Raw genomic sequence first — 71,268 nt, forward strand, 5'->3', positions numbered from 1 at the left:
GTTTTTTCGTATTTTGAGCCGTTAATTATTTGATCATGTGAGTGTGTGGCCTTTTTGTGCTGGTAGCATCAGGGAAGTGTTTCTGCTGGCCCACAAGCCTCCCTACTGTGATACAAGACATGTTTTCCTTTGCTTTTGCAGGGTTTGTCCAGGTTGATGACGGGCGGAAGATCGTGTTTGTCCCGGGTTTCCCTGTGCCGCTGACAATCATGAAATCAGACGGAGGTTACACATATGACACGTCAGACTTGGCTGCTCTTAAACACAGGCTGTGTGAAGAGAAGGGTGACATCCTTATCTACGTAGTGGACAGTGGACAGGTGAGTTCCCCAGTTCTGCTCTCACTGCTGGTGCAGCTCATCACAAAGTGTGTTAAGTGCTGGATGCAGCAGTAACGCAGGTAGAACACCACAGGGTCTTTAGTGTTGTTGGTATATCTACCCCTTACCTGTGCAGTGATGGGAATTCACCATCTGTAAGCTTCTGTAAGCCAGGAAAACTCTTCAGAAGGTTGAACTTTCTGATGGGGAATTTCTCTGTGGAGCTTGAAAAATTTTACGTCTCGTAGCGAGAGCGTTGTTGTGAATGAGATAAAGCAGGGAAGAAAACTCTACCTGGAGGAGTGGGCTGAGAACCGGTTTTTGGTGTTTATTCCTTGCAGTCTGTGCATTTACAAACAGTGTTTGCAGCTGGACAGATGATTGGCTGGTATGACCCCAAAGTGACCAGAGTGGCCCATGCCGCGTTTGGAGTGGTGCTGGGAGAAGACAAGTAAGTGCTTGGGTGCAGTTTTACCTCTGTATTTGCCTTAGAGAGGATATTTGAGTGAATGCAGGAGACTTGCTCTTGTTTGTTGACAAGTATGTGACATGCCAAAAAAAAAACCCAGAAGAAAGCACCTCATCCCATGCTGTTTTCCATAACTGTGTCATTTTCTTGCCTGTCATTGTCCTTGATCCACTGGTGCTGTGGTCACATTCCCTCTTGGACCTGGCTTCTGCTGCCTGGCATTTGGGGAGGGGCACTGGGATTGGCTGGTGGAAGCTGATGTGAATGCTGGGAGATGGCAATGGTAAAGACCACAATTTCCATTACTTTCTACCTTCTTCATAACATAAGTTGGGAAAAGGCTGGCACTGGTATTGTATCCTGCCTGATGTTTGGAGTTGGGACAGTTCTGACTGTGGGAGCCTTCCTGGTCAGCACCCCGTGGGTGTTCTCTTAGTTTTGTAGCTGTCTCTGTGAGGGCAATTTCTTCAATACAAAGAGATCTGCCATGTGCTTTTTTACTAAGCCATAAGGTGTGAGCAGTGGAAATCCCTGCAAGAGACTCTGGTGCATGTCCTAGATCTGCCTGGGGTGCCCTAGGCAGAGGGTGGAAGTGTTGTGCCTCTTATGCAGGTGGTCATTTTGTCTGTGTGTTTTCAGGAAGAAGTTCAAAACTCGTTCAGGGGATACAGTGCGTCTCATAGACCTGCTGGAAGAAGGGCTGAAACGAGCTATGGACAAGCTGAAAGACAAGGAACGGGACAAGGTACTTGTGACAGATTGCTTATCTTTCCTGGGAACTGCTGGGTACTGCAGAGCTTCCTGGGGGTGGGAGCAGAGAGCTGGGCCTGGCAGGAGAGCTGGGCCTGCAGGAACTGTCAGGTCTCCCCTGTGTGCTGGCAACAGCTGTGACTCCCCCAGGATGCAGGAGGTGATGGAAGAATATAAAGTTTGGACTGTCCAAAATGCTCTGTAAGGGTTGGAGGACCAGGTGTTTGTTATGTGTACATAACAAGAAGCAGGAGTACAGTATGAACATCACACCTGACAGGTGGGACACTGTGGGGTTCAGAGGTCTTGTGGGCTGTCAGAAAAGGGAGTCAGCCTTAGCCTGGGCAGGGCTGCAGTGCAGTTGATTGCAAGAGAAGTGAGATGTGAATGTGGGGTTGTCTGGTGCCCTGAAGTGGAGAGGTGTGTGTGAACTGAGTACCACGTGGGTAAAATCCCCTCAGCAGCCTGGGCTTTCCTCTTGAGCCCTGCTGGGTGGCCAGGGCTGCATGTTCTGGTTCATTAGGGCAGCGTAGTGTCCTTCCTCTTGACTGTGATCTGCTTTGAATTTGCACCAGGTCCTCACAGCAGAAGAGCTGAAAGCTGCCCAGACATCAGTGGCTTTTGGATGCATTAAATACGCAGATCTGTCCCACAACAGACTAAATGATTACGTGTTCTCCTTCGACAAGATGCTGGATGACCGAGGGAACACAGCTGCCTATCTGCTGTATGCCTTCACACGGATCAGGTGGGTGAGGGAGCAGGGGGAGTTGGTGCTGATGCTCTGCACGTGTGGGCAGAGGGGTGATGGTCACATCAGTGCTGGTGGAGGTTGGTTAGAGAAGGCAGCTACACTGGTGTGCACCACAGGCAAGATTTTATTTGTCACTGCAAATGGTGTGTGCTCTGCCACCTGAAATGGCTCCTCTGTGTGACACACATCCCAGGGAGGGAGCTGCAGGAGTTTCTGGTAATCAGAGGATTGGGGTGATTGGAAAAGGGTGCACCTGTGCTCCAGCAGCTGCTCAGCTCAGGCACTGCCATACCCCACAGTTTTTCTGGCACCCTGAGCCCTGGTTTGCTTGGCAGCATCATGTGTCCTTGCTGATGTGGGTGCCCAGAGCCCATCCATCCCTGTTCTTGTGCAGTGCCCTCCTGGATCACCTCGAGGGCAGGGCCTCCCCCTGTGTCCCCAAGGCTGATTGATCTCTTTGGCCTGGTTACCCAGGACTGGACATCAGTCCTGGGACAGGCCTTGACCAGGCTGGCCCCAGGCAGGCTGAGCAGTGGGAGCCCCACCAAGCATCCCCTGTTCTGGATCATTCCAGGGCTATCGCTCGCCTGGCCAACATTGACGAGCAGATGCTGCGGAAGGCAGCCAAGGAGGAGGTGCTAATCCTTGACCATGAGAAGGAGTGGAAACTGGGCAAGTGCATCCTGAGGTTCCCTGAGATCCTGCAGAAGATCCTGGAGGACCTGTTGTTGCACACACTCTGTGACTACCTGTATGAGCTGGCCACCACCTTCACCGAGTTCTACGACAACTGCTACTGCGTGGAGAAGGACAGGCAGAGTGGTGAGTGTTGGCCGTGGGGTGCTGCGTGTGCCTGCCACTTGTCATAGTACAGACACTGCAGGGTGTTCCCCTGTGCTGGGAAGGCTGTTGTCACACTACCTGCTGCTGCAGAACAAGGGTCTGTGTGGAAGGACAGCCCGTGTTGTCATCTGCCTGTGAGCAGGAAGGTTGAGTAGAGTTGGGAGCAGCCAGGCATCTGGAAACACGAGGGCCGGTCAGTCTGCCTGGCTCAGGGAGAGCAGGAGGGGCTCAGTGTGCCAGTCCAGGGCCAGGCTGTGGGCAGAGGGGAAGGCACCATTGGTTGTTCTGAACACCTGCTCCAGCTCCTCTGTTGGTGTTTTCCAGGCCAGATCGTGAAGGTGAACATGTGGAGGCTGCTCCTGTGCGAAGCCACTGCCGCCGTCATGGCCAAGGGATTCGACATCCTGGGGATCAAGCCTGTCCAGAGGATGTAGCTGTGCCCTGTGGAACGACAATAAAGGGACTGAACAACTGGAGTTGTCTGTGTCTGTTGGGATGGAGTTGTGGTAAGGGAAGGTGCTCTGGGGGAGCAGCACCCTCTTAGGAGAGAAAGGAAGAGAGGAATGAAAAGCAAGGAGGAAGTAAGGGAAGAAGGAAAGAAAGGATGCGGGGAGGGAGGAAGGAAAAGGAGAAAAAAGGAGTGTGGCTTCAGCAGTCACAGGTACAGAGGCAGACGAGGGCTGTGGGCACAGCTCAGAGCAATTCCCGGTGCAGGATCCAAAGCCCATGAACTCCAAACACCCAAGGGTACCTCCAGGAAACCCTCCAGCCACCTGCAGCCTCCCTCACTCCCAGAGCCAACCTTACTGTGGTGACTTTCCATCCTCTTTACCTTATTTGCCAGGTAGGAGCAGGTCACCCGGCCTTTGGTGTCATCTTGGTGCTGCAGGCAGGCAGAGAGCAGTTTTACCTGGAGGAGCAGGAAGCCCAAGGGAGAAGATCAGTTAACTACATTCCCTCAGAGGAAAACACAAGGGAAATGCCTTTCCCCTCAGGAGCAATGTTTTGAATCCCTACGGAGCTGGCAAACCTCTTTGCAGGGTGCATGCTGATCTTGGGGAATTGCTAGGAGCCACAGCTCCTGCCTTTGCCTTGGGATTTGTTGGAGGCTGTGCTGTGGGCCTCCTAAAAAGGCCTTCAGACTCCTAAAGCAGCACAGAAATGCAGCTTTGCTGCATTGATAGAGGTGCTCACTAACATATGCATGTGTGTGTGTATATATCTACATATATCTGTATAGATCTATGTAGATACAAGAGATGTGTGTCTATCTGATATCCCAGGTTCTTCCCCGTACAGACAGCTGGGGGAGGGATGGGCTATCACAGCTGGTCAGTGCCCAGCTCCTCATGTGGTGGGCACCAGCTGGGGCTTCAGCAAGTACAGCCCTGTGCAAACACACTCTCCTGATGGCTGGCCCCCAGACATCAAACACCAACAAACAAACAAACAAAAAACTAAAACCAAAATGAAACCAACCAACCAAACGAAACCACAGTGCCCTCAAACCCACCCTGCTGCTGACAGCCACACGTGCTGGGGGCCTCACCAGCTGCCCAGACCATGCACTGTACTCCCTGACCCCCTCTGTGCACTCACCTGCACCCACAGCCCTGCCAGGGCCGTGCACTCCCTCCTCCCAGGGCTGGGCAGGGCTGGGCAGTGCCAGGACCCCATCCTGCCCTACCTGTGGGAGGTGCTGGGCAGGCCTGAGGATGGCAGTGGTGATGGGTCCTGCTCACAGGGGCGAGGCCAGGCCAGGCAGGGTCAGGTTCAGTGGTGGGAGCAGCATCAGCCACAGTCCAGCAATGGCCACAGTGCCCAGAGTCCAGGTCTGGGTCCGGAGCAGTTGGAGTGTGTATTCCAGGGGCACAGCAGAGGCTGCCCTGCCCAGAAGGGGGACAGCCTTCTCCAGATGCCTCCCCTGGCAGGGCAGGGGGCACAGCAGCAGGAGCCCAGCACCCTGGGCGAGGGGCACCCTTGCAGCCCAGGACTGGAGTCAGCAATGCTGCTGGAGAAGCACCCTGGTTGTAGTAGGGTGTGTGGGATGAATGTGTGTCCAAGGGTAGCTCAGGGTGCTGTGCAGCCTGACCATGCTGACCATGGGGTACAGGACAGCCAGGAGGTGTCAGGACAGCCAGGAGGTGTCAGGGCACCCCAATGGTGCCCTTGGAGAGGGGTAGAGGGATTCAGGTCACTTCTGAGGAAATGGGGACCTGTGGTTGGGCTTGGGCTGGGGGTGGATGGGGTCACTGAGGAGTCCTGTCCAGGTTGGAGACTGATGCCATGCAGAGCACCCCCTACTCTGGGGAGGAGTGTCACTCAGAAGGCAGGGACTGGTTGTGGGAGTCAGTGCTGGAGGAGCCCTGGGGCAGAGCCATGTGTCAGACAGTTCAGGGGAGCCAGGGGACAGTGGCCCCTGCCCAGACAAGGTGCTGGAGCAGAGCACAAGGAGGTCTGAGCTGACTGTCGAGGTGCACCAAGGGCCGATGGCACCCCTGAGGGAAAGGGACCAGGTGTCAGGTGGGATAACAGGGCTGGTAGGGCAGCTGCCCAGTCCCACAGTGCCTGCACCAGTCCAGACATGGCAGCCAGGGTCAGCCAAAAATCCAGATCATCAGACACATCCACGGTGATGAGGTCCGAGGTAGAGCCAGGAAGGTGAGTTGGCAAGGGAGGTCAGGATCAGGTCCAGGGACAGCAACCAGGGTCAGCCACAGTCCAGCGATCACCAGGCAAGTCCATAACGATGGGCAAAGAGGCCGTGGTCAAGCTGGGAAGTCAGTCTGTGGGACAGGGTCCAGGTTCAGATTACTGGGGTCCGTGGCCAGGCACAGGTATGGCTGTTGCTCTGGCCAGGCCCCAGCAGCAAAACCTCAACTTCAACCCACTCTCCAAGAAGGGATGGCCAGGGCCTCTCTGCCAGGGCACACAGCAGCCTCTGCCCCACAGGTGCTCTCTGAGCTGGCCCCAAGCCCAAGGAGTCAAACCCTCGTTGTTTTGGGGGATGGATGGGGGAATGGAGGAGCCCTTACAAATAGTTGCAGTAAACCTGCAATGACACTGATTTTCTCTTTGGTGGCACCAGCAGGACTCACACATGTCACAGGCTCAGAGCAGCAGCTGGGCTGGCAGGGACCTCTGAGGGGCAATGGCACAGCTGCTGCTCCGAGCAGCCCACCCACCCCAGGGCTTTTGCTTTGCCCGGTGAGTGACGTACCTGGAAGAGCCTGTTGCACTCCATGATCATGTGGGCCAAGCCCTGCGTTGCTGCCAGGTTCTCACTCAGCTCCCTCTGGTCTGGCTTCCCGAGGCTGCACTTCCTCTGACTGGATCTGTGGGAAGGGGAAGGTGAAAGGAAGGGTGAGTGAGCGAGGTGCTGGGAACCACACACAGAACGCACTGCCCTGAACGGCCCCTGTGTGCCATGTACCCGTGTCACGTTCCTGCAGAGAGGTGCACAGATAGAGCTCCCTCCCAGCACACCCCAGAAGTGTCCAGGGTACCACTGACCAGTAATAATGGATGCCCAAGAAAGGCAAGTGAAGGATTTTATTCCCCAAGCACGTCATCACACACTTGGTCAAGGACAGCAATGACCCCAAACTGATTTGTGTGTAGACTTCATATATCAAGCCCCTTGGATACCTGCAAAGCCCATGTAGAACCTTTTAAATCCTTTGGCCCAAACCACGCCAAACACGTTTTGGAAACAGTCCCCTCTTTTAATTCATATTCATGATATGACACCATTAATCCTGGCTTCTGAAACTTTTAGCTACGTGCATTCCTGCCAAACAACTTGAAAATTGGGTGGAAGATAATAATCCTCAGTGCTGCTCCTCAGAGTCAGACCTGTCAGCTCATCCCCTTTGAAGTTGGAGCCCTGCACCGAGGCATTAATGCACAGCTATAGCAGAGCTAAAGCTTCAAAGCATCCTGGCCTCTAAACACTGACAACAAAGAGAAAACTCCATCTCTATTTTTGGTCCTAGCATTTCCAGAGTAATGTTGATGTAAACCAAAGAGGTACAACTCTCAGAGTGAGACTCCCAGGAGCTCCAACACCAGAGCAATCCAGCAGGACCTGCTGCTGCTGCCACTCCATCACATCCCCAGCTGCCCTCTCCGTGTCCCCACAGCTCCCTTGCCGTGTGCTGGCTCAGCACAGGGATGGCCCCAGGCATTTTCAGATGTCTTGTGCCACTCAGGAGAAAACCCTTAGTGTTTTGTTTCCCCTCCCCTCTGCTGTCCAGAGCCTGTAAGACGCCAACAGCACATCTGACAGCTTCTGCTTTGGGGCTAGTCCTCACCTATAGATCTCCAAGTGATGGGTGCACAATGCTTCCATCCCAGTCAGCTGTGCATCCCTGCCCTTGCACGTGCCTGTCCATAACTCTGGAGCACAGAGCAAAGAGAACAGCCCTGCCTCAGGAGGCCAGATAAGGCATGAATGCTCTCAGAGATTATTTGTCTACTTTGGCCCAAGGGCACCTTCCTCCCTGCACGTACAAACAGGGGATGTTATGCAACCCAGATACTTTTACTTTTTAAGATAAATTTACAGAATCCCTGTGGCTCGATTTGGCAGGAATGATCCCCCTATCACCCAGCAGAACCAGCGCCAGTAGCTGCTACAATCTGCCAGGTACCTGCAGGGCCTTGAAGCTGCACCTGGGCTCAGGTTGCCAGTGCAGGAGCACATTTCCAAAGGCCAGCACCACTTTAAAGCCACGAGCTGGTTCCTGGGCAGCTGGACCCGTGCACAAGCACAGGGAATACAGCAGTGGTGAGGGACACACACAGGCTGGTGAGGAGAACAGCAGAGGTGCCTCACCACTGCACTGGGCAGTGAGTGGCTGGATCTCTCCATGTGCTGCTCCTGCTGCACCTGAGCAACCAGATTTAAGGCAAACCCCAAGACACACACACACTATTTCCCCCTCAAAAGCAGATGCTGACCCCAGGCCAGCTAAAGAAAGCATCGCTCCAGCAAAGGAGACTGTGGACAGCAGCAGTGCCAGCATCAAGATGTCAATACCTAGTGGAGGAGGAGGAACTGTCCCGCCTCAGGGTGTTGAGGTGAAACAAAGAAGGTGCCAGACAGACAGCAATGTTGGTTGGGGTCATCTGGTTTTCCTCGACAAAAGCAACCACGTCTCGCAGGAAGAACAGGAGGATTTTCAGAGCTTCTCGGTTTTCCTCTGGGAGAAGGAGAATGGCAGCCTGGACAGCCTGGAGCTGCTGATCCTTTGGCACGTCTGGAAACAGAAAAAATGATGAAAATCACACGTGGCTTGCAGAGGCAGTAAGAGAAATGGTACATTTGATGTGACGGCCTTTCCTTGTCTCCTGTGAGTTAGGGACAGGGAAATGGATGAATGCTTGGAACCCTGGATGTACAGGATAGCAGCAGCCTGTTAACTTATGTCAAAAAAGGTCACATTATCTAGGCTGCAAAACCCCTCAGAAATCTCACACTTTGCCTTCCTAAACCTTCTCCCAAAAGCAAGACCATCATTAGTCCCTTCAGCAAGTTCCTTCCCCAGCGCAGCTGCTTTTTGAAAGTGAATTCCTTGATGGAACCTGTTTAAACTGTATCAAATGTGAGATTTCAGCTTCATGTTTCCTCCTTTTTTGGGCTGAGTCTCAAGGACAGTAACAGTGAGAGCACAGGCAGAAAGCTGCAGGCATTTCCTGGCAAAGAGGCTGTTTCACAGCAGCTGTGCTTGGGCACCCTAATAAAGAGATGTCATCAATATAACAGGACTTCTTGCACAAGGAGCTCTGTCATACCTCGAACAAGGGGAACAGATTAGTTCTTTGTTTCACATAAAGAAATGACTGTTTAAAAATGCAGTTTAAGGGGGCTGCTGCAGCATGTTATTACACTCACCCTTCAAGGAACAGAAATTAGCTGGCCCATAGGATGCAGATGGGAAGCTTTGAAGTCCACAACTAACTCATCTTTTCAGAAATGTCCTGCCTGACCTGTCTCCTCTGACTACAAGGGGACCTGGTCCTAGTCTGAGTCTGGCCACTGCCTTGAACAGCTGAATATCAAGATATCCAAGGCATTGGAAAACTGTATCCTTTGTTACCTACATTGGTAGATGTGGAGGAAGGATTCACAGAGCCTGCTGGTAAATATGGGCTCGGGGAGGTCTCGGAAATACTGCTTCACCATGTCTGCCACATCAAATGCTGACTGCCCTTCGTAGCAGACGTTGTTTGGGTTGGTTTCATTCATTTCTCTTAAAGACAGGATCCTGGATTTAACACCAGATTTTCGGAACAGGCCAACCTGTGGGTAAAAGAAAATATTGGAGACAAAGAGAGGACTCATCAGGCATCTAAATTCTGACAAAAAATTGATGCTTCACATTCCTTTGATAGCAAAGACCCTCTGACAGTGGGACCTAACACCAAAATACTTTTGTATAATTAGAAGTAGCACAGACATTCCTCCCAGGGCAAACCATGCCTGATGCCCACAGAATCAGAACATGCCAATTGTCATGTTTGTTTTCTTTTTATTTAATGCAAAATTACTCTTTTTGACTTTTACAATCACTGCTATTGACGTCTGTCCGTTTGCTTGGGCAGGCTGTGTTCACACATGTCAGCTGCAAGTTTCATATACAACAATGTGTGTCCATCCAAACACAAACACACATCCATGCCTGTGCTGGAACAAACAAACTGACTCTGAAATCCACAAGGCTCAGGTTTAACACATCTGATACATCTAATCCATCCACAGGCTGGCAAAGGGCAGTTGCCATCCTGAGGGAAATTATGATTTTATTTTTATTATAATTTAATATAATAATTAAATTATTAATTTAATATAATTTATTTTAATGTAATTGTCAATCAGGTTTCAGGCAAAAACCAAGATTTAGAAGTTTCCCATGGACTCGATCCCAACACAGCTTCTGCTGACAGTTTTGCTTTGTGTCACTGAGACAGTATTTACATTATTTGGTTTATTTATGTTAACCAAATGGGTACCACGACCTCAAAACGAAACACACTTGAGACTGTCACCTCACAGACCACACACACTTTTGTACTTTGGCACGATATTACACACCTAGACAATGGCAAAGCACAGGAAAAGAAAAAAGTCCTTTCTTTAACTGATGTGTCTCATGTCCCAGGGTCTCCCATGCAGCTATCCTGTGAAAGTACCATATTCAGCACACACTCCCACTGCCACCTCCACTTAGGGGATAAATACGGAGCTGAGATCCAGAAAAAGATGTTACAGGCACTGCTGTAATACGTTTTCTCTCTGCTTAGTGGTACATTTCAGCTGAAACAAGGTTAATTTTCACATTAGCTCTGGCACTACCAGCAACCACAGAGCAGAGGGAACAATGACATTGTCTGGCAGATTTACCTCCTTAGGGAGCAGAGACATGACACCTCCCCAGGCAAAGGCAGCCTGGGTGCCTGCACCAGCTGCAGAGGGCTTCAGTGAGGCAAGGCACAAAACCACAATACAGGACTAAAGGCATTCCCAGCAGGAATTCCCAGCACTGCTATTTCCTCTCAGGCTCACACCTACACCTGTCTGCCTGTTCAGAGCCTCGGGGGGGCAAGAAAGTCCTTCAGAAAAGAGGGAAAGCAGAGTCTGGTTCCCTGGAGCAGATCCATTCATGGCCTAGAGCTTCTCTGGGCTGCCTTGAGTTCATACCTGGTCAAGAAAGTGGCTTCTCAGGTAGTCCAGGGCTTGCAGGATCCCGTTGGGCAGTGGGTGGCTTGTTCGCTGCACGTTCAGGAGTAAAGGAACCCCAAACACGTTTTTGTCCTTGTAGTCAGAGGCTTTTGGTTTTTTAATGAACTTTGGTATGGTCCTGGAAAGAAAAAACCAGGACATGCAACATATTAGGTCCCCAGCACACTCTGCCTGCTGCTTTATGTGCATGGGAAAGCATTTAGTTGAATACCTTGTCACAACCCAAATTCTGCCACAGACCTGCACACACAGCACCATCAGAGAGAGAAAATCAGTCAAGGCGATTACAGGAATGACTTCCTCATTTCCTTACAGAAATTAGCTTTAAAAAGCATTCTCATGGGAAATAAATCCCATCCCTTTAGGGCACTGCAAGCTTTTTTCACTTCTTTCTGTGTTCAAGCACCAGCTCCCTATCACAAGATGCTGACTGATGTTTCTAAGCCATTTAGGTGTGTGACTTTGTCACTGTTTTAGTTCAGAGACTGAAGAGCTGCATTCTCAGCCCAGCCAGCTCTCACCTCAGGTCCTGCAATCCCTGTGAAGCACCTCTGACAAAACCTTGAAAACAGGCAAATTTAAAGAGAAACTATGTGTTTTAAAATCAGTAACAGCACAACCACTAGGGAGGAGCCCACGTGCAGCCCCACAGCAGAGGAAACCCTGGAGCCATGGAAAGAGGCTGCTGGAGATTTAATGGGATGAAATTCCTCACGTGTAATCTAGACAGACAAGGGAATTCACCTGCTTACAGCAAATCCTCTCTTTCCAGCACAGGTTGCTTTAACATTAGACGACTTACCAGTTCCAGCCCTGCCTGCTGGAAGGGGAATATCTGTCCATTAAAGCAGTGAGTTTCAACAGTGCCAGCTTTTGTGTCCGGGCCAGCTGGGCAGCAGACTGGCCATCACTCTGCATGGAAAGGCTTTCCAAGTTCACACTCTCTTCCACAGACCAGTGTTGCTTCCTGTGCCTGTGGGATAAACATTGCTCAAGCTTAGGATCATCCCCATCATCCCCATTAGTTTTCTGTCTGCAGCTGTGAAGCACCTAAGGCTCTAAATGACCTGCAGCTGCCAAACACCACATGGTTAGCTGCACTCATACAAGGTACTTCCCATCCAGGAGGTCCTCTGGTAATACCAGCTCTTTCTCTAAGAAATACAGCAAGCTGGCAGTAAGGCCTGATTCCAAATGTCTGAGTGCTCATGCAGATCATGAGTGTCCTGCTTTCAGTAGAGGACAGATGTTGTCACCAGAGTAACTATGGACTGGTGGCACCTGGCACCAGCAGTGCAGACCCTGCTGCCTAGAACAGACTTGAGAATACTTTGTTCTGGCAAAGCAGTTACATTTTGAGTGGCCAGAATCAAGGGGAAACCCAAGGATGGCTGACCTGTTGGCCTTTTTAGAGTCTGTGATGAATGTCAGATCTGCAGAGCCAATCTCCTTGCCCAGGCCACAGCTGCTCTCTCCCCTAGTGTCCCCTGCTCTCTTGTCTTCTGAGCCCTCCGTTTCAAGAGAGCTTTCTTTAGGGGAGGATGGACACAAAGAGGTCAAGTCACTGGCAAAGTCAGAATCTCCATCATCTGAGAAGTTCTCTGTCCACTGATCAACCAACTTTTTGAGGCCGTTGACATCTGCTATAACATTGTTCAGTTCTGAGAAAACATCATCATCACCGACTTGTGTCGCCTCCAGGTTGTCAAGGTCCATATTGGGCATGTTGTCATACACACTTAGCCTGTTACAGGAGCCTGAAAGGGGACTCCTGGGGGCTTTGGGCTCCTTGGAACTGCTTCTGCTCCGGCTTCTCCTGCACCCGTGAAAACTCCCAGTTCTCCAGTTGACAGAAGAGTTGTCTGCTGGAGAGAGGGAGCTGTCTGTAAGTGCTGTGGGGAAGGTGCCAGGTTTATGGCCTTGTGGTATTTGAAACATCTGAGATTTTTGTAATGTCATGTCATTTTTCAGGTTTTGCTGAGATAGGTCATTCCACAGCAAGAGCTTGCTGGAGTCTGTGTGCTCTGCACACATCCCCCTTCCCTCACAGGGGCTGCCTGGTTTTATACCAGGACTTGGAGTGCTCACTGTGCTGCTCTTTCCAGACTGACTGCTGCTGCTGTGACTCTGGGGAGAAAAGGAAGAATTGTCCTTTGTTTGGATGCCAGAGAGGTCAGAAATATTCACACAGTTCAGCATCTTCATCTTTTCTTCACTAAGCCCTTCTAGAAGAACAGGTTCACTTATTGTGGGTTTGGCCTTTGACTGACCACTCCTTAAGTTGCAGCTCCTTAAGTGCAGCTTCTCCATTTTCTTTAGAAGGCTCTTCCTCTTTTTAGATGGCGACTTATCCAAAAGCTTTTGCTCGCTGGTGTTATTTAAAAATTCACTGGGGGGAGGAGAACAACTGAAAGTAGAGTCCAGTGCAGGTACCTTAATTGAGGAACACCTCGAGGAACTCGTGCTGGTTTCCACATCTTCAAAAGGTTTTGGGGAGCTCACAGTGTCACTGTCAGCACTGCTGGTGCTGTGAACTGAGGACACATCGTGCTTCTCTCCATGATCCAGGAAGACACTGCTCTCCTTGCTGATGATCTTCAGTACTGGACTGCCTGGGACCGAGGCACTGGCACCTCCCTCTGCTGGGAAACCCTCCAGGCTCTCGATTCGAGACCACCTCTGACTGCACCTCTCATAAGCCCACCTGCTGCTTATTGCACAGGGTTCATCATCTTCAGAATCATCACTCTTAGAAGGGGGAAAAAAAAATACAGTTCGAGGTCAATGTTTGGCAAATTTTAAATTACAAAAAAAAAAATAAAAAAATAAATTAACCAAAAAAGGAGACTTAAATTTTCTGCCTACCTCCAAAACCCCCAAGATAAACACATGGAAATGTGACCATTCATTCAATGAAGGGCTGCCCTGAGTTAGTTGAAAAACATGTTGACAAATGACTCCCAAGCACACTGACAGATCTGGGAAGTTTACCACAGGAAAAGGTGGTAGATTTGCTCTAAGGGTGAAAAATCCTGGGGTGTGGCAAATCTAAAGCATTTGAAAGATAATTTTGTTGAATTTACATGGCCTTTCCTAGAGCCAAACAAATCAAACACTCTGATGGCCAAAATCCATTCATTTTCAGGTAAAGAAGTGTTTGGCTGTGGGACTGTGGCAGCATCAATATCTGTGGCACCCTCTTGGACTCCTCAGCCTCCCCTGACTCCTGCCCCAGTTGCTCTATTGTCCCCATTCCAAGGGAGCACTGGGATAGCAAAATGTCTCTTCTCTGTTCCTAATAACAGAGTGGAACTTTCCAAAAAACTAGACATTTTTCCAGAAGATGGCATTATTTTCTTGCTAATCCTGCACTTAATCCACGGTACCTCAGAGGCTTTGCAGTCCTGGTGTTGCCCAGCCAAGCTGTGACCATCACTTTGTTTTAGTTGCAGAACTTTTTGTGGGAGAGGACAAAACCAAACCCAAACCCACCCATCTTCTATTGGCTGAACATTTGAGATGTCTATTTAATTTCTTTGCTTACTCAGTAGGAGTGAAATTTCACTTTCAGGACTTAAATAAGGTGTGAAACTGCTTAGGAAAGCAATGATAGACACGTTGAGGTGGGACCATCAGCTGATCAAATTGGACAGTAACATGTGCCAAATCAATTTTTAAAACTGCTTCCAAGCCCACTCCTAACCTACCTTACAAAGTTACAAACTGATAAATGCGTAATTTCAACCTCCATCCTCGTATTTTTCAGCAGAAAAGCAGAAAAAGCTTTGCAGGACGGAAGAGAATAAAAGGGAAAGTTTAGAAATGGCTAATCCTTCATGCACTTCTCAGACCCAGGTTTTTGATGCAGTAGCTGGACACATTTTTAGTGAGAACAGTGACTGTGCTTTACAGACATACCCGTTTCCTCTGACGGCCTATCTCCACTTTCATTGACGCACACTTGTTCAACGTGTTCAGCCGTCTGGGGCAGGAGAGAAAACACAGAAGTTTTAAATTTAAACTATTTTATTTCTTGAAAATGAACATGTGCCAGTACAGCTGTGATCTTCTACCACAGTGTCTTCATTATTGGGGTCCAAGACTGACATTCTTTTAGAGGTTCCTCCTACATTTTGCCAAAACCAGCACCAGTAACAACCCCATGATGTTCACACTCCCAGTTTTGCCGTGTTAAAACTAGAGAAGACAACCATAATTAATATTTTAATTTAAAAAATCATATTATTAGCTTTAATGGTTGTGAAAAACTGTCTGCTGATTTAAGATTTTGAAACTCTTGAGTGGGCTTCTTAAAAAATAATTTTTTAAATAAATGAAGGCACTAATTCCTTGGAAGGACTTTATTATCTGTGATTTTAATTAAAGCTTGTGGAATCCAAAAGGTCCCAAAACAGTCAGTCACTTAAATGCCAAACAACAGGAGGCACACACAGAGCCTCCAAGGAGCACTCAGGACAGAAGTAATAACAAGCAACAAAATATACTTAAATTTCTCGAGTGTCTGCTGTGCTTTGGAAGTGTAAATGTGAACAATTCCTCTTGGTGCAGAATTTGAGTTCAGGTGACCTGACGGGACAGAAAAGGACCAAAACACTTTGCCAGGAGAGGAATTTTCCAGTCCCCTTAAGAGGTAGAAATTCTAATTTCTGCTACAGGAACTCTGCTGAACAATCCCACCACGAGAAGGCTTCAGTAACTGTGGTGTGAAGTGAAGCAGAATGTCTCACACTACCCTGGCACTCCTCCACGGGGAAAGGCCAAAGGGCTGAGGGTCTGACTTTGCCCTGACAGTGTAATTTCACTTGTGTGCTCTGAACAGCTGTGGCAAAACAATAGTTTCAAATCAATACCTTTGCTTCTCACTCAGGAAAAAAAGAAGGAATCTTGTGCATACAATTTTTTCTGTTTATCTGCTGGAACAGAATTTGGCCAGTCAGAGGAAATTCCTGCACTCTGTTATACGTGATCCTGGAGAGCAGCCTGCTATGCTTGCAGGGAACTGATTATTTTTTTCTCAGCCTGCAGACATCTCACATTACAGAAAAGACAGATTTGATGCTCAGCATAACATCCCCAAGATCTTGGCTGGAGATGTGCAGACACATGGTTACTTCACTTTTAAATTCTTAAAACAACCAACTTCACTGGTACTAAACCATGTGCTTGAGTGATTTCCTTCACTCACAGAACGAGTGACTTTGTTAGTTTCTGACAAAAACAAAGGCATGAAAAAGGAATGACAAATAACTGTGGGGCCTGGAGGTGTTAAAGGTGACTCATAATTCATGTTTACCTGAAGAGTGATTCAATCGCATCTCCATCTAAAAATTCATGATCTTTCCTTACAGTTTTTACATCAATGGGAAACTGCATATCTGTAACAAAGAAGTTGAATCTGAAATCCGAGTTTTAATTGCAAAGACTTTCAATTTTGCAACATTATTCATCGCGGGAAAGGAATCTAAACCTATTTTTACAGCTATATATTCATGCAAAGGTCCTTCGAGTAAGTGAGGGTTAGTTCCTTAGAGCAAGTAGAATAAATGCAGGGATCTGCTTGCTGCTGTTAGTTACTGGTAGACAAACACTCCTGCTTTTCCAGGAGCTTGCAGTGCCATAGGCAGGAAATACAAAACAAAGTTTAGCTTTGGTTTGGTCCTCTGCACCTTCAGGTGCAGAACAGGGAGTATTTCACACGAGCTCTGTGCTGGTGATGTTCAGCACATGACACACGCTCATGAGCTGCAATGAGTCTGACAAATCAAGCTGAGCTGGAAGCTGATCGATCCACCAGCTGAGTGTTTCAGCTTCTGAGATCTAACCTTGCAGATGAGGGAACCAGTAAGATGCACTAAGCATTTTCTTGGCTTACTTTTTTAAGCTTACTTTTCCCAGTCTGTAAATTACACTGCATAAGCAGCGAGGGGATGCAGGGGATTCATTTTCCAGAAGCATGGCAGTGTACATTTCCAACACACATCTTGTAGAATAAACTCTGCTGTAGTCAGACAGGAAGCATTGCCATGAGGCAGCATGTTTCATAGCATACAGCTTTCAAATCCAGCTCTGTGGCTTGGCTTCGAATTTTTAATTTTGCAGTGATCGGGGGAGGTGAGAATGACAGCAGGCAGAAGTCACTGTTGGTTCTTTTAACTTTGGTTAAAAGAACTTTGGTTCTTTGATAAAATCCCTCTTAAAAATAAATTACCTCTTGTTACATTTATTGTTTGTAACAATAAACATATTTCAAAGAAGAACTCTTTTAAGGTATAAGTACAAGTGTGCCCTGAAAGCTATACAAGTTCTTAATAAATCCATGCCTCCCCCACAAGAAATAAGCGTTCTTTGTAGATTTAATGACATGAAAAACATGCTTAAATTGCTTTTTTTTTTTTTCTGGCTGGCTGCTGCTGAGTATCAGTTTTAAATGCTTATGATTGCAAGATGATTTTTCCATCATTCTTTTTCGATACACCAATAAAGCAATCTGGCTCAGGCTGGAGAGCCTTGGAGGAGTTTTGGTTGCAATCAATGGTCAGAAAAATACTCCAGCATTACAAGTAAAAGAGCCTGAGAAAATTATAAGCAACTAAAAATCACAAAAGCAGAGATTTGTCTGAGTTACAAGAAAAGGAAACCACGAAAGATTTGCTCCTTTACAGAATTCTACTGAGTCCCTGATGAGATGTCCCTTCTGCAAGAGCTTTACTATTTTTCTGAAGATTTGCATGAATATATGACAGAATTTGGAAGTGCTTCCATCAAAACTGTCAGGTTCTGAAATATATTATTTATGTGAACAATTCCACTCGAGTTCAGTGTCAGCTGCTTGCCAAGTGTCTGTGATCATACCTTCAAAGAGCTGAGCATACTGGGGAAACCCGGCAGCCCTCAGCCAGTCACAGGCTTCTCTGGCTTCAATTTCTGCAAGGAGAACACACAGTTGTTTGTGTCAGTGCTTTCACAGTGTGAGCTCATTTTACCTGGTGGATTCTCCGAGGATCTTGTATATTAGTGCTTTGTTAGGATGTCACTAAAAAGGAATAAATCCTCATATCCAACTCACTTACATGGCTCCAGAGCAGCCATCCCACCATAGGATGGGTAAGCAAACATATGAGATTCTAGATATGAGCACATACTTGAGATACACATGGGTGCACATCAGCTACCCCTGAGGTGTGGGCAGTGGAGCATCTGTTACATGTTGAAATGAGTCACCAGGGAAGGTGCAGAACACACAACTCTGCCCTGGCGCAGCAAAGCCCCTTCGTGCATTCCAGCTCTGAGAGATGGTGATAAGACACAAACAGACCCTATAAATAAACTTAAAATGATATCACAACGTTAATAACACTGGACACGGCCTAAGCATTCCCAGAACAAGAGTTCTCAGGAGTACCTGTTGCTAGGGTCTATCAATATTTATTTCCTTGCCAACTACCTACGCAACTTGGCAGTCCCTGCAGCACTGCAGATGTCAAGAATTAACTGCTCATTTTGTGACAATTCCTAGAGCCCTATGGCCAGTTCTGTAATATTCCCACAAGAGCAGAGCAGAATATAACTTCAGAAACTCACAGAGCACTCACCAGATTCCTCAAAAACACAAACAGGTCAGCATGAGTGCATGCCATCAGGCTCTAAGCTCTGCCAATACTAGAAATTACTGGCTCTGTGGAAGAGGAGAGGATTCCCATACACACTTTCTGTAAGCCTGTGTGCAGTCCAGATCATGCCACAACAGACACCAACCTAAAGGCAAAGACTCCTCTGAAAAAACGTTTTTAAACTACCTTAAAATCAAACATGCTCATTAGAGAGAAATGTTTTTAAAGCACCTTAAAGTGGTAGCATGATAGGCTAGGCTTGTTCCTTAAAACTATTTTCTTTACACATACACTCACAGATTAGGATTCCAAAGCACTTGACATACATACCTGTTCAAATTCCCTGCTTGCTTTGCTCAAACTTCTCAGTTGCAAGTCACCAGTGCAACACATCGTAGAATCTCACAAAGAAATTGCACAACTTCCATGATTTTAATGTTCTACTTCCAAACTTTAAATTGTTTCCATTATCACTTGATTATTTTGGACAATGCCATCCATAAAACAGGCTTCCCTGTGCAAAGCTCTGTGGCTTTTTCATCTGAGAATAAAGTTAAACCACAGGAAGACAAGGATGTTTTTACACTAAACAGATGCATGGCTCCTTTTTTTTTTTTTCAAACTGCAGAAGAGAAACTAATTTCTTCCACAACAGCCTATATAGATTATGCCAACATTTATTACTATACTTAGTGCTGTAATTTATCATAATCTTCACCACAACACAGCATTTACAGAATACCAAGAGAGGGGGCTGAAAAAGACCAGCAGAGCAAAAAAAAATAAATGAAAGAAAACAATCTTTAGAAAAGAGCCAGGAGGGTGACCACTCAACACCAAAAGTCTTCACAAAGTGATTTTCACATAGAAAAGCCCAGTGAACTCACTCAATCATCTCAGTGTGGGGAAACTACAGCTGTCCTAACTCCAGACCTTGGCCCATGCACAGCTCCCCTGAGCTCAGACAGACAGTGGCTGTGCAGGGGTTGAAGATTCCCCAGTTCCCAGCACGTTAAAAGGACAACTCCATTTTTAGAGCAAACCAAGCCCTCGACTGTGATGCAAATAAGAACAGGCAGAAAAATATTTTGCACCTGGTGGTGACATTTTCAATGAATGTGATTGAAAATTCACACCTACAGGTGGCCTTTTCCATAGGACAAGGACACAGGAGCTGGGGGAATCTTCTGTGCTAACATAAATCTTCATGCCTTTTAAGGTACCTTTTCACAGTCACAGGGGAGGTTTAGATTAGATGTTAGGAAGAAATTCTTGGCTGTGAGGGTGGGGAGGCCCTGGCACAGGTTGCCCAGAGAAGCTGTGGCTGCCCCATCCCTGGAAGTGTCCAAGGCCAGGTTAGATGGGGCTTGGAGCAACCTGGGATAGTGAAAGGTGTCCCTGTCCCTGGCAAGGGGTTGGAATTAGATAATCTTTAAGACCCCTTCCAATCCAAAACATTATATGATTCTATAAATTATCTGCCATTAGATTTTATGTGATTATTCATTGCTAAAATAACTACCAAAAATGTCCTCCTGATACCTCCACGTTTCAGTGGCTTCTATGCTGCCTCTTCCTACTGGAAATTGAAATCATAAAGGGATAATGGATGGCTAGGAATTTTACTGTGGTGAAAGGAAATTCCCAGACCAGCCTGTATTACTATGATAATGAATATGAGAGGAGGAAATAAAAAAAAAAAAAAAGAAATAATTACTCAAAGAAAAGTAGCTGCTCTCCATAGGGCCATACTCAGCACTGACATGCAGGACTGCTTTGCTTTTATGGCACGTGCAGCATGAAGGACAAGCTCATCAGACAGTAATGGCAAAATGCAGATGAAGCTCCCCATCTCCCTTGATGGAGAGTTCTACAAATAAAAGTCACAGAGACGTAAAAGAAGAGCAATAATCACGAGTAGGTTGATGGGTGACACCAACATACCCACCCTGGGCAGCAGCTGCTATAAACGTGCCACAGACACTTAAAGCCCTGCTTATAACAGGGAGGGGCTGAAGTGGCAACCACAGCCCTGGCAACTTGCATGAGGCTTTAAGGCATGCCTTGAAAAACAGCCAAAGCTCAGTTTCCTAAATAAGATTCCTCATGGAAAGCAGAGATGATCTTCTTGAAGACTCTTTGGGGCTATTGAAAGGACCCTCACACTATATTTTTGCCAAGACAAATAGTATAGATGAGCCATTTGTGAAGACCCATTCCAAGCTTGAATTCACATCCTGTCTGCTCTACCTCACATGATGAAATGCCCCTTCCCAACCAGCCCCTCTGCCTGGTTAGAGTTTGATTTCCCATTTCTGCAGTCACACTGTAACTGCAAAAGAATCTTGCAGGTTTACAAACTAATTTCTAGAATCAATGTGCTGATAAACCCAAGCTGATAGAAACTGTGTAGTCCTTCTTGATGTTAGGTCAGATCCTTGTTGGAGAGGAAAGAAATGGGGGAGCCTTCAGAAAGCAATTTGGAGCAGCACCCCCAAATATCACAGCACATCTGCCAGTGAATTGGATGTCCTACAAGAGCATGACATTTTTTTAACATCTTTTGGGTGCTATCTGTACAACTGAAATAGCAGAGTAACCTAAATGTGTCATCTCCCTCTCCTGAACTGATTTCATAATTAAGCAGATGAAAAAAACACCTGCAAAGCTTAATATCCTTAGAATAGAGGCTGCCAGCAACATTTCCATGCCAAGCCAGCTATTTCCCCATGGGCTACGGGTGGTAGGTTACTACCAGATGTTTATGAGAAACAAGGCACAGCACAGGGCCTGTGCCACCCTCTGGCTGTCCTGTGTTACACAGGTACGTTCTGTGCTGAAGGTTCAGCCCAGTCCCACTGCAAACAGCACTCAAACTGCTGGCTGTGCCCCAGCCTGCCTGTCCCAGCAACCCCAGCACACCAGCCCTCCACAGCTGCTGCCCCTTGTTCCCCACTGGGATGCTGCCTCTGCTCCCCTGCACCCTCCTCCCCAGAGCCCCAGTATCCCCATCAGCTTGGCTGTGACACCTCTCCTTCATCCACTTGGGCTAAAAAACTGTGTTCCCCCTGAAAAAACTGTGTTCTGAGCACTGTCCTGTTTGCAGGCTGGAGCACCCAGACTCCTCAGGTACTTAGAAAGCAGATGCTACAAAGTGTATTAATCCCTGTCGTAATGAACATCAGTGTTAACAGGACTGTTTGCAATAAAGAAAAGACATCTGTGCTGAAATTTGGGCATTCTGTCTGAGAAGTTTTCCTCACAAGAAGCAGCACTTTCCTTACAACAAGGAAGAGGCAACAACTGAAACCAGTGAGCTGTATATCAAACAGGCCACTCAGCCTTTCTATGAGATGATCACAAACTTCAGCTAAAGAGTGTCAAAGTGTACTTCAAATTCTTAAAAATACTCTCTCTAAATAAAATAGGAGGATACAAATTTCTGTTTGAAAGCATAAGCACAGCAAACCTTACTGTCAGGATGCAGTGTGACTTCCAGCTGCACAGACCTGCTGCCAAAGCAGGAGATTTCTTCCTTTCCTTTCCCCAACTTCCTACTGCTCCTCACCATCACCCTGAGCCTATGCCAGGAGGTTCCATCAGCCAAAACAGCAGGAAACTAGTCACTTTTTTTTTTTTTGTAAGGTCAAATTTGCGATGTTTTATCTTTCTGAATCTGCTATCACATGTTCTGATGAGCTCCAGTGGCAGGACAAGGGTAGTGGTGGGTATGTGCAGGGAGAAATTTGGGAACATGCCCTGCCCACCCCAGCTGGCAGTAACCAGGGAGCTCAGTCTGGTGTGAAACCTTCACCTAAATGTATCCCTTTTCACAGAGGTGTCTAACTGTAGGTCTCTCAAAGCAATTTCTAATCAGGTTTTCAAAACCCATAGTACATGTTTTACTTCTATCCTCGTCCAAAATAGTTTTCCAGTTTTGACAGGTAGGAATCAAATGGTGATCAGGACTTCATTAGTTAAAGGGATTTATATTTCAGCCTGAACACCTTCCAAAACCATGCCAGGAAGCAGAACAGTTTGAGAGGTTTTCTTGCTTGTTTGCAGCACTAGTTACTGCAGGATCCTATTTATGCCCTTTTTTGTGGGACACAAGTGTGGTGCTTGTGGAAAGGAGCTGATTTCTCAACATGCCCAGCACAGAGCCACGTGCAGACAAGAGAACAGAACAGAGGGTAGGACTGACTCCTCACTTCGACTACATTTTACATCACTCTGGAATGAAACAGGCAAAAATCCAAAGAATGTTGCTCTTTCTCAATTTCTGTCATTATATAGGAAGAACATTTTTTTTTCTCCACGTGGCAGGAATCCTCCTCAACAGCCACAGACAAGCAGATGCCTCAAAACCTGCTTGATGTGCCACAGCCTGGGGAGGTGCTGCTGCCTCCTCTCATCACCAACAATCCCGAATTGTCCCTCTCAGCCTCTCCAGTCCTGGAGTCAACAAGCCCCATGAATGCTTGGCAGCCACATGTCAAACTCTGCATCACATTTTTCCTCCAGCTCACGAGCCATCAGCTGTGAGCTGGCAGGTCCCTCACACACTGCCTTAGATCCTGTCATTGCTGGTTCTGCTGCCAGTGGGGGAAGCAACAAGGGTTTTTTGGGTTCCATTTGAAGACAAAACTGTGATTTTCCCATTACATCTTTCTGGTTTGTGCATCTTCCCAGAGCTATACAAATTGGTGTATCTTCCCCACAGCTGCTAATGAGCTATTTCATTCTATACACACTCTGTGAAAAATGCATTTGCAGTGCTAGAACTCTGATTTCTGCGGGATGTTCAGAGCTGCATTATACCTGAGGCTGGATTTTCAAGAACTGCTTTTATTTATGTTATCTCCTCTTACTTAAAAAGAGTCAGAACATGTTGTCTCCATCTTGAACGCTCAAACACGATGCTTTCAAAGCAGGGTGTTTGCACTGACCAGGATAAGCATTCAGGGACTTGTAAAACCGTCAAACTCTCAAAAAGCTAAGATGGATCATAAATAAATGGCAGTGTTTATTCTACTTTCCCTTGTGCAATGCAAAATATCAAAGCCTAATAGTACTTAGCTAGCCCACTCAAGGAAGAGAAAAAAAAAGATTATAGCTTGGAATTCAGCCAGGATAATTTAGGCTCCATGCAGATAGTGAACATAAATGTCTGGAAGATGAAAAGGCCAAGATATTTGTCCTTTCATTCCTACTTTACTATCATGCTGGTGTTTTGGAACTGCAGCCAACTCTTCAGTTATCACAGCTGGGAACTGCAATGTATCTCAGAACTTTGTGGCAACCTTAATTGCATCTTTATCCAGCTCCTTGGCTTCAGCTCCCCAAGCTGATTACCAGGACTCCCAAGCTGATATTAAGGGTCTTACTCAGGTCCTTGTCATTTGCCTCCCATTTGGTTTCTAGGACTCAGAGAAGTTTAAAACCTTTTTCTTTGCAGACCACATTAAGTAGCTTGTCAGTGCTGGCTGATCTTTTCATTGCTTCCATGTAAGTTAGAGAAGGCAGTGTTTGCTCCACAGGAATTTCAGAGGGCTCAAGGGAGTTAGGTGTCTAACTCACATCAATTTAGGAGAGTATAACTCTCTAATTTCCAATTCACACTGGAAAATCCTCATCCAAGTAAGTGGGGCAAGAGAGGGGATTGTAACCCCAGATATGTTGCTTCTCCATGACTTGGCTCTGCTGGCTAAAAAACAGGAACCGATCCCACATTTCTCTGACGCAGAAGCTCCTTATGGATGTTTTTTCACGGGACCCTTGTACGTGATTGAGAAACACTTGATGCAAGATTCCTAGGAGGAACTGTAGCAGGGAGGGTAACTACTCACTTCCACTAGAGCCAACACCAATAAACCTCTAGCACAGAAGTAAAAAAACCCAACGCAACCTAATTGTCTGCGCTCTTTCATCGTGTAGCAGTAAGTTTTCCTTAATTACACAAAATGCTAATAATACCACTGTGTGATACAGGTTCAATCAATGCATAAAGAACTATTTAACCCAACAGAGACTGCCCAGTAAGTTGTTACATCTAAAAGCGAGCTGGTTTATTGGCCCTGCTAAGACTGTGTTGAGCCTGCTGACAGCTGCTGAGCCCAGGGCAATGGACAAACTTTTACTGGGTCACTGTACCCTGGTGGAGCTTGTTGATATTCAAAGATAGACAGCAAAGTCAGGAAATCTACTCAGCACTTTCCAAGTGCATCTGGCTAGGAAGTAAACCCAGCAGCTACTGGAAGAGCATGATCCGAAGTGTGGACAGCCTGGGAGCTGCTGTCACACTAACAAAGCAGCAGTAGGAAACAGCAGCACTCACCTGGATCCTCACCTGGGGACATCATCTGCCATAGAACCCACATGAATCCTCGCCTGGGGATGTCAGTGGCCATAGAACCTACCTGGATCCTCTCCCAGGGATGTCAGTGGCCATAGAACCTACCTGGACCCTAACTGGGGGATGTCAGTGGCCATAGAACCCACCTGGACCCTAACTGGGGGATGTCAGCGGCCATAGAACCCACCTAGATCCTCTCCGGGGGATGTCATCTGCCATAGAACCCACCTGGACCCTAACTGAGGGATGTCAGTGGCCATAAAACCTACCTGGATCCTCTCCGGGGGATGTCATCTGCCATAGAACCCACCTGGATCCTCTCCGGGGGATGCAACTCTGGGCGCCGGGCCCCGGCGGCCGCTCCGCGGCCGCTGCCGCCGCTCGGCTCGGCGGAGGCGGCGGGAACCCGCACTGCTCGCGAGGCAGGGACCATCCCCTGTGCGCGCGCAGCCGCCGGCCCGAGCCCCGCCCGGGATACGGCCCCGGCCGCCCGGCGGCTCCCGCGCCCGCGAGCGCTCCTCCTGTCCCCTGGCTCCGTAATCCGCTGCTGCCCGTGTCCCTCGCTCGTCCCCGTGTGAGCGCTCGGCGTGTCCGCTACGCTCCGTGTCCCTGCTTCCTGTCCCCGCTCGGTCCGATGCCGCAGGAGGGGTGTCCCGCAGGTCCCTGCCTGCCCCTGGCAGAGGTCCCTGCCTGTACCCGCTGCACGGAGCCGCCACCCCATCCCCGGTGCCCCCCGTTCAGAGCGAAGCAGAACCTGAAGGCAAATCAACACCTTCTGGCTCACCTCAGTGTTTTAAAGTTTTGCCAACGTCATTCCTCAAAGTTTTACTAAATTAGCTACTTTTCCGCTTTTTCCTTCCTAAAAAATACCTAGAGCAGTGCTGCATCTACCCTGCACACAAAAAATCGGGAAATAACTGCATCCCGCCTGGGAGATGCTGTGCCCAGGGGCACAGAGGGAACAGAGCAGAGCTGGGATTCATCCTTACAAGTGATCTGATTCCCGAGATCGACTGCCACCCGGCCATGCAATGTGCTTGTTGTTTTACAGAGACGACCCTTGCCACGATGGTTTTCATGGAACAGACAGAACCTGTGCTTTTATTTTGCTTACATGGCCTTAGTCTAGACAAAAAATAGTTTGTGGTCTCAAAAATTCACATGCATTTAAGCAACAGATCTGGGTGCTAAAAACATATGATTGTGCTTTGGGACCTCTGAAACAGGCTCGGTTTCTTTGCTTTTGCTGTAGTTCATTGCTGCTGTGATTTGACTTTCTGCTTTTAATGATGCAAATCTAATAAAAAAAACATGATCAGCCTTTGCAGCCTGAACAGTCATTGTGCAGGGATAGTCAACAGGTACAGAGTGTCATGTAGGCTGGTCTCAGAAGAACATATCAGAAGTATTAATACATTTAAAATTATTATTAATACATTTAAAATTATTTTCCCAGAAGTCAACTTTAAATCTCTAATAATTTTATGTCTGCTGGACTGTCAGGATACAGTTCTATAGGGCAGACAGAAGGGTGGGATGCTGTGTTCACTTACAGGGGTTGACAGATAATTCAAACTCAATGAACTGCTCCAGGAAACCAGACCAGTTTCCAAATTTCTGTAGGACAACTTCTTGTAATGTTTAGGCTCTTACAGTTTGGACCTTAAAACACAGATGGAAAACCAAGAAATTGAATGAAGTGGCATATCAAAAATTTTCTATTTAAAATAAGAATTCTTCTGGATGGGGTTGGTTTTGGTTTTTTGGGTTTTTTCTTCCCTAAATGACAACTTAAGAAGTGAAATAATGCTTTTTTTCCTCTTTTACCAAGTCTCATTTAGGAATATTATACCCTAATGAAGTTAAAATTTATGGGTGTGTTTCATTATCATTAGTTTTCTGTATAACAAACAAATGCAAAATTTGCAGAGATTATGATTTATTTTTGTGCAATTGGTTCCTAAATGGACAATTTGTACAGCACAATAAAGAAGATGTTTGATATTGGCACTGAGTGACACAACACAAAGGAAATGAAGGTAGTGTGATATATGGTGTTAACTGTGATTAGCCAAGAAAATGCTTTTTGCCAGACCCACCCAAAGCCATATATAAAGTACACACCCTGCTCTGATTAAATTCTCAGCTATGTACTTGGGTTAGGGAGGCAGAATGTATAATTTAAATCTGGGGATAACATCAGTAGACTGCTCCCATACGATAGAAATGCTCCAACTGGAGCCTGCAGGTTCTGTTTCCCACCCATTTTCCTTTGGGCATTTCCAATGAAATGACACTACATAACCCTAAAATGCTCATTTTTCTCTCTCTTTAATAGTAAACTACCATCAAAGTTCCCAGTGTTGCATGGGATCAAGAACAGGCCCACAGGAAATCTCAGGGGTGAACAACTTCAGTAGGACACAGCACTCAGTGAAGGATTCCCAAAGGTTTTTCAGGAAGGAATCACATTCCTCTATTTTGATCATTTTTTTCTATCCTGTAGTACCACAAACTTACAGAATCCTTGCATCTCCCTGACTAAAGGAGGTTCAGCCCCCACACAGTAAGTTTACACTCCACAGAAGCTGGTCCTAAGCACCTCCATCTGCAGCAGGAATTACTGTTGTCACAGGGGTGTCTGGAATAAGGATGTCCCAGGTTCTGAAGAGGCATTGGGGTGTTTTCACAGCATGTCGAGCCCTCCACACCCAGCTGCCTGGCCAGGGACTTGTGGGGCTGCTGATGGAAGTTCCCCTGTCAGAGGGAAAGATGACAAGAAAACATGTTTCCTGCTCACCTGGGCTTTTCAGTTCCCAGCTCTGCAGCTCACCAAGGACCACCCAAAACCGTCACTAAAGCCTCAAACTTTATGTCACTGTTTGGGATCGAAGCCTGGAAAATGGGATTTTTGCCCTACATGGTCATTGTTGGTTGTTTTCCTCTTCTCCAGAAGCACCTGCCCTTGCTGAAGGCTCTCCAGAACCTTTCTGACAGGTTTCACTACAAGCTTTGAGCAAAACCCCAGCCACCAGCCTACTGTAGGTCAGCACATGCAGGGATTCTGTGCCCAGAATCCAAACCAGACATATCCCACCTTGCTCAAATATGGTGAAAGACAACCCCAGAGTGGGTCATTTTAAACAGCTTCACGAAGTTCTGCAGGATCAAAATAAATTGTTTTTATAAATGAGCCTGCCACTGCTAAATCCCTCACTCATGCTTAACCAAAACTCTGCAAAAGCCCCAAGTTATGAGGTTATTTCAGGCAGGCTCTGTGCCAAGCAGTGGAGTCACTTCTCACCAAAGCCAAGCTGCTTGCATATTTTAATTCCTATGTCACTGGCATATTTCCCATACATTTACAAGAGATCACCCCACTCCTTTCTCCCCCTCACTCCCTTTTACCACCTCCCTCACCAAACACTTTTCAGGAGTCAAAACTGAATGGAATTTCATTTCTGACTTTCTCTTGGTATGATCCCAAATTAATTGTTTTCTCTTTTCCTCGCTGATGATCTTGAGTTAACACAGGAGATCAAGAAATCTAACTTCAGCTGTGACTATACTACTAGGCATCAAGGAAGATATTTCTATGGAAACAAGTTGTTGAGAGGAAAGCTACATGATTAATTAATGAGTTAGACCAATTGGGAGGAAAAATGCAGAACAAAACACAGGCAATACATTAAGACAGTTAAAGACATGAATGTTAAAGGGAATAATTGTGAGTTACTAAGGAGAAAATTAATAAGCACACTAGAAGAGGATTTAAATTGAAAATAATCAGATAAAATGAAAAAAAAAGAAGATAGGTTAACAAAACCAAATATTCCTGAGAAGGAAATCTGTTATTTGAAAAGTATTTTCCCGAGGACGAAGACTGAAACTTTATCATTGCCTATGTCTATGATGCAAAGCAGGTTAGAAAAAGTGCTTATACGTGTATTGCAGGGAGAAAGATGTATGAGCAGGAATCTGTGTCACTATTTTTCTTCTCCTGTGACAAGAGTAAGATGACTAAAGTCTTTAACCTTGCTTAAAGAGAGGGAAATAATATTGTTAATAATAAATTAATTATTAATTAATTATTAACTAATTGTTAATTGATTAATATTGTTAAATATAGACTCTTGGATATGCCCCCCTGAAAATAACAGCAGATTTTCCCCCTGAAAAACATGATTAAATAGTGTGGCTCCAAGTCACTCAAAAGGTTGAGGGGTTGCAGCAAACGTATCCTCATGGTTTGTCTGGCTGTAGTCATTCAAAATCACTTAGTCCCGATTTTTACAGTCTTCACCATCAAAATCTGAACACATGATGAAAATCTTCTATGTGGTTTTCACACTGTTTTCTCCACCTCCCAATGAACTTTGCTTGGCTGCTTTCACTGGGACCTTCCAGTGAAACCTGCAGCAGATAAAGCATTATCCCATTTCCAAGCTTGTCTTCACAGATCTGAAATCCAGAAACTCCTGCTGTGGATTTTGGTCCCTGGCAGGGCCAGGTGATCGTTAATTGCAATTTTTATGTCTTCCTTTCCAAACTCAGCCTTCAACAATTAGGCCACAACAACCCCAAATGTAGGGAATATACCTCTTACCTCTTCTAGAAATCCCTGCAACATAAAAAACCAGAGATAATTCCCCTTGTAATACCAGAACTAAGAATCAAATACAAGCCCACTTATTAAATGGAAAGGTAAAGTGCCCTTGTTATTCCTGTATCCTTAGGACAACTTGGTCCTTTTATATGGCTGTTTACCTGCTGTTACAATAACCACAACTACTCCACGTTGTTATGAAAGGAAATACTCTGGAACTGCTGATCCTGGGAAGAAGCAGAGCATTGCCTTGTCCAGCAGGTGACAATGACTTGGTTTAATCTTTCCTCCTTTAAATTCTGATGCTCCTACTTCCATTAAAATTGTGCAATCTGTATCCCATCAGAGCAGGTCAAATCTCAAGCTGGAATTTAGCTTTTGCCTTCTGTTGTTAAAAGCCAAGCATTTTTTAAAGAGGAAAACACTATGCTATCACAATGAATTCCAGGGATTTTCCCAGGGAACTTTTATGATTAGACTAAACAAATCGAAGAATTCTTTCAGAACTAGTGAAGTTCCTAAAATGTGGGTGAGAGAATGTAGTAAAAAAGGACACAAAATTTCGTTTCATGGATTCACCAAGAACATTTAATTTGAAAAAGCTCAGGAGAAATGTGGTGGGTGCATGGAGTCCCCAAAGGAGTTTCTCATCCAGAGGTGAAAATCTGTGTCAAACCTCCCTGCCTGGGAACAGAATGGAGGAGTTTAACAGGGAACAGGGTACCCAGAGTGAAATCACAGTCCTGACCCTCTGCCAAACTGAGAGAAACAGCAGAGTAAGCACTTGGATTTTCTCAATCACTTAACTTTTCTCCTATCTCGAGAGCCACTTGAAGGCAAAGGTGACACTGAAGGCAGAGCCACTGACAATTCTGAAGTCTCTACATGAAAGCATTAACCCACAGAGCATTGGCCAGGACGCCTGAGGAACAGAGCTCTGCAAAATCTGCCCTCACAAACACGTGTTCCTGAGGAAGGAAAGCACTTGATCAATGATCTAACCTCAAAGGCTTCATTTCAATTCTTCCTACCAAAATATAATCAATGTTTAAGATAAATATGACTGGATTGAAAGTATGCTGCAAAAAAAAATTCACCTTAATGTCAACTTTTAACTGTTGAAGCTTAACAAAACTGATCTGCATAGGTTGCAGAGAAAAATGGTTGCTGCTTATAATTTATTATCTTTTCTCCTAGTAAAGTATCATCTCTGAAAGGTTTTGCCATCTTTGTTATTAAAGTACATTTCTAGAATCATGAGAGAACTTGGGCTTGGTTTATTTACGCTCCAGCAAGAGCAGACCCTGCATAGTGGAACAAATAAGCTGCTGAAATGGTCCTGAGGAAGCTTTTAGGTTGCACTGCTTATATTTAGACCTGAGATATTTGGGAACAGATGACTCTCATCTCTTCTCACATGCATCACATATGGGCACTGTCATTGATACTTGTTTGTTGTTTTTTTTTTTTACTCAAAGTAACATTACTTCAGAAACAACAAAGTGCTTTTCCCAGCAAAGCAGTCAGGCTGGGATCTGCTGCTCTCCAGAGTAAATTTTTGAGACTAACATGTTCCCTAGAAGGAAACTCTAGAGGGATTTCATGTGAAAAACAAATCCAAAAGAGCAAGTCCCAGCATAACCAGCATGTGTGCCAGGTCCTGTCCAGGCACTAGTGAACACAGTGTCCTGCCTTGGACAGCAGTGGTCTTTGCCAAAGACATCACATGAAATGGGAGAGCAAGACAATCATGTGGGAGAAGACAGAGTATCAAGAAATATGTGAAGCTCCTCTACGTAATATGTGTGGAATTGTATGGAAAAGAAAATTATCTTCTTTCAACTCTTCCCACATGAGAAGCCACAGATTTTAACCAGCTCTGATTCACAGAGCCTCTGGTTTCACAGCCCTCTGCCTGCTTGGGAACAGCATCTGCTTCTTGGCAGGTGAGCCCCACGGGGCTCTGACACGGGAGTGGTGATGAGTGACCTGCAGGCTGTGAATAGAGGTGGGCACTGCTGTGTTTTCTTGGCACAGCTCCTCAGGTTTTCTATGTAAAGCCCCACTGCTTGTAAAAATTATGCTGGTTATGAATTTGAGTCCACCAGCTACAAGTTTAAATAAAAAAAAGGGGGAAGGAATACAGCGGCAAGTAAGTAATTGGTCATACCTAGCCAGACCACCAAATTTGCTTTGATTATCTGATAGACACACACTGGTAAAAAAGGTACTTAACTGAGGAGGGAATAACGAAAAAAACATCATAGTTCCCAGTGAACTAGGTGTGAGTTCCACACAACCTTCATCTGTCACTGGTCAACACTGAAATTTTACATGGAGGGAGCAGATAGGGAGAGAAGACCTTTGTCTCAGTGCTGAGATGCAGCCTACAGTCAGTGATGTCCTGTGTCTTCTGAAGGGATTCTGCAACCTACTCACCCCCTGGCCCTTCCCAGCACACTCAGTCAGGAGCACTTTAACTCAGAATCACTGTCAGTCCAGCAGGATATAAAGAGAAAACACTCACCAGAAGACATTTTCAGCTATTTAAATAAATAAACTCAGACTGCCCACTCTATGTCTCACCAATATGCCTCCAAAGGGCTGAGATTTAGGCATGGATGGACGATCCATTCTAGAAATGACACTTTGACACTTGGGAAATAAAACTTTTTATACAAAATAACTAAGAAGAATCACTTCTATGCTGCTGTGTCCCTCTGACAGATAGACCAGGCCTGCAGGAGTAAAGCCGTTCCCAAATCCACTCTGAGCTTTTCCTTTGCCCAGCCAGTGCAGCACAAGCCTCTGGTGCCTCTGGCAGCAGAGATTCTGTGAGGACATGAACCCTTCTGATGGCAGCACTGCCACTGCACTGGGATTTGGGCTTGGTAGGTAGAGAAACAGTGCCACAGACGAAAATTCCTCAAGGAATTTTGCCACCATCCCTGGTTAAGCAGATGCCATGACACATAGACTGATACACAGCTCAGTCCTTTCCTCTGGAGTTCAGGCTGCTGTGGTGTTGATGTGAACCAAGACCAAGTTAAACAGGATCTGTATCCAAACTCTGGATCCTCTTTCAGTCATGGCTGTTGAAAAACAGCTGTTTCTTGCCTGACCAGAAAAGCAGAACAGTACCTTGTGCTTATTTTCCTTCCTATCCTCATCATGTCTCGGCTGTTGAACAAAGCAGTTGGACAGAGGATTCCTCAAATATGGATGCTCATTCCAGCAACAAAGCAAAGCAGCTGGACAGGTCAATTTTTCACCAGTCAGCCAAAGCCAGGACCTCCTCATTTTAGCAGACTGATTTTACACACGAAAAGACAGTTTCTATTTCTAACAATATGTCTTAACAGCTCAGGAAGCAGCAAGAGGCAAGTGCCATACTGGAGCAAAGCCCATCCTGAGTTTATCTGTACATGCAGACAGATGTGCTTGGTTGGAAATCTCCTGAGAACAGGTTTGCTTGTGAGTTTTTCTGAGAACTTCTTGCTTTTGAGCTAAATAAATGTCAGAGAATTAAAGACATCTTAGTGCCAGAGTTTGGGAACTGGTGGTCCGGTGTTATTGGCCATTGGTGTGGCATTGCCATCAGTGTGAGCAATGGGATGGAAAGGAACATGAAGTGTTTTATTACAAGAGAGGAAAGTATGGTGGCTCACATATATAAGAAGCATTAGAATATATAAACCTTGGAAATTCTGATAATTTATTGCTTATTTAATTGAATGATCATTGAATGATTTGATTTGATTTGATGGTAATGGATTATTGGAATAGCAAAATCTGAAAGGTAATTAGGTTTTGATAGAATACTGCTTCAAGAGATTTAATAAATACCGGCTTGAATTCTCCACAGTAGTTCAGTTTTTCCACGTTCGTGTCCTTGTTTCATTATTTTCAATCATTCTTGAAGCCATAACTTTGTCCAGATGAATAACTGGGGACCAATAGATCTTACCTACAGCTGGCAGATCTGCTGTTTGGTGTGAGCAACTAAAACCACAGTGACCTTGATCAGTTTGCATCCCCCCCTAAGCTGAAACTTTTCTCAAAGATATTTGCCAAGTGCCTGCTAATCTATTTCCAGGAATGTGTCAGTAACAGAGAAGGAAAAAGTAATGGTAGTCAATTTGAGACAAATCAATCATCATAGATTATGGACTGATTTTATGATACAATTGATGACATTTGCTCTTTTCCTGGCTCAAGTTTATCACCAGCAGATAATTCTTTGAAATCTTTGAGACCTTCTCAGAAAACACTGTAGTTGTATTTCTGAGGAATTTTTTTCTACATCCTCATTTCTATGACATAAGCTTAAGTTTTTCATTTGAATCACTAACTTTAGCCTATGGCAAGCTTCTGAAAATGCAATTGTCATTTGGGAGAAATAACAGCCAAAAGATTTCGATAAATAGCCTCAATAAATTCCATAAGTATAGTAGCATTTTCATCTGAAAAGGGGAACAGCTTGTGTCTGGACCTCCGAGAAGCTGAGACTAATTTTGGCTTTTTGCTTTGGCACTTCAAATGAGAAGAAGATGTCAAAGAAAGCAAGAAAAAAGCAACCAATGAGGGGGAATAAAAAGAGACTGCAGATCAGTATCTGTAAGGCAAAGTGTAAAATTGCAGCAGCAACTTGCAAATCCATTTTCCAAATGTACAAGATATGCTGTCTAGGCAGGGAACTACAGAGGATCTCCCCTCACAGCCATTCTATGGACTGTGACAAGAGCAAAGAAACAGGTCAATATTCTGAGTGCTTTAAAATTCATTTCCTTTGCAGCAGCTCTAAAAAGTGGAAATACCTTGGTGAGATGACAGTGGTGCTTCTAATCATGTATCTCATTTTTACAATAGGTCTGGAATTGATTTTCCAAAAGATTTAAAGGCAACATAAAACCATTCATATGTTATAGTAGGCTCAGCTTCCTTAACAGACTGCAGTGTATCTCAGCAATTCCTGGGAGCTTATTTTATTCTCTGCATGACAATTGTTTACTGAAAGAGAATACACTTCACATATAAAATCAGCTTTTAAAATATTTCATGAATATTTTAAAGCTTGGGAAATAAATATTTAAAATAATGAATAGATAATGTCCGGCTCTCTTGTCTATCACAGGAATCCTTTTTCTCCTCTGTCCAGCACCCACCTGTACTGACCTAAGATGCTCTACTTATTAACAGTGAGAAGAAACTGCTGAAAGGCCTCAGTCATGGTGGGATTGAAAATTCATTCCCCCTTCCTAAAATTTAGTTCTCTAAAAATACAGATGGTCACCAAGCAGGGGAAATATTAAGAGAGCCTAAGGAACTCAGGACTGGGTGGGGATGCTGGTCAGCCCTGCCACAGTTTGGTGGTCCTGTAGGTCCCAGAGAGTCTTTCTGCTTGCACATCCAACTCCCCCAGCCCCCAGGTACCAGGGAATGACCAAACTCCAGGCAGCACCTCCCTCCCCAGCCATGGACCTGCTGGAGGGTGGCCGAGCACCTTCCATCCAGTCTCGAGGCCAACTGTGGCCACTCAGAGCCACTCCAGTGCCTCGCCCCGGGGCCCCACGTGCACGGGGGCTTTCCAGCAGGCTCTGTGTCTGAGGGATCCAGTGTGTCTCTCGTCAGAGCCTGAGTTGTGTACATAACTCGTGCTGACCTCTTCCTTCTGCACCGAGGCCCTGGTCCGAGCCAGAGATCTGTCGGGCGTCACCAGGCCGCTTATTTGACGCACTATTTTTAAATAACTCGCAAATATTTAAACAACATTTCTATCAGCACTGCATGTTTAGAAGACATCCAGGAATGTCAAGAGTGCCCGAGCTGGCTGGCCCACATGGAGCACAGCCCCGCAGCCGTGCCGAGTTATCGGGTGGCCTGTGGCTCACACCAGCGCTTGCAAAGCCCCTGGCAAGCAACTCAGAGGCTTTCAGCACCCGGGCTGAGGTCTGGTGAGACAGGCTGGGTACACACAGTGTAACTCTGAGAACTGAGCCTTACTTGTGGTTTAGTTGTGATTTGATTTTGGGAGATAACAGAGAGCCCAAAGTCACTACCGAAGTCATCAATACCCAATATTTGGTTCTGTCGTCTCTGTGACATCTTTCAGCCATTCCCAGATCCTCTCCTGGAGGAGCTGACAGCACCCATTCTGGCTAACAAACTGGTTCTAAGAAAGGCTGTGAGCCCAGGTCTGGATACTAACTGGGCCAGTGCTCCTGTCACACGGCAGTGTGAAGACAAAAGGCAGTTGGATCTTAGTTCTAACTTAACACACATTTAAGATACATTGCTGTATCTTTCATATAACACCTCAAGTAGACCACAAGGTCTCCACTACCAGCTGCTGGGGGTAAAGGCATTCACTATCTAGGCACTAATGCAAACCAATTTTACAATCAGTTTCTGTTTTGGAAAACTAGCCAGCACAGTAAAGCTCAGGTTTAAGACCTTAAAGCCTTTGGGTTGGTTATTTTACTACTTGGCTATAACAGACTTACAAAACTCAACAGAAGACTTTTTCACACATTTTGAATTTGAAGAAGATTGCTGTTAGGAAGTTCATAAAAGAAACGCTGACACTAAACCACCTGAACCACTAAAACCTATTCATAAAAGCACTTCACATCCAAAGACCTTGGTGTGCTTTAGCTCACTTCAGATTTCAGCAGTACTCAGTCCTTGCCTAAGACTGGAGCAAAGCTTGATGCCTGTCTACCTAAAATGGGAGGCTGTGTCTGTTCAGACATAATACAACCCCTTTATTGAGCCAAACAATTTTTCCTTGGATGGTTTGGCTGTGTAGGTTATTGGAGGACATGGAGTTGACAGGTCACAACAGCATGTGCTGTCTTGAGAGAGGGCTGGCAAGGAGTATGAAGCAGATTGCAAAGCTTCACCTTGTTTTAAGCAGTGAGGCAACCAAAGTAATCCAGGTCAGAATGGTAGAAAACACACGTGTGTTTCCTTTGTTTGCCAAATATCCACAACATTACTTGAGACAAATGTCACAGGCTGGTGCAGAGTTGGATTTGGAAGTCACAAGGTACACATTAGCTACCTAGGCAAGGTAACATTCAAGTATGTATTCCCTTTGTAATAGGCTTTACAAGGACCAAGAAAAAAGTACATTATTCTGTCAATACTAGGATGTCAGCACATGGAAACACCTTGTAGGTTGTGCCCTGCAGAAAAACAGTTTGTCACTTTCTGCAAAACATCTTGGCCTAATATTTGGGATAATACTAGCCTTTTACATATTTCTCAGTAGGAACTAATTCTCTTTTGCAGAGAAGATACCATCTCTATGTCCAGCACTGGCAGTGAAGTAAAACGATTCAGGCTGCCTGATTCCAAACACCCTTCCCAACATGCTGCCACTACATAGAAAGTAGAAACCCAGATCTCAGCCAAGGCCAGAGTTTGATGTGTAGATGTGCCCTTTCCCACAGGTGTAAACCTGCTGAGAATGAATGGGTAGGTGTGTACTGTAGTTCCTGTGTTTAGGGATATTTACCTTTGCCTACAAAGCACAGCCACATATTTCTGTGACAGGAGGATTTGTCTTGTCTCCCCACATTTAAGAATAACTCTTGCTGGCTGGTTCCAGCTGGACACAGGAATGCTGTGCAGTTTCTAGCTGTGGCATTCACATAGCCCTTACCTCTGATAACAGGGAGTGAGGGAGAGTCTGGGCTGATAGGACCTCATGGGTTGGTTTACATCAATATCACTTACTCGACCTCACTATAACTTTTTGCAGTTCTTGTAAAGGAGGCAATATAGAAACACAGATATTCATCCACTCCCTCTTTTCTCTTTTCCAGAAATGCCTCACTTCATCTTTAAGAAGTAAAAACAGCAAGAGGCCAAAAAAAAGACACTGCTCTGTTGCAACATCAAGCCAGCGTAAGCAGTGACAGCACCCACATGAAATATTTTACCATTAATGGCTCCAATGGAAATCCTTCTGGATGATCTATGGAAGCCCTGCAATCAGTAATAGTCTAAGCCTTGCTCAGCCCCATTTCAAAATGATGGTTCTCTGATGAGAGGGGAGTTGCCCTCACTTGTACCATCAAATTTAGAAATCCATTTAAGTCCTTTTGATGTTATTTGAATGATCACTTCTGGTAGGTTATAAAAAAAATGCAGCTAAGCCACATTTGTTTTTTCTGTGATGTTTGGAAAGTGTAAACACTTAAATCATTAACCAAGTGCATATCATTCATATTCACCATACCTTTTAAAAGCATACTTAGCATACCACTGAGAAAGATTACTCTGCTGACAGAAATCAAGTGTCTGGATTAATTTAAAGGAGTGCATTTCACAATCCATCATTCCAGAATAGGAGAACAAGGAACTGCTCAGTTAAATTAAATGGTGAGCTACTCCAGAACAAATTAAAGGAAATTCATCTCTGCACCATGTCTAGTCCAGACGTGTAATTCGGGGCTGATGCTATTAAAAGCCAAGCAGTCTAGCTGGGTTTCATGAAGACTGAATCATTTTACAACTAATATTTATTTGCACTCTTGCACAACATGAGAAGCAGCAGGATTTGTGGCTTGTAAGATGAGCTGGCAGCTTCAGGCCAGTGCTACTCAAGGACCTTTTGAAGGAGAACAGGTGTGGAAAATCAGCCTGAGAATGGTGGGGCAGAAGCAAAGCCCTCCTGAGCCAAGTGTGCAGCAGAGAGGATGCTCCCTGCTCCCTGTTTGAACCAGCAGCAGGGCCTTCCCACAGCAGGTCACTTTAGGGACACTCCCAGGACATTTTAGGGACACCATCACTGCATTTGGTCCATGTGGGTCAGCAAAAGGTTTAATGGCAGAGCAAGAGCTCAGCCAGTGGGAAGCATTAAGCATTAAAGCTCCCTTTTCCAGGCAGGGCAGGCACTGGAAGGAGAGAGAAATTGTCCCCATGGACTGGAGCTCAAAGGAAACCTGCAGAAGAACCAGCAGTGCTGCTCTGGCTTCTCTCACTGCAGACCCAGGTTGTGTAACTCTTCTCCACAGAAATGCATGCCTACAGGCAGCTGTGCCTGGGAGAGGCTGTGTCTCTAAGCTAAGTCAGGTTGTGAGTCAAACCTCCTACAGCCTTGCAACCATGAAGTAACAGCCACAAGCTATGACCTGAAGCTTGTCCTGGTGCTGCCATTAGCAAACATGCCAAGTGGATTTCATCTTTGGAAGCAAGAGCTTATTCCTCTCTCTGTGTCCAACCCTAGCTCGTAAATCTCACACAATAATCAGCTTGAGAGTTAATATTGCCATAAATTCTGGTTTCCAAAGTGCTGCGCTTCTCCACAGCAAAAAAGGCATCTTGGTTCCCCAGGCTCTACCTGCACACTCCACAAAGGACCAAAATACAGGGGAAGGTGTTTCTCTGAAGAGCTTTGCAGAATGGGAGAAGGAAGAGTGAGTGAGAGAGGAGATATGCACAAGGTCACACAGTGGGTGAATGAATGGGCAAAGCCAAATACAAACCCCCTTACAGGACCTCCCCCCTCCCCTGCCACAAATTGTCTTTTCCAAAATCAGGAAAAAAACCAGCATGGGAGATCATTTCCATCATCTTAGCATGATTAATCCTTATCTGCTGTAACTGCTGAAATACCAACCATTTGTTTTTATACATTTGGCAAAACACCTTTTCCCTTTATTGCCTTGGCCAAAATCAGCCCAATTTTTCAGGCTGATTGGGCGTTTGGCAGTAATGCTCCTAAATGGCCCTGCTGCTGTAGGATGGCCAAGCACTGGCACAGGGAGATTTATAGCAGTGAGCCCCAGGTAAGGATGCTCCATTTTCCCGCAGACTGATTAGCACTGTCTATTCCAGTGATTTAAGTGTTTTCTCAAAGAACACATTTGAAGAGCTGAAATGGATACACACTGTCAGCTCCTGGCAGTTTAAGTGCAAACAGCTGCCCTGAAAGCTCTGTGCAGCACCACAAAGAGATGAGCCTCTATGAAAGCTAGTCAATCAAAGGAGATAAATCTTTGCGTCAGTTCCAATTATTGAGATACTCCAGTTAACTCAGGGAATCATAGACATTAGACTGCCTTTAAATGCCCACGTGGTTGGGACTATACCATTGCTCCTGGGAGGCAATTTCGCTGTCTGACAGATCAAGAGGCTTTTCTCAGCTAGTTAATTCCAATTAAGTTTTTCCTCTCGATTTCATCCTCCTATCCATTATCCTCAGTCAGGTACCCTTCACAGTTCCTTTCCTGCCATGCTGCTCATGCCGAGAGTCCTGGAAATGGTGACATTATTACAAGTACCTGTTGATGACACCCATGAGGCCTCCCAGTGCTGTAGCCTCAGAGCAAAGATGATTTCTGTCTTAAGGAGCTTCTTCCAGCTGCTACAGCCTTTAAATAAAGCTCTACACTTCAATTTAGGTACACCAGTAACCTCCCCCCCTTGTGTTTTGCCTCTTGTCCTCGATGAGCTTTGTTTCTTCTGGCTCCCCTGACTTCAGGCAGCAATCAAAGTGTAAAGATGTGTTTAGATGGTGTAACTCTAGAAAAGAGCTGCTGCTGCAGAATTACCCCCTGATATTTTTCCAGGAGTCCACAAGCCCCAGTGTCCTGGAAGATGTCGTGAGAACAGATAATACAACACGAAAGGTTACACTGCTGTGTCATGAACTTTATATAAAGCAAAATTACAGGGGATTCCATTAAATAACTCCTTTCTTTGCTCCTCCAAAGAGTAATGGGAATGGCTGCACGCTACAAAGTGGATGGGATTCATCGGTGTCTTATCTCTGATAAAATGGGCTGGTCACACAGCTCCCCTCCCCTCAACCACATTGCTGCCTCTCTCACACTGCTCAGGAAGACAAATGGAATTAAACAATCTGTAAACATAGTCCTCCAGCTCAGGAAGGTCAAGGGGTTTGCAAGTTTATTTCAAGAAACAAGAGGAATTTAGCCCTTTATTCAGCACAGCAGAGAGCATCAAAGGATGGCAAGCTCCTCTGAGGAAACAGGTCCCCTTATCAGAGGGCAGGGGTTCCAGGGATAAAGTGTGTGCACAGTCAGGTCAAGGTTGGAGCTCCAGCCTGGATTTACACCAGTGTAAAGGAAAGCACTACCCAGCCCAGTATTTACGTTATTCAGGCCAAGGAAAAAATGTAGTGGCAGCTGTGAACAGTTTAAATATCCAAACCCTGATGGGAGGACCTTCATGCAGGGGTTTGGTTTGTTATTGCAGCTGACTCTCTGCATCTCCTTTATCTTTCCTTTTTTTTTTTTTTTATTCCTTTCAGAGATGTTTGACCTGAAATGCAAAAGGATAACGTGGGTCAGGAGGAGTGTTTATTATGTATGAGTTATTTTTCTTTCATGTTAGCAAAATCCTTTTGTAAAAGTTGGCAGCAGTCCCTGTTACAGCTAAATTTTGGACCCATGGGTGATCTGGAATTTAACATTATTTATGTCTCAGTATAAAAAAAGCAGTGGAAAGGAAGCAAATTCAAAGAAAATAATCAGAGCACAGCTGAGGTCTGTAGCTTTACTTATTTAAACCATTCAAGTCTATCACTGCCCTTGCAACTATTTCAGGGGTCTGCTGGGTAGAAGCTGGAGGATTTGCAGAAATCACATTATTAGGTGTTCTGACACAACCTGCTCTCAGCTCCAACACACTGATGGCAGTGCAGAGCTGTTGCAGTTTAAATCCTTTGCACTATAGGTACAGAGGGGAGTACCAAGTGGGGAGCAAATCCTGCTGCTGCCATCACTGAGGTCCCACTCCAACCCCCAGCCCCTGGATTTTCACTGGGTTGGGGTGACAGGCAGCCAGACCTGTAGTTCTCACTCCTCTGCCTGGTATGTGGCTCCTCAGCAATTCACCCCCTAACTCCAGGGAGCTGTTTGTATCTTAAGAGTAACTGCTGAGTACGAACAAGAGCTGAAGTTCAGCCCTAGGCCACCAGTGCTGTCCAGGTCATTGCAGGGAAGATCACTCCTGGAGGGTGGGGTTGCAAAGAACATTTTTAGGAAGGGGTTATTTTTGTGTGCTTATTCCCAGAATGGTCCCAGGGTAAACCCACACTGGCTGATTTTCCAAGCCTCATTTACTCTCAATCAACATACACAGAGGCACAAGTTCTTAAAATACTCAGAAAACAGGTTTGCTCCTTGTCCACGCTATTTCACAGCAATCTTCAACAAAGTTAAAGGAAAACCCACAATTGCTCCTTATACAAACATGCACAAGAGAAAACACTCTCAAAAACCTTGCACCATCGCGGTCAGGGGTCAACCCCAGTGACAGGATAAGCTCTGTCCACACCTCTCCCTTGGCCACTCGTTCTTCCAGCAGAGCTCTCTGCAAACAGACCCCGCTCCCTGATTGCACAGCTCACTCCTCCAGCTCACAGAACGTACAGGGTGCTAGAAAGCACCACACAGCCCCTCCAAAACCTGCCTAGGTATCTAGGGGCTGCTCAGGTTGAGGTTGAGAAGAGCTATCTAAGTTTCGAGGAAGAGCACCTTTAAACGCACCACAGTTTTCACTTTGAGCCGTCCTCCCCCTCCAGCAGGAGCAGACATTAAGTATGTGCATACTCAGTGCTCTGCAAGCTCCACAGCCATCGGGTTGGATCAGCAAGGGGAGCTTGCCTGAGTAATTCAGGTGTCTGTGGAATGTCAGACCCTGCAGGTACAGCTGGGGTGACATTTTCAGAAGTAGCTACATTTCTCAGACTCTTCAAGCTCCACTGAACCTGGCTTGAGGTGAATTTGAATGGAACTTGGGCCCCCAGATCTCTTCTGTATTTTAAGTTGGTTTCTATCTCTAAATTTTGCAATAAATAACGAGCAGACTCTGCTTGGAAAGCTGGGAGCAGAGTAGGAGTTTGGATAGCATGATCATGAGTGTAAATGAGCACAATTCCTTTGAATATTGAAAGTGTATTTAACATGGTGCCCAAGGTCACATAGCAAATCAATGGGCAAAACTGAATCAAGGCCCTGAGGGCATATTACTTACAATCAGATGCAGGAGTAATTGAGTAACTGCGCAGACTTAAAAGCAGCATTACATCAACTTAACATATGGCTGGAAAGGGGCTTGGGGAGGTTCAGTGATTTCCTGCAGGGGAGAGAGAGTCAAGAGCAGGGCTGACATTAGATTTGAACAGCTAATATCACTGCACAGGTAACTTGGCACTGGGAACTCTGCTACTATTTAAACTCCATGAAACTTCTGATTTTAGTGCCATAGTTTTCAGCATCCACTGCTGGGAACACTAGGAGTCCCCTGCTTGAAGGACAAACCTTGCTGACTTTTGGCACTATGTTGGGAGAATCCAGGATGACAGACGGCCAGTGACTTGGCTCTGGTGCCTGGCACAACACTGCTGGGTGGGTATGTCCCTGTGCCTGGCAGTGAGAACATGCCCCTTGGCTGCTGAACTCCAACACGAGCTGCTGGCCCAGCAGTGTGATTACCAGCCCTACCTGGCAGCCACTTGCCTCTCATTTCAGCTGTCAAAATTATATTTATGCCTGTGCAGTGTTTCCTGTTTCCTAATTTGGATGGTTCCCTCAGTCATTTTTCCACTAAAATGCTCAAGCATTTTTTTTTTTGAAAACATCTAAACAGGAAGAGACCTGACCTCTCCTCCCTGAACATCGTGTGCTCCCTTCTCCTGGCAGCAGCAGATCCCTCCTGTGCCAGCTGCTGTGGCGACTCCAGGACAAGCTGAGGGTGGATCTCACACCTTGGGACTGCACGTGGGCTCTGCTTCTGTGTATGGGTTGTCCTGAAATGCTCAGCAGTCTTGGGATCCCAGTCAAAGTCCTGACTCTTCACATCCCCTCATTCCAGCTCTCTGCCCTGCCTGAGAATGTAGGTGTATCCCAGGTTCTGGCTGGCTGGTCGTGGAGATCTCCATCAAGGGAAAAATGCCCATTAATTCAATTGGTCTGATGTTGAGCCAGACACTTAGTTCAGGCAGACACTGGGCAGCTCCTCTCCTGTGCACTTTCACCAGGCACAGAATGGTTTTGGGGCTTGTTCCCATTTGGAGACCTGCTGGCTGCAGGGAATCCATCATCACTGCCTCCATATCTGGGAACGGGCAGCTCTGAAGCAGAGCCATCACAATCCCTGCCATCCAACTGCTTCCAGCAAAGGCCCCAAGGAGGAATTTCTCTTTCTCTGAGCTGGACAAGTTCTACAGCCCAGGATCCTGGTCAGTGATCACGGTCCCTCGCTGTCGAGACGCTGGATGCAGAAGGCACAGGAGCCCTGTAAGTTGTGTGTGCACCCAGCCCAGCCCCAGCCCCACTGCAGGACCCACAGACACTCGTGGGGTGCCAGGGTGAGGGGCCCGAGGGCACTGCCCACCATCCAGCACTGCCCACCATCCAGCACTGCCCACTGCCCACTCCCCTCCTAGGAAGAGCAGTGCTGCCCTCAACAGGCACCATGCACAGGGATTTGGATGGACAAACTCCCTCATACGTGGCTTTAACATGTTAACGAGCTGGGCAGCTCTGAAGCAGAGCCTGGAGGCACCTTCCTTTCTGTGAGTAGCGCAGAGTCCCCCGGCACCAGCAGATCCCAGCTCTGGGGCACTGTGCTCAGCCACAGCACGAGTCTGTGCTGTGTTCCCAGCCAACATGGGAGTGGAATAAATAGGAAAAAGTTGCTTCTGCCTTCAGGAGGAGGAGAAACTAATGCACTGCACCTCCAGGAGTATCCACATAGCCCTAGGGAAGGAACAAAGCAGTGCTGAAGCCTCTGTCAAACCCTCTGGCTGTGAGGATGTTTGGCTGTGGGACAGCAAGGTACCAGCCCTGCAGCCCCACTGCTGAGTCTTCCCCAGAACTGGGCTAACAACCACCCAGCTCTTCAGCCTGCCCTGGGCTTTCCTTGGGGAGGTTTAATGGCCAGGCTCCAAGTGCAGCTCTTTGGCTTGTGCAAACCTGACACACCTGGGGGTGACAGAACAGAACAGGAGGGAAAAAAATCCCAACAAGTGAAAGGAAACTCAGGGCCCTGCATGTGTCCATGCCCACAGATTGCTCCTGCAGAGCTCTTGGGCAGCTGCCTCCCAGCCCACCCTTATCTGCACTCTCCCCCAAAGCCCTCATGTGTCTGGAGATCACATTCAATATATAGAGTGTTACATATTTAACATACTAGTGTGGGGACCTGCAGCAGTTTGGTCATGCTGCAGAAGTAATCCAAGATTGGTGATAACCACAGAAAATCAGATTTATGTTAACCTTTTTTAACGTTGGGGCTTTTCTTCAAAGAGTTGCTGTTCTAAGTGCCAGCGCTGTCCCACAGCAGTGAATCTGTCAGACAAAGCCATCCTCCCACATCACCTGCACCTCCAGGAAGGAGAAGGTTCCTTCCTCACACTCTGGATGTCTTTGGGGCTCAGGCAGGTGGCCTCACCTGGCACTGGCTGCTTGGACCAAGAGCCAGGTTGTGGTGATGCTTTTACGGAATGCTGTGAGGCTACACCATCTCCCCAGAGCTGAAATTGGGCTACAGCCCCCCAGCACTGAAGGGTGGCCCCAAACCAGCAAACCCTTCCTATCTAGAGGAGCACCCAGCTCTGCTGCAGCACCTTGAGCTGTGATAGCTATTGCAAATGGGGTGGGAATGACAGGGAGACTCAGCTCCTTCTCTGAGGAGAAAGCAGCACAGTATTTTGGGAGGCTCCTAATATTAAGGCACAGCCAGTAACTGTGACTAAGTAAGATTTGTAGATATTCTGGGCTGGTGCCAAGGGGAGACAGGGAAAGGCAATCCCAGACAAAGCAGAACAATAATGTGTTATTGGTCAGGAAGATTCATGTGGTGAAAATGAATAGCAGCGGGTGGCTTGCAGCGCTACCCCATCCATCTTGTCTGTGGCAGAGAGAGCACTCTCCTTGGTGTATGGGCAGCACAGTGTCAGACAGCCAGGTCACAAGCTCTGATTTACAGTGCTCCAGGTTCTGCGGGTACAGGCAGTGGATCCCCTCCCAGCACATGCAGGGCACAAGCCCTGCCCTCCCTCACCACGTGCCTGCGTCCACCCAACATCCCTGCATGCAGGGAGGGAGCTTCTCCAGGCTGGACCAGTGCCCAGAGCACGAGATCCCTGCTCAGGCTGGGTATATCCTGATCTCAAGATCAGCAATGCCACTGAATACAAGGAAAGAATCCCACTGAACCCAGGTAACACCTGGCTGTGCCAGCTGGTGAAGCCATGCTCGTTTTTGGTGGTAAATGAAGGCAGCACAGTGATGCCATCACTAATTCAACAGCTACTCTTCCCCAGGAGCTGCCAGGGTGCAGGACAGGTGGCCTCACCAGTCTGGGTCTGTACATAAATCAAACAGGAGGTTGTAAATCTGTCATTCCTTAGTTATTTAGCAAATGCACCACACCCTAATCTACTCCTAGTCTTTTAACAATATACACTATACAATTTTTATAGAGCTGTGACAAGTTCAGAAGATGACCTGCCTATCTCATCACCAACCTACCCAGAGGTGACCATATACATATTCCACCACTGCCCAGCACAAAGCTCAAAGAGAAAGCACACAGAATCAGTGTTCCCTGTGCTGCTGAGCTGATTGAAGATTCAACTCGGATGGGAGAGGAAGTGCAGGGTCTGGCATGGTTTCCTGTGTGCCTATAAATAGCCATTTGGGATGGTTTAGGCAGAGGTCAGCTCCACACAGCTGTATGAGTGCTGGCTTCTGTTCCTCTCGTGCCGGCAGGAATGGGATCGATGGCAAAACTTGTCCCCCTTGGAGCAAGAGCTTTGAGACACACCCAGTGTGCTCCTGCCAGAGTACCTCCTGCCAACGAGGGTGTGACACTGCTGCAGTGGGAGCAGGACCACCGGACACCTGCCAGGGCAGGGTCCCGTGAGGGTCACCCCCATGGGCTGGCACCAGGTGAACCTCTCCAGTCACCTGTGGGTCTCTCAGGCTTTGCTGAATGACAAATGAAAGATAGGAATGTCTCCAAACTGCTCTGAAGGACAAGAACAGGCATAAAGATGCTATTTATGCGCTCCAGTCCAACGGAGGGATTTTAGAGAGCAGTGTTGCCCCACTCTGGGTGGGTTGGTTGGGGGTCCCCAGTGCCAGTGGCACTCCTGGTCCCTGCAAACCCAAGCACACTGTGACATCTAGTGGCAAGTTATCCCAGAGCCCAGGGAAGGCTGTGTCTGACAGGCTTTTCCCACAGCCCCTGGACAGCCAGCCCAGCTGGATCTGTTTTATTACGTGCTCTCCAGGTGCCTCTGTATGCATAAATATGTATTTACGTGTAACAGTGAGAATGACAGCTGGTGTTGCTTAGGCCAATGCATGCTGGTGACAGGAACAGTGTATCCACCTTGGCAGACAGCTCTCATCTTCCTTGCTCTAGGCAGGACAGGATCTGGACAGGGCCTGTCCTCTTCCCATCCCAGGTAGTCACTGAGTGCACTGCTCTGCCAGCATCACCTCTAGAGCCATGGCTGCAGCTGCCCCATGGCACAGGAGCTAGAAGGGGTTGGATACAAGCTTGGCCATATTTGACAAGGCTTTCCACCCCCTCCCCCAGCAGTGACCAGTGCTGCTGTCTGACCAGCTCAGGTGGCCTTGCCAACATGTCCCAGAAGCCAGGGGCACACAGCCTTCATACAGCCAGAGAGGTGGAGCAGCAGCCATGGCACCATGTAGCCTTATTGCACATTCACCTCCGCCTCCTCCCCATGCTTTGGCAAGGCTTATTTAATATTTCACTGGGTTCTTTTCAGACTCTGTTCAATTTCATGCACCACCATCAGTGGCATATTCCATATTAGCCTGAATAAGGATACAGAAATTAAATCAAGAGGCTTTTTCTAACAAATAGAAAGGCCCCATCATGCACATCTGGGCAGCATGAGTCAGGGATGTCATCTGATTACTGGGCTGCTTTGTGAAAGAAGGGGGGGAAGGAACAGACACTAAATATGAGGAGTAAAACTGAGAAAAAAAAGGTCAAATTTCAAAAGGATCCTCTTGATCCTCCTCCAGAGCTGGGCAGGAAAGTGGGAAGCTGCTGTGCAGCACATGAGCACCAGCCTCTTCACACAAGCACCCTCTGTGCACCCACCACAGATCTGTGCCCTAAAAACACTCTACTCCTGCCCCAAATCTGGAGGATGATGGAAACAGCAGTAAGATCTGCAGTGTCAGAGCCCCAGAAAGCTGAAACCAGGGTGGACAGCACCAATCCTGCTTCAGGTGCTTAAGGTCTCTGAACCAGACTGAGACCCACAAGTGGTACCCAGGCTTCAAGTGCCAGAAGACCTCAGGCACCACAGTAAAACTTTCTGAGTTGTCAAAAGGGCCTCTCTTTTCTGTTTGTCTTTCATAAAGCTTTGTTTAATGCATAAATGGTTACTTATTCTATATGATGTATTCACTAGAGAAGCCAAGTTCCCTTCCCACACAAACATTCCTTCCAACAGCTCCAGGTCCTGCCTTTTCCCAGGAGCATTGAGGGAAGCAGGATGAGATGGAGGAGGGATGGGTACAGCAGGCATTGCACGTGCTCAGCCCCTGTTGCACAAGGCTTGCTGGACCAGTTTTTTGGAGGGTCAGGTTTTTGGTAGGTGTCAGCTAGACATTAACCCTGGAAGTGTTCCTAAACAGTGAACTTCAGAGGCTGAAACAGCAAATTTATACCAAAAAGAACAGCAATTTGCATGAAAACATTTCCAGAACCACCTCCCCATTCCTTGATAGCTCTCTAACCACAGAATGAGTGCTGGGGACAGGGGGTACCCCTGCTCAGAGCCAGAAGTGCTGACCCACCAGCATCCCAGCTCTGCACACCCCCAAAGGTACAGCTGGGACCTGGGTGGCTCTGCTGCCCTGCTGCCCACCTCAGGCAGGGTTTCATGCTGAGCACTCCTACTGGCTTTTCTAGCAGCTCTCACCAGGGAATGCAGTGCACAGGAGAGCAGGAGGATGGTGGTTTCTCCCTGCCCAGTGTCCCTGTGGCACTGCAGCCACGGGTGAGGAGGGTCCTTCCCTGTGGCTGGGCATGGCATGGCCAGAGGCTTAGCCCCTCCTGCCCTCCAGCCAGAACCCTCTGGGTCACTTCCCACAGTATTCACTGTACCAGCACTCCATATCTTATGGAATATCCGGTAATGCAACCCATTCTCATCTTATGACTCAGCTCATATCAACTAATTATTCATTTCTGAAACACAGTTTTCTACCTTAAAAAATGACACCTTTTCCACCACCTGGAGGACCCGTGTGTACCAACAGATGGATGCTCAGCCCTGGCCTCAAAGGCAGCAAACTAATTGTGTTTCTTCTCAGCTCTCGTGCTCGGCACATCGCCAGGGTGACACGGAGCAATGAGAAACAAATTGACTCAAAACTTGGCCGGGGAGCATCAGCAAACAGAGGGCTGAAAACTCAGCTTGATTTATTTTATAGAGAGGCAAAGGACGAGAAATGCAGTGCTATTCCCAGTTGTGGCCCTGGCAAACAGTCCTCCAAGCCCATGTGAGAGCAGAGCTGCTGGTGAGGCTGGGCAGCCCCGGCCCCGGTGTCGGTCTGTCAGGGGAACATCACTGGGAAGGGACAACGTGACACTAATTCCTTCTCTGAAAACTGTAACACTTCCCTCTCCTGCCCTGAGAATACAAAGTGTTGTACATGAAGCATTACAATAAAGGCCACCATCTGACACACAGACACTTAATGCCCTCCTACAGAGATGTCGGGGTTGCTGTAGGATGTTTTCGGTGTTACAGAGCAAGCCTTCAGCAAAGGTGGGAGCTGGGGCTGGCCCAGCTGATGGCAGGAGCAAAGCCAGGACTGCCACAACATGGGGCACTGGCTCCCATTGCTGGGGGTGCTGCTGGGGGGCTCCAGCCCTGCCAAAGGGACCGGGACACAGCGGGAGTGCGGCAAGAGAGCAACTGTGGGGTTGAACCAGCTGAGACATCAACCACCCCAGGGAACACGGGTAGGACCTGGGAGCACAGAGCCTGGAAGGGCACAGAAGCCTGGAGCAGCACCCTCTGCAGCCCCTGCTCATGCTGGGTGTCAGCCAGCACTGCTGCAGGCTCAGGCACCCACCCCAAAGGTCCCCTCTCCCCTTCATTCCTCCCAGAAAACAGATCGCTTTTGCTATCGCTTTTCCGGAAAACAAGGGCGACTTCTCCTCCAACACTGATGTTTTCCCAAGGGCTGACGTGCTGTTCCCACTGACAGCACTGCTGCTGCTTTCCCAGCTCTGCCACCCCACTCTGTCCCCGTGGGAAAGCCTTCCCCTGCCCTGGCTGTGCACACACCAGAAGATTGAGACTCCCATGGGAGCACTGAAGGTCCTGGCGATCCCTGGGAGGCAGCAGGGCTGGAGCTGGTTGGGTGGCAGCAGCACGGGGGGCTGCTCCCCTCAAGAGGAGAAACCTTTGCCAGCCAGGGACCTTCTGCTGTGCTGCCTCCCCAGAGGCAGTGCCACTGCCAGTGCTGTGCTGTGCCACTGAGTGCCCACTGTGGGACTTGCAGACACTGAAGTGTTACATCACTAAGTTTCTAATAACTACTTTTTTAATTTCCTAAGTCCTAAACAAAATCTATCGCTGCAAAACTTTCTGTTTTCTGTTAAATGAGCCCAAACAGAAGCAGCACATCCCGGGAGGGAACAGCCAGACCCACACCTTTGCCGCTCCCATCTCCCAAAACAGTTCATGCCTCGTTTTCTGGTTAATAGCATTGTAGCTTAATTTCTGGTTTAAAAAACTTAAAGAAACAGGGTAACCAAGGAAAAAAAAAAAAAACCTCCTCCTACCTTCCATGGGGAGAGTGAACTGTGGCAGACCAGTGTCCTGGGCAGAAGATATTCCTGCGTCCCTGCAAGCGAGCAAGTCCTGCCTGGGGCGACTGAACTCCAACCCCATCTGCTCGGCTTTAAGCAGGACAGCCAAGATCCCACCCAGGACGGGGTGGAGAATCCTCCCTGGGAAAGAGCAGCTCGGTCACAGCTCCCTCCAGCCGCCCTGCGCATCTCGGCGGGGCTCTGACAGGCCGTTTCCTCTCTCTCCCCCTCGCTATTCAGCGGCAGCCCCTTCGACTGCCATCTCACATCAGCATCTGCAACTGAGTTTGCGACAGGAGGGGCGTTTGGCAGCGCCAAAGGTGTAGGTGGCATGGGTCCCAGCAAGGAATACTGGCAGGAGGAGTGCGGGATACACACGGTTCGAATCAGCCGCAGGATGGAGGCGAACGGGACACGCAGAGGTACTCGAAGCACTGCAGTTACATCAGTGAGAAATCCTCGATCAGCTGGAGCACGGCCCAGCAGAGTGAGCTCAGTGCAAAGCAGGCTCCAGAGTGCTACAGTGAGGACACCACCCTGACACTCTGCTCCAGGTTTGCCAGAGGCGATGGGAAAAACATGCCAAATCCAGTGCTTTTACACCAAAACTCTGTTACACTGAAACTCTTTTACACAGCAAAGGTTATTTTCTTTAAAACAATCCCTCTGTGGAATCTGTTCTGTCTGAGTGAGAGGCAGCTGATCGTGGTTTGAATTTCCCTCTCAGTGAACAGAGGTAGGCTGGGGTGGCTGAGCACTGTCACACCTGGTGACAAAGAGCTGCAGTGCCCACCTTCATGCCAGCTCACCTGAGTGCTGTGTGGTTTGGGGTTCCCTTGGGTTTTCAGGCAGGTGGAGACTGGAGGATGCTAGTGACATATTTGGGTTTAATGTGTTTGTTGCCTATCATGTGCATTTATTCAGCTCTAGACCTTTTCCCTCTTCATTTGAGAGTGAACTGCCCACGCCAGGCAGCTCCCACAGACCAGTGAGAGCAGCCAAGCCCTGGCTCCCACCTCTACAGCTCTCATAGGGGACATTTAAATTTACAGTAGAGTGGAGAGATAGAGAAAGCAAGATAAGGTACAACAGCAGAGACCACAGCCATCATCACATCATTGCTATGAGACCAGTGCTGTCCCCTGGCCTCTGTTTTCAGCCACTCACAGCACACAGTGGGTGTCTGAGCTCAGTGCTGATTAACTCTGTGCCACACTGTCTCACACCAGGTAACAAGGTTAAGCACTGATGAAGGAAAATCCAAAAATACTCCAGGTCCTAATGCCTGCCAGACATACATTAGCAAACTGAAATAACTCCTGAAGAGGTTTTTTGTTGGAACGTGTTTCTGTGTCAATTGTGGTGGGAGACATCCTGACTCAGGTTCTGGTCACTCTGAGCAGGGTGTGGTTAGGAAAATCACACACCTTAACGAGGTACACCCGTGTGGGGAGAGCAGAAATTTGCTTTTGATGCCTTCTGGAATAGGATGCCTGAAGGAACAGTCTTTTCTAACTTCCTTTCCCTGAGGAAATGGAGACACAAGCCTCACCCAGGGCACCCTCAGAAAAAGGGCCCAGCAGATGATGTTACCCCTGGCTGACTGGGGTGGCAGAGCCTGGAGAGGCCAGCACTCTGCAGGACACTGGTCTCTGCACCACCAAACCCAGCACATGCAGTCTTACAGAAAAGACAAAAATTACTCTTCAGAAGAGGAGCACGAAGCCCTGGGGCTTTCCAAGTCACATCTCCTGCACTCTCACACCAGGAACACTAACCCAAGGAGACTTGGCACTCCTGGCTCGCCAGGGCCAGGGCAGCAGGACACCAGTGCTGTGGCTGATGTGCTGCCTCTCTTCCAGCCAGCCCCACGTGTGCAGAGCCGGAGGAACCATCCCGTGGCTCCGTGCCTCCATGTGACGCCTGCTCCCCGGAGGCTGCCTGACCCCGGCTTCCTTCCCAGCCTCTCTGAACTCCCGGGCCCTCAGAGGAGCAGCACCACGGTATTTTTAGCCTGTTTACAAAGACAGAGCAGTACATTTGTGCGTGGCTTGCAGTGAGAGAGCACAAGCTCTGCAGTGAGCGGGTCAGCTGGCAGCCACCTGGGCAGCCAAACAGAGGTGGTTTGCCAGGGCACATGATGGCATCAGAGATGGAGAGAGAACCAGAAGAGGCACCAGGAGAACATAACAATTTTTTTCTGCTTTAATAAGCATTTAATTAACTTCCCTTAATAAAAATTTAATAAATTTTGAAGCCCTTCTTCTGGGGCTTCTCCAACTGCTGAGAGTTTCAGTATCGCTCCAGCTGGCAACCCAATGTGGGAGCACTACAGGCTCCTGCTGGTCCCCTCTGTCATTGCTGGACACCACGAGGCCAGAAGGATCTTTCACGTGGTCTCCAGTGGAAGCATTATCCAACTTACCAGTTTCTTTCCTGAACTGTGATGTCTGGGCTAAACACAGAAGTAATGGCACCACATGCTGTTGAAGAAGTAGCCAACCTTCTTCAGGTCCTCCATGAAGTCACCTGGAGTTGGTGCTCACAAGTGACCTTTTGGTGGTAGCTATACAAATTTTCATATTCTAACCTCTTTCTTTACTCCTTTCTTCTCTTAATCTCTTTCTTTCTTTCTTTCCTCTTTCCTCTTTCCTTAATCTCTTGTGGGTAACTTGTGCTTTCACTAAGTTGTAGGTCGGTGTTTGCTGGGTGCTTTGTGAAATGCTTCTCCTTGGTTGGTTGTTACTCCTGAGAACTTTTGGCCAAAATGCTCATTTTCTCACTAAATTAAAAGAAGTCTCTTGGGGAAAAGTGTGTAGCTTTTTCTCTTTGCACGAATTCAAGGTATTAAAGACCCATAGTCTTTGCAAGAGTTTGTGTGGGTGAGCTCTTGGAGTCTTAAATATAAGTAAACTGCCTGGGCAAGGTGTGGCTTAGACCTGGGGCTTTACACCATAATAATAATACTTTTCAATTGAAGCAGTATTGTCAGGTATTTTTTTTGTGCCTGGCCAGTGATGGGTAGATAGAGGACACCAGGGAGGTGCCTGCTGGCCTGGTTCAGTAGGAGTGCCCTGAAGTGTGTGCTGTAACACCAATAAATTCTGTCTGCCCTTCTGCCAGTGTTTAGGAGTTGGTGAGGTTTTGCTCAGTTAGCAGGTTTTGGTGTGGACAACAATACAAACCTTCACCAAACCTTCAGCCCTGTTACACCTGCCCATGCTGGAAGGAGCAGGGGCTGTGCATGGCTGAGCTCTGCCTGATGCTCATCACACTCCCCTGCTGCCCTGCCCTCAGACCCTGAGCCTCTCCTTAAAGCCAGGGGAGGTGTCTCCAGGCTTCCAGCTGGGACACATCAGTCCTGCTGTGTGCTGGAGCCAGGACAAGGCTCAGCCCTGGTAGCCATCACTGGTTCTTCCTCACAGAGCCCGGGGCAAGCCAAGAAGCAGCTGTATTACAGCTCTGGCACCTGCTGCAGGGTAGCAAATTCTACCAAAAGCTCTGTCCCTCGTATTTATGAAAAACACGTCCACATTGCTTTCTCACAGCCCAGCACAAATCGTGTGCAACTGTGTGTTCTGGAAGGTCACCCAGGGCAAAGTGAGTCACACAGGATGTTCCATCCCAAAGCAGGGCTTGGAGGAGCTGTGTGCTCAGACACCAGCCCAGCAGAGCCTGGGCCATGGGCACCTCACACACACTGGCAGGGAAAGGGTGTCTGGGAAAGAGGCTTGAGCCAGCACAAGCCTCTGGTGATGACTAGAAAGGGGGGGAAATCCCAACCCATATGAAGCCAAACAACTCTACATTCCCTAAATAGTATGTCCAGAGGACCTGGCCCTAAAGCTCTCACAGGGAGAGCTGGGCAGGTCAGAAGTGCTGGTGCTGTGCCAAGAGGAGTAGGAGCAGTGTGGGCTCAGCCCAGGGGGCATCTTGGTTGGACTGGCACAATGTGATTTGTTTCAAACAGCTCTGGTTTGTCACTCCCTCAAAAGCTCTCACATGGTGTATGTTATGTCCCAAAATAGACACAAATGGCTGAAAGCACAGCTCACTGCACAGTTCCTCCCCTCTCCAAGTGAGCCTGGACCTCAAGGTGCAATGGAGGGACAAGAGGGCAAACACAGCTCATGCCAAGGCATCCTCCTGGGATCCCACCTCTTGCTGAGGGATTCTATGGCCATTCTTGCTGTAGCACCCCTTGCCCTCCAAGGCTTTCAGTGCTGGGAAAGGCTTACACAGATCCCCATCCCAGAGCGGTCTAATATCATTCTTGGGGCTTTATTTTTTTCTTCTCCTCTGCACTGTCTCAGAAATACAACAGAAGAGTTCCCTAATTTCTCCTTTGCAAACCCTTATCACAACATTGGTTTTAGAAGAGAACAGCTGCAATAATATCAGGCAGAAGAAATGCATCTTTTGCTCTACTGATTATGGCTGCTTTCTTGGTGTCACCTTCAGTTTTAACACCATTACACAGAAGAACTAATAATGTCTCAGGCGTGATTGAACTCCATCACAATAACTCACAATGCCTTTGTTACTGTGCAGAAAACAATAGTTACACTTTGAAGAACGTGTAACTTTGACAAAGCAAGGAGTTTGTCATGCCTGATTTTCTCCCACCTTTCTGTATTGCAAGTCAATCAAACACACTGTATTAAAAATAATTTTTCTCCTCTGATAAATAACAGAACATATTTAATATCTACAGAAACCTCAGCTCCAACCCATCTCTCCAACAACAGCACAGGTACCAGCACAGCCCTTAGGACGAAGGTCTGTGCTTCTGGTGTATGGTGAGATGGCAGGAGGGAACAGTGTGGCCAAAGGAAGTGCCAGAACTGCTGTCATAAAAGGCTCAATAGAATTAAAATAACTTAGAGACCAGAGGTCCAGATGCCCAAAAGTCCACTGGATTGCATTTGGAATAGGAGATGATCTCTATGGGGTTTTAAAATAGCTGTAGCTTGGGTTTTTAAGCATTTATGAGTTCAATCAGAAGTATGCACTTCTTCATAAGGAACTATTAGAAGGGTTTCTATTTGTTAAAGTGTTATTTTTGAAAGTAAAAAATATTTTTATATGCTATTTCTCTCAAGGTCTCTGTGTATGTGTGCATATATATTTTCCAATTAATACCAGACCCACTGTTTTACAACTTCATTCTGGGAAACACAGAACTGTAACAGAGCCCTGAAGTCTGATCTCTGTGATATGCTCCTGCACCAGGAGTGGAGCCTGTGGCTTCCCAATACCTGAGAACAGAGGGATAACATAAACCTTCCCAAGACAACAGTGCCTCAACAGTGAGCTCCTCCAAAGGCTCTCTGATGGTGCTGAGCCTTATTCACACCATCTGGAAGAGCTGTAATTCAAGGTCTTGCTACTGTTTTCCAGAAGAAAGAGACCATCCTCCTGGCAGAACTCTGCTCCTCAGTGACATTGGATGCTCAACACTCCTCCTGACCAACACATCCTGTACCAACATGTGATGAATCTCCTCTGCCTCCAGGGGACTGTAGTGCTGGTCCAGTGTGCTGGATTCCACAACTGCCAGCAGTGGCTGGGTTTGGTGCTGCCCCTCATCCCAGCACAAACACCTTGGTGCCTCCATGCCAGAGGCATGACCAGCCCACTCAAATTAAAGATAGGATTTTCAAAGCAGTTTGAGGGCCTTGGAGACCCCAAACCGTAGTTCTTCCACATAAATGCAATTCCCAGTGTCCTGTTCCTCCACTGAAAGTCCCCAGTTAATCTGACAGCCTCTTTGCTCCATCCTAGGGGAGGAGTGTGTTGTGCCTCACTAGAAGCATCAATGAACTGGGGAACTGAAAGGTAACCTCAGCCCAGACAGTAATTTGGTTCTTGTTTTGAAAGAGGAACAGGGATATTTACAATAACAGTCCAGCCCCTTGGCACCTCTGAAAGGTTTGCTTATTGCAAGAGAAGTGCCTGTGGGCTCTTGCCTCATTTTGAACACTCTCTTAGGGCTGGAGAGAGGGACTCCCCACTGGCCAGAGATCAGAGAGTCAAAATGCTGCTACAAAACATCCTGTCTCTGTGAGATGAGCACAAACCCCAGGTGGAAAGAGCTCTGTCCACCCCACCAAGCTGAATAAAAGAAAAAGAATCTAGAAAGCCACTTTCAGTAACTGGAGCATTTATTACTCTTGCCCCACCTGAGACGCTGCCAAATCCTTGCTGGAGGCTACATGCTGGAGAGGAGGACCAGCTCAGGCCCTTTGCCCATTGTGCACCTCAGGGACATGCAGAGCAGGGTCCCAGCTCAGCCCCACACCTGCCACCCCCCAACCCATCATCATCCCCAGGGTCTGCTCTGCCCACCTCTGCACGTGCGAACACATGGCTGGAGAGCTCGGGGTGTGAGTCTTGTGGGAAGGTGGCTGGACAGAGAGAGCTGTTATTTTTGACATCCTAGAAAGGCTTCCTGAAAAACCGAGTGGGTTCAAGTTCACATGTTTCTGTAAACATGAAAAATGAAGCTTTAAAAGTCCCTCAGGTGCCTTGAGAAGGGGCTGTTGGGCACCGCGTGGCTGACGGACACGGTCGTGTTTTAAAGTGTCTGCAAAACTACCAGCTATAAAATCAAATTCTGTGTAAATCTGAATATTCACAGTTCTATATACAGATCATCAGTTGAAAACACCCACCCAGTCCCACCAGTGTAAAAGCAGCCTGGGCAATGCTCTGGTGCAACACACAACACAGCAGCATTAAAGGAGCGCACTTGCCGAAAAATTAAAGGCATTTTCATTCCTTGATCAAGGCTGTAGCCCTGATGAGTGATTCACACCAGTACGGGATTGAAGCTGCCTTTGGACTGACCTGTGAGGCGTTTTTCCCTGGCTGTCCTCCAGAAGCCATCCCAGGCCCTGCTGGCAGAGCCCCCGGGGTGGTCGCTGAGGCATCGCCTCAGGAGGGGTCTCCCCTGCGCCGCCATCCTCACGGATCCAGCCTTCTGGAGGGGAGCTGCAGCGCCTCAGGACCACAGCAAAGCCATTCTCCCAGCTTTCGCCTCTTGAGCCCGACTGGAAAAGTTTCTGCACAGGAGAAGCCTGCAGGTAATTCCTGAACATCCCTCTGGCCGGAGCGGGAAGCAGAGCCCAGGGCAGCCGCCCCCACCGGGGTCCCAGCGCGGAGCACAGCCCAGCGCCGAGCTTGGCTTTACCTCCTGTAAACACAGCTGTTCCCTGAGCACAGAAGGATAAATAAGGAGCGAGGCCATGCACATCCCGGGAGCTCTGCACCTCTGCATTCCCAACCCGCTGCGTTAACCATCTGCTCAGCAGCTTCTCCCGCCTCCCAGAGCTCCCTGGCTCGTGGTCTGTGCGATGGGTCACATGCCTGCCACCTCCAGGGCTGGAGATCTTTGTTATATGGGGGGGCTTTTGTTGGTTTTTTTGATTTTGATTTATTTCGAACAGAGCATCTTGGTCTAGAAGTGGAATAGGATGTTGTTCCTGTGTTAGGGGATTTACCCCAGTGATGGTTTTGTGTGGATACCATTCAAACAGAAAAGACCTCCAGGACTTGGGTTAATCCATCACCCGAGGACCATCCTGCTCCAAAGGCACTTCTCCCGCTGCTGTCCCCTCTCTAAGGAGCAACAGGGATCTAAAAAATCCTCTGCTACATACCCGTCCAGTTACACGCCTGGAAATAGTGCCCACAAAAGTATGTTCTTCCAAAAGCATGCTGGAATAAGTAGAGGCACATCTAACCATTAAATTTAGGTTTCCTCCCCATTTGGGATGCAAGAATGAAACACCTTTACAATGGAAGCCACTGTGTATGTACAAAAAGCAAATACCTGGCATGTAGCTCAGCACTGATGAAGCTCCTTGGCAAAATCTGTCCTGGAAAAGCAAGGAAATTAATGGGGAGGTGGCTATGGATGATGGCTGGTGTTACACAAATCTCACACATCCACCACCTGTATTGCTGGCAGCAGGTTTGGGTCAGTATCTCCCAGGAATGAGGTTTGATGGCATTTGCTGATGTGAATTCCTCAGCACACAGGAACACAGTCACTGACACACACACTCACCTGTCCCTCAGCTGGTCCTTCAACCCCCCACAGCTGGGTGCTGCTCACCGAGCACAAACCTGCATCCAGGGGAGCTCTGAGAGCATCTGGGAGCCTCTAAAGCTGATTCCTCTTGGTGTGGACTGATGCTGCAGTCCTGATTAAGACAGCTTAATTAACGTCCCCCAGAGGAAGGAAATCCAAGGATGACAGGCACAGTGAGTGCTCTGAGCTGTGAGCTGCAGCACTGAGCATCTCCTCCTCAGAGCCCTGTGGCACTGGGACCTGCAGAGCAGGCCCTGTAGCTCTCAGCCACGTGTAATGCTTTTCATACCACAAACTGACATGCAGAGCTGATTTTTTGGCCCATGTTTCTAAGACACCTGAAGTCATTATCATGATGAGGAGAAAGCACTAAGTATATGCTTCCATTACAAAAAGTTCTTTGTATTTGTACAAATGCAATCCCCAGTTATCAGTGCAGGGGTATCCTGGCTGTTCCCCTCTCCTCCCTGACTGGGAAACGCTTGGAGCAGCAAGCTTGTCCTGTGCAGGGTGACACATCCCTGGCCACATTCAGGATGCATCATAGGGAATTAGCCTTCCACAGAGATGAGACTTGTCATGAAGAAGGTATTTAGGTTTAAAAAAGTGACATAAGTAGCCACCTAAAGCCCAATAGCAGACACACAAATGGAAGAGGCTGTTTTCCATCCTCCATGCAGTGAGCTGCATGGGGGGACACAGGGACACCCTGAACCCTCCCAAGGGCAAAGCAGATCTCCTTTCCACCAAACCCATGGCAGCTGGGGACATCACACATCCCTTAGATGTGGCTGCTGCTCAGGAGAAGGGAAAAGCATCACCAGCAGCTGCAACTGAGACAGCAAAGTAACAGTATTGTGCTCATTTATTTTCTCTTTGGGACATTAAATGCTTGATACCTTTAATGTCACCTCCCACTGTAGCTATGCTAACAAAACACAGGGCTTTTTGATGCTGAAAGCTGTGAACTGCATTTTGTGTCACCTGCAGAGCTCTGCTGCAAGCCCCTGATCCCAGGGAAGTGTCTTTATCCTTCCACTGATGAGAAAAGGCCATGTGAGTTTTCAGAGGGCAGGAAGGAGCCATCAGAGGCACACTGGCCATGGCTGACACGCCTCTTACCACAGCAGCTCTTCTCCCAGCCCAGTAATGTGCCCTGAGCTGCTGGTGCCAACTGCAGGCAGCCCCTGTGCAGCAGGCAGGGCTTTGGGCAGGTGATGGCCACTGCCTGCCCTCTTCCGTGTGGGGACAGCGAATGCTCCTCCCAGGAGCACAGGGTGACCTTTGGTTTTGGTGCCTCTCAGTGCTCCTGCTTCATTTCACTTCTAATCTGATGCCCAATGAGTCTGTGGCACTCACCTATAATTTCACGGAGATGTCGCAGCTGTAGAGAAGAAAATCTGTTTCACAAAGCAAAAAAACCCATCAAGAATGAACAGTCAGGCTGTTCACATAAAGGAGCTAAAGTACCTCCTGTTGTTTCCCAGACACAGCCTTTTAACATGGGGAGAGCTAAAAATACAGCCGTGCTAGGAAAAAGCAGCAAAGAGCTCCACATTCCTAGAAGCTTCTCACACTCACATCTCCGCCTTGGGACTCCTGTGAGGGCCAAAACATTTCCAGAAACATCAGGCCATTTCGAGGTGAAGCAAACATCCTCCCTCAGCAGATGCATTTCAGCAATGTTGACATTTTTAAATTATCCAGAATGGTAAAATAATGTATATTAAAAGAAGAAAAAAAAAAAGGCAGCAACTAGTCATTAGATTTGCTGCAAAAATAATCTGAATGTGTCCATAGCAGGAAAGGCCAAGATACAATGGGTTTTAAGCACCATTTAGCATCTCCCTCGTGGAGAACTCAAGTGTTTGTGCATCTGGATTTCATCTGCACCTGAAGAGACCATGGATGTGATATTTTAGCTGCTGGCTGCAGCTGGTAACCACATGTTTGGATACTGCCATTCTCTCTCAGAAAGATTTAACGTGGTGTATGAGCATGTGCATACTGATAAAAAAAGATAAAGAATGATTTAAGAGCTAAGGTTAAACTCCAGTCATTCTTCTACCCTAAGATACAACTTTATTAGCCAGCTCAGAGGAGCATTTATTCAGAATTAAGTAAAAAAATAGACAGTTGGAAGATAAGCAGCTTATCACTTAGCCAAAGGCCTCTGGCAGCACTCATGGCACACTGTCCAAGAGAGTCAAGAGGTGTCCTGTGCCTGTCGTGGGCAGGGCTGGGCACTGGCACTGGAATGTGCCGAGAGGCTCCAGGAAGAGGGATTTCTGATTCTCCTTTACATGCAGAATTTGGCCATCTCGACTGCTGGACACCAACGTGAGAGATTTCCTTCCCACTCTAGTCTAACAGCCAAAGCTGTCATTTCCCCAACAGCCCATGCCAAGGGAGAGGCTTCACTGGCAGAGGGAGGCTATAACTCAATCAGATACCCCCAGCTAAGGTTCACTCTCAGAGCAAACCTGCTCTCTGTTGTCCATAACACTGGTTAAAATACCACAGTGGTAAAGCCAGCCCATGCCTCTCTTAGCCCCAGTCACACTCCTCTGGTACAAACAGCAACACAAAGGTCACTTCTTGCTCTGGAGGAGTATTCCACCAAGATTTTAGGACTAATTATATAAGGCAGGACAAAGAGCACTGTGAATGGGGACAGGTATATTGGCAGTCATGTTTTCTTGAGCAAGTCCCTTCTGAGGGACCAACCTCACAGGGACTGCTACTTCCCACCCTCTGGGCACACTCTGTGTGGTGGGATAGGGATGGGGGACTGCACCCATCCGACTGCTCAAGTCCACATCTCCTATTTTGGATTCCTTGCTTCCAAAAAAACACAAGCCAGCATATGCCCTCCCCTGTGTGCCAGACCAGGGGGGCAGCAGGCACCAGCACAGAGCCTGTGGAGAGCTGTGGCACCTCACACTGGAGCCCTGACAGGGCAGACACAGCAAGTGGTAACACACAGGCCACCATTCCCATTTCTTCCCAAGCAAACACACCCTTCCCTGTTGGCAAAGGCAAGAGACCTCCAGGGATCAATGAGTGAGAACCAAGGTACTAATGGCAGCAGTCCCAACCCTCCCAGTTGTGGCACCCCTGCAGGGAGGAGCTGTTTCCCAGCAGGGAAAGGGCAGACCTGCTTTAGCTTTACTCTAGGGAGCACATAGCCTGGAGCTTTGATGCTGGAAAAATGGGGTCCTGAAAAGGCCCAGGGTCAGGGCTGCTAAAATGAGGGGTGGGCTCACGTGAAAAGACCTGTGTGATGAACTTGCCAAGGTTCATTTCCCTGCTCCAGGATGAGCTGAGCTGCCACTGGGAGCAAATGCTCAGCTGCTCCTCATAACCCTTCTCCCCTATTCCTCCTTTCTTCACTCAAAGTTTATGTTACATATTACGTTGCTGGAACATACAGAACCTGGAAATAGTGCAGCTATTTGTAGTTTATACAGAAAACCCCCAACTTCCATTTAATACTTTTAAATAATTGTGGAAATCAACGGTGATCCTGTAATGAAATACTCTGAAGCCAAGGTACTCACAATTGCTCTTCAATTCTGATTTTTGAATCAGCTCGCTATTCTGACACCCTTGAGCTATGGATTTGCTTTTAAATGATAACTGCCACATAACTTTGGTTATTTAAAATTTTGCTGTACCATAATTGTTCCCTGGAACATATGAAACTTCCACACCAGGAGAACGGCAGACAGCCTTCCAATAAGGCTGGGAGTCTGTGCCAGCACAGGGATTTTCATGCTATTTTAAGCATTTACAAGTTGTCTCAAGCCTTAAACGATAAAAACATCAAGTAGTGAGAGTGCACTGAACTCAATATTTTGCTGTTCAGGCAGCCTAGTGGGAACATGCTAGTGCAAACATTGGAATGTAAGCACCAGCTGGAGGCACTTCCTTCAGCTCCAGCACGAGGCATTTCCCTGAACCAGAACCCCTGGACGTGCATGAGGAGCTGCTGCCCTAGAAGGAAAGGTATTAACTCCAGCCAGGGTGGTGCTGTGGTGAGGGAACACAGACCTGCATCAGTAACAGCACCAGGGCGGAGGGCGGCAAGAGGCGACTTAAAAGGACCAATGTTGGGTTCTGTGGAAACAATTTAGAGGCTCAAGGAAGATTCTATTAAGCCTAAATCACTAAAGAAAACTTGTTAGAGGAGTTTCACTTCATCGCCCTGCCAAGGGCAGGGTTTGTGGGGAGGGGAGGTACCCAGTGCCCAGGGTTACCCCAGCCCACCACACCTCCCTCTGCTCTCTCTGCCTGTTCACACGCATCATGTCAGGCTCACAAGTGCTTCTACTGGCACCACTGCCCAAATTATTCATTGTAAACACAGCTGTGCCAAGCACAGGGTGCACCAAGGGGCATTTAGTCCTGGTAGGACCAGCTGGCCCACCTACAAACCACACTCACATGCCCAGCACAGCCCAGGCTCAGTCACAGCCCGGCTCTGGAGGCACTGTGGTGGGTGCTGTGAGCACCTCTGAGCTCCAGCAAGGCCAGATCTGTGTTCAACAGGCCTGGTGAACCCTAGGATGTGTGCCCTGCCAGGGCCAAGCCCAAAAATGCAATGCTGCAGGCACAGGCTCTGAGGAGCAGCTACAGCTAGAGATAATAACAAACTGGGACAGATGTAGTGCTCACCAGCCCCACAGCAGCAGTTCTGCCCCTGAGGAATGACCAGTGACACTCTGGGGAGAGGCTGTGCCCTGCAGAGCTGCTCCATGAAAGCATGAGGGAGTCACCCAACAAAAAAATCCCAACGTCTTTTTAATAAAAAGGGATTGAAAAATAGTATTTTAAGAATGAAGGCATGTTTTCCAGCAATTTACACACAGGTAGCAGGGAAAGCAGAGTTAAGAGCTGAAGGAATGATTTCTGTATTTTTGAAATAAACTGCGCTCAGTTTCCCAGGAAATTCTCTAAAAGAAAAATATTGTGCAAAAAAAAAAAAGACCCCTTTAGTTTCCATAGCCTCAGAATGATATATTTATAAGCTTATACCAGGCTAAAAATTGGCAGCTCAAGAGGATCACATGTCTCTGAAGACAGAGAATGAAGAGCCAAGCAGCAAGTTATTAGAGTCTGAAAGAGATACTCCCTTTGAGTAAATGCTGTTGTTGTATGCGTGGGAGCTGGAGAGGGTAGGAGAGCAGTCTCGTAGGAACACAGGCATTTGAATGAAATCATGAATGATACCCTAAACTAGAATCATATTTCAAACAAACACGCAAGTGACAAGTGTTATTTCAACACGTCTAGTTTCGTATCTGTTGAAAGGGCTGTTAGGAAATCTCTCTAAAAATGCTGGGATTTTTTTTTCTCCAGCAACACTTCCCATCAGAAAGAGCTGCAGCAGCTGGGAAAGAGGCTTTGAGTGTGACATTTCTCTTAGTATTTGGTTGACACTCTCTGCTTTGGAAAAAATCTGTTCCAGGAACTACAGTGACTGGAGACCAGTGATGTGTTAATTAAATATTGTGAGGAGTGACCCAAAGCCTTATTGTGCCATCACATCGCACTGGAACACGATTTTTAGGTTAAACAGCACATCCTAAACCCAGCTTTACCTTCAACACCATGTCAGCTCATGAGAGGCAAACTCTGTGCCCGTGTTTCACCTCCCAGAAGCAAAGGCTCAACCTTTCCTCCCCTCAGTTCCTAGTCCCGTTGTGCAGGATTTGCTGAGAGCAGGAACACGAGCAGCAGCACGTGTCACACCTGCTCACATGTCCTGCCTGCTCTGAGGAGAAATTAAACCCGTTTCTGTAAGTCACTGCAGGTCCCAGATCAAATGCCCCCGAGCTGGACCTTTAACTGGTGTTGACTGTCTGTACAATCCCTGTGAATGTGGGAGAGTGGGGGCACACCCCAGGGATACCCCAAACCCCCATGTCCATGGAAATGCTCCCAGGTCCAGCAGGTTGGATAAAATTTAGTTTAACAAAACTTAGCAAATTTATTTGAAAATAACCTTAGAGTGGTTCTGAAACAGCTTCACTTCCTTAGGGGTTTCAGGCTCCCAGCGAAGCCCAGCTGGAACCAACCATCATGCCTAGGAGGAGCTGCAGAAGGCAGCATAAACCAACAGATGATCGAGGTGGTGATTGAGGCAATTTTGGGTTTCCTTGGTCCAGAAGACCTAGAATGACTAGTGCAAGTACCGACCAGGGATGTGCCAATATTCAGGCAGAACTCCAGAACTGGAGTTATAGCTGTGACTCCTCTTACTTGGAGTAAAACAATCAAACCCTTGCTTATCAAGAAACTTTTGAGTGTGGGCTGGGCTGGTTAAAAAAACCCCACAGTTTTATGTTAAATTTGCTTTCAAAAATGTGCTTTGGTCAAAGTATAAATGCCTCTGATGGTTGGCATATCAATTTAATAGTGGAGATGATGATAAGGAAGTGCAGACTTGAAATAAGGTACCAAAGTGTAACAATAAGGGTACTTTAGGTTTCACACAAATTATCAGAGGTTGTAATGGATCACTGGATATATTTTTAACACCTATGGTTAGACTTCTTCTAAAAGAAGTGCTAGAGGCAGCTAAATTAGAAATATATGTGTCTCTACATCATCCTACAACCATTCACCCAGCACTGCCAAGCCCATAACTAAACCATGTCCCCAAGTGTCACATCTTTATGATACAAAACCACATGGGGTGAGCATCTATTGTCACTGTCCTGGACTACAGGCAAGAGGGAATTCCCACCCACCCCAAATGGGGAAAATCACCACACTGAGGCAGTTCCTATAGAGCCTTGGGTGGGAAGTGAGAGGTTGTTTTTGTGTCAAGATTAATCTTGGGTTTGTTAGTTGATACAGAGAAAAAGGACACAGAGCCAAAGCACAACCACAGCTAGTGAACTGTCACCAAACAGCTTAAAATTAATACCACATTAATTAACACCACATTAATGTCTGAGGCTGGAAAGTTCTGTTTTGTAACTCTATCTGTGTGCTGAGGTAGCCTCCTGCATACTGCAGTGTTTGCCTAAAGCTCCTCTCTTGGTCTGGCAGCAGAGCTGTTTGCATTGGCAACTCTCTGCCCCCCTTCCCTGTGCAAAGTCCCAGTGTGAGGGAGAAAAGCAGCTGAAAATGGAGAACTTGAAATCACACCCCTTCTATGAGATCCCCAGAGGTTCCATTCTCACCCTTCAGAGCAAAGAGCAGCAGTGTTTGGTGTGAAAAATGCTTGTAACATCTACAGACATTCCTGGTGGGACTGGAACACATTTTTTAAAAGTCCCCCATAGCAAGACTGAATATCTGTTTGTCTGAAGGCTTTTTTACAATGACCTTCTCCACGTCGTGTTTTCCTGTGGTAGCAGAATCAAACCCCAATCCTCAGAGGACACAAGAACTGCAGGACCAAAGTGTTTTCCTGTCATCTGCAGCTCTCAGTTTGAGCTGAGAATCACCCAAAAAATACCAGAGACAGGTGGGGTGTTAATTCAGGGATAGTAATGGATTGATTGGGAAAAGCTGAGGGAGCTCTGGCCTCCAGCTGTCAGCAATACCCCTCATGCAAACAGGGGCTGCAGAGGCTGGAGAGGCACCCCTTTTATAAGTAAAACTGTTGAAATTACTCACCTTTCCTGGCTAAACCAAAAGCTGATGTTACACCTCAGCCTAGAGCAAGGGCCCTGCCTGTGTGTCACCCACACCAGCAGCTGTGGGACAATGGATTTGGGAAAGGGGGGCGAGCAATAGAAAGCAGACTGGTTTCCAGAGGATGGTGAATGGTGGCTGTCTCAAAAACTGGCTGCATTAAATACCCCAGACTGAAAGCTGAATCAATTGCAAATTTAAAATAAATAAAATTAATGGCCAGAAAGGAGATCACGTTATTAGAAGCTGCACACTTGCCATTCCCCTGGTATCAACTTACAAAGGATGGGGTCTTACTGACTCTGGAGTTTTGAGTTTGTTTGGGTTGCACCTTTTTCCACCCTTATCCTTATGTGCTCACCATCAGCACAGCAATGAAAGGTAAAGCTTTTCCTGAAGTCTCTGCTTAACCAGGGGACAAGTGAGTAACAGCAACACTCTGGGAGAGAGGCACAAAGCAGCATCTCAGCGTTCCCCACACCCTGCGTGCAGCCCTCCAACAGGGACCTGAAAAGTCTTCCTTAAGAAGTAATGTCTTTTCCTCTTAAATTACTGCTGGAAACCCTTGCACACCTACAAGGGAATTTTCCCCGGGGAATTTGTATTGTCTGCTATCAAAAGACATCAATAACTACACAAAGCAGGCCAAGCCTGTGATATAAAAAGTACATGAACAGATTACGCCAGAGGCAGCTCAATAATTTGCATTATCTGGACACACCTCGGTTATGAAAGACTCAACCTTTTATACATTTAACACAGCCCCTCCAGGAAAGTGAGGAAAACACTGTGTTACTCACAGATTGCAGGCTGGTCTCCAAGCAGCCATAAACCTGGAGATCTTGGTCAACATCTGCCTGCTCCCCCAGGGCTGGGAACAGCACAGCATAGCCAACCCTGGTGCTCCCACACACGGTGCACAAGTGACTGTTACTTTTCTGTGCTGTGGCCCAAAATGGCAGAAAGTGGATCTACTTATTGAACAGCTCTTGATGGACAGAGAGGCCTTTGGATTAAGGGGGTTTCACTCCAGGATAAAGGGCAAACAATTTTTCATCTATAGTTCTAAGAAGAGGGAAGTTGTAAGTATCAGTAAATTAGAGGTTTGCATTTCTGAGTCAAAAAAAAAATGCAAATACAGCTGGCTTGAACAGTCTTACAGCAAGAGGAAGTCACTTGTTTCATACAAACTTTTTTTTAAAAAATCAGAACAACAGCTAAAACAGAAGTAAATGAAGCTCACACAGCTTGCCCTGTCCCCTCAGCTTGCACAAGGGCTGCACCAGGAATCAGTTAAGGACTCCAGCTGAAATGCAAACCAGCTTCCACAAAAAGCTGCTGCAATTCACTCTAAGAGCTATTTCTGCACGAAAAAGGCACACTGAACAAGTCAGCACCCTCTCAACTTGTAAAGCAACCCGTGTTTCTTAGTAGCTCATTTCCCTTAAAAAATATCAGTGTGGTGCAGAGCTCCTCTTTGCCAGGCTCAGGGGAGATACCACACAGAAGAGGATTTTCATTTTTGGCAGTTTAAAGCAAAGATTTGGGGTTTGGATGGCTAAAATATTTGTACAAAACCCTGAAGAACCACCTCTGACACAGGAAGCCTGTCACAAGATGCAGAGCCAGCATGCTGCTGTGGCACAGGCTTCATTCCTCACAACTTCTTGGGCATGCAAGTTAAAACAACCTCAGGACAACGCAATTTGGCTTTTGAAAGCATAAGGAAAGGGCAATTCCAGTAGAGAAGTAATTACAGTTTATATATAATGTGCAGTTTATACATGAAGTATTTTATTCAACAATAAAATGCCTCTCTGATTCACCCAGCCACGTGCAGGAAGCAGCAGGTGCTCTCAAGTTAATTTGGAAGGGGAAAGCTTGCAGTGCCCTCATAGCATGTTTTATCCTTCAGTGCTGCACAACTGAATGTTCTTTGGGACATCCAATGTTTCTAAAAACAGGACATGAATCTTAGAGCTGTGAAGTATCAGCTTATTAGAGGAAGGAAAGAGCATGAAACCACACCAGTCATGTTGCTGTAGTATAAAAATGTTCCACAACCCCCAGTATCAAATAGCACAGCAACTTCTGATGCTGAATGAAAACACCCAGAAATCCCTCCCCAAACCCCACAAATGCAGGCCAACAATGAACAATCTCAAATTATTTATTAGGAAAAGACAAAGGACTGTTTCAACATTCGTACAGAACAAATGGTAACAAACCCAGGAAAATAAACTGTAAAAAGTAGGCCCATGACAGAGGAGTTGGGTTATGACAAAGCAAATGAAATCCAAACTTCATTCATGCAAACAAGCAGTAAAGAATTATTTACAGTTTCGATGGGATGAATTATAGCATTGGCCATATTTGGGCCCAAATCAAATTACTCAGTGACATAGTAAAGGGATCTAATCTGTACATTCAATAATGAGGATCTATAAAAAGAAAAATAATTTAAACAATTTACAAGATGGCATAAAAGGCATCATTTACAAGAGCTGTATTAACAGGTGACACAAAGGTATTCATCAGTAATTTATGAATAAAAATTTGTAGCACGTATTTTTACATCACATCTTCAGTGTCTGAACAGTAAACAAGGAAGCAGAGACATACCATGAGTGCAATGTAATAGAATAAGGCAACTTAACCAAATGGTTCTTCAGAGAACTTCATCCTACAAGGGTTTCCAAGTCATAAATTTGCCTGCTTGCTCTGCTAACTAAAACAAATGTCTGAAGACAGCAACTGGTGATCACAAGGCCTGCACATGACGAGACAGCAGATGGAAAATTAAATGCTTGTTTGTTAAAATGCCAAAACTCAAGAATGTAAAAGTGCAGATTATCAAAAGCCCTCTATGCCCTAACACCAGCACACTCATTTTCATGTTCTAGATGTTGTAATTTAATAGGTCTCAAAATACTAATTCACTAGTCTTATAAACTCTTTTGCAATGCACAATCTGAAACTAATGTAACTCCTCCCAAAGCTCGTATTTACAATGCTCTTAAGCTGATGGTAGAAGAATTGTGAAATGCTAGCAATTTATAGCAAAGATTAGCAACTGACACATGATATTCCAGTTCATTTCATAGGCAAGGCTAATTAGCACATTTAGATTTTAAAATTACTTTAAAAGGGTATTTTTGAATTCTCAACAGCTTCCCCCAAAGCATTCAGTAATGGCTGAATTTCTTGAAGTTTTAGCAGAGAACACTGTTTGTGCAAACAGCTACAATAACAAGATGAAGGCTAACATGGAAATACAGCAGTGAAGAGTCATCTGTATCCTGATGCACCACGGGAACGTTATGGGCCTTACAGGAAGCAGCACAGGAAGCCACACCTGCCAATGACTTGCCACATTAACACAGTCCACATACTCAAAAAAAAAAAAAAAAAAAAGAATCCCAACAAATCCAAAAGGGAAACTTGAAATAAGGCCAAAAAGTATTGGCAAATGATAAAATTTTCAGTCTGTCAAAAGGACCAGGCCATAAATATTTTATTTACAATTTCTAGTTAGAATCTTTATTTTCAACAAATGATTTAGCACCAGCAGGAATATGCAAAGTATCATTACTGTGTTCCCCAGGCAGAAGACCTTGAGGCCAAATCTTGCTCATTAGTTTAAAAGGATCATCTACTCAAGTAACTAGAGTGAGCAGGATTTGGCACTCAGTCATGCAAACTGAGACTGCTCAAACATATTCCATTAGCACATTAATAATTACAAACAGATTACAGCATCTTTTGAGATGTTTTCAGAAAGTGTGTTTTTTAGAATACTTAATATGCTTTACACGTATGAAGTAAACAAAATTAATAAAACAGGCTTATTTGCAGACTTTTTTTAACCTTAGAACATTTTACCACAGATGACAAAATACTGGTGATGTACTTTAAAATATCAATAAAACTTAAAAGAATGTAAGCAGGATTTATCCTTCTGTGATAAAGCATTTTTTAATCTCCCATGGTCATGTCTGAGGACTAAATTCACCCATTTTATCCACAATGATTGTGAAGTTTACCCCCTCTGACTGTGTGTTAACAGGAAATAAAAACAAACAAACAAACAAACAGTAACTGTTTGTGTCAAATATGTCTTGAGCCCTTCTCTGTGACCTGAAGGTCTTGGTCAGACACTTCTAATCTGACTCATGGATTTTTGTTCACTTTTTAACCTCAGCAAAGCTCTGTTAACATGCTACATGTTTTTTAAGCCTACATAATCTGTAAAAAGGATGTAGATAGGAAAACAAGGACAGGGGAAAGATTAGTCTTATGTGTTTAAATGAACTGAGGATAAAAAAGTTGACCAGAACTAGCTCAACAGAACCACACCGACCTTCACCTCTGCTCTGAACTCAACTGTCTCCTCAGGATTACAGTGATGCCCAGATACCCAGAATGGGAGCAGGGGTTGACTGTGAATTTATTCATTAATGTAAGTTAATGACTGAATGCAAAAGACACCATCTAGCCTTTATCTAGCACAGACTGGCTCTAGAAAAAGACACTTTGATTAGTTCCAAATGTTAAAACCCCACTGTTATTCTGAAACACTTAGAAATGAGAAGTTATTGCAGCTTATGTGGAAGCAGGTGCTTCCTGAAGACCTGCAGGGGATAGAGACAAGGCATTACAGGATTAGAGCCCTTGAAGGCATCCTGCACGTGAACTACCAACAACTCAGTGCCAGCAGGAACGTCACAGTGCTTCTCAAGGGTTAGGAGAAGCCAGAACAGAACTTCTCTTCTTAATATACAGGCTTAGAGTTAAGTGGGACAGCATGGTCTCATGTTCTTTCCACTCTGTTACTCTCCAATTATGAACTGAGGTGTTGGCAGAACCACACAGGTGCTTGAGAGAGGGAAAGATCTTCGAAAGGCAGGTCTGAACACCCTTTGGAAATCTTGACCAAACTATTAGATAAAGAGTGTATCAATGCTGTTTCTCTAGGAACTGCTAAATATATCAAGACTTTACTAAAAAGAATGAAAAATTGTTTACTGGCTTCAGTAAAGAACACTGAGGATGTCTTCATTCCAGCCTGCTAAATACTCAAAGTGTATTGTAGGAGTTCCTCTCTCAACCAAACTGCAGTTAGCTAAGCAGAATTAGAAAGGTGAAAGTGGTTAGGTCTAATAGCCTGGAATAACTTCATCTAAAATTGAACT

The 71,268-nt window shown here is 46.7% G+C and overlaps 3 protein-coding genes across 3 annotated transcripts in view; 1 reads left to right on the plus strand and 2 right to left on the minus strand.

Annotated features, from left to right (window-relative positions):
• The window catches only part of RARS1 (arginyl-tRNA synthetase 1), an 11,516-nt gene extending 7,904 nt beyond the window's left edge, over window positions 1-3,612 (plus strand). The window contains exons 10-15 of the mRNA XM_029960195.1: window positions 142-320; window positions 662-771; window positions 1,429-1,534; window positions 2,115-2,287; window positions 2,868-3,115; window positions 3,461-3,612. Of these exons, the coding sequence (XP_029816055.1) occupies window positions 142-320; window positions 662-771; window positions 1,429-1,534; window positions 2,115-2,287; window positions 2,868-3,115; window positions 3,461-3,570 (926 nt within the window). The 3' untranslated portion in view covers window positions 3,571-3,612. The remainder of the gene's footprint in view (window positions 1-141; window positions 321-661; window positions 772-1,428; window positions 1,535-2,114; window positions 2,288-2,867; window positions 3,116-3,460) is intronic.
• A 1,762-nt stretch (window positions 3,613-5,374) lies between these two features.
• Window positions 5,375-25,587, minus strand: LOC103761698 (rho GTPase-activating protein 7-like). The gene is made up of 11 exons (XM_029960196.1): window positions 25,136-25,587; window positions 17,754-17,833; window positions 16,195-16,276; window positions 14,799-14,862; window positions 12,277-13,628; window positions 11,683-11,853; window positions 10,839-10,998; window positions 9,242-9,440; window positions 8,178-8,397; window positions 6,357-6,471; window positions 5,375-5,922 (listed from the first exon to the last, which is right to left on the minus strand). The coding sequence occupies exons 1-11, from the start codon at window positions 25,585-25,587 to the stop codon at window positions 5,905-5,907; spliced, it is 2,913 nt and encodes a 970-aa protein (XP_029816056.1). The 3' UTR covers window positions 5,375-5,904.
• Window positions 25,588-68,228: 42,641 nt separating this feature from the next.
• The window catches only part of PANK3 (pantothenate kinase 3), a 13,204-nt gene continuing 10,164 nt past the window's right edge, over window positions 68,229-71,268 (minus strand). Inside the window, exon 6 of the mRNA XM_008928305.4 lies at window positions 68,229-71,268. This exon is cut by the window's right edge and continues 3,283 nt beyond it. The gene's annotated coding sequence lies outside the window, so the exon portion shown is untranslated.

Source organism: Manacus vitellinus, unplaced genomic scaffold (assembly GCF_001715985.3).
Source record: "Manacus vitellinus isolate BGI_N305 unplaced genomic scaffold, ASM171598v3 scaffold_25_pilon, whole genome shotgun sequence".
In the NCBI taxonomy this organism is placed as follows: Eukaryota; Metazoa; Chordata; class Aves; order Passeriformes; family Pipridae; genus Manacus; species Manacus vitellinus.

Coding starts and splice junctions, on each gene's coding strand:
- LOC103761698 (XM_029960196.1), bottom strand. CDS start 25,587: ATGGGGTGGCGGCTCCGTGCAGCGGGTACAGGCAGGGACCTCTGCCAG. Junction 14,863..16,194: donor GCGATTGAATCACTCTTCAG/GTAAACATGAAT, acceptor CTCCTGCCCCAG/ACGGCTGAACACGTTGAACA. Junction 11,854..12,276: donor GACTCTAAAAAGGCCAACAG/GTCAGCCATCCT, acceptor TTTATCCCACAG/GCACAGGAAGCAACACTGGT.